The sequence below is a fragment of the Polypterus senegalus genome, chromosome 6, assembly GCF_016835505.1.
Source record: "Polypterus senegalus isolate Bchr_013 chromosome 6, ASM1683550v1, whole genome shotgun sequence".
Lineage (NCBI taxonomy): Eukaryota > Metazoa > Chordata > Cladistia > Polypteriformes > Polypteridae > Polypterus > Polypterus senegalus.
Genome location: NC_053159.1, coordinates 165,184,236 through 165,256,324, shown reverse-complemented (window position 1 = coordinate 165,256,324; position 72,089 = coordinate 165,184,236).

Genomic DNA, 72,089 nt, shown 5'->3' with positions numbered 1-72,089 from the left:
AGAGGACCAGAGAAGCCGCTGCCTCATCCATAGACCGGAAGTGCTGTTAAGTCAGGAGGATGGAAACCCTGAAGTACTTCACAGCTGAAGAAGAAACCTAAGTTTCCCATCAGACCCGGGTCAAAGACTATTTAAAGGACTATTGGGAACCCAGCAAGTGAGCCGGAGTTGGGAGGAGTAGGACAGAGCTTGCTGGGAGGTGTGGAGGAAAGAGAATTGTGTTGCTTTATTGTTTATTTAATTGTTTATAGTGGCTGTGGTGCTTGAAAGGCACTGTGAAGAAGAATTAAAAGAACTTCTTCGTGCTTTTACCCTGTGTCTGTGTATCTGTCTGTTGGGTTTAAAGGGGCAACAGCGACCTCTAGCGTTCTCAACATACAAAAATAAAAATACTAATAACAGAGGTTAGTGATATATATTAATCTAGGGAATACAACCAAATAAGAATCTAGTAACTGCCACACGGCCCATCGGGGCTCAAGTGTTCATTCTTATCTCGGACATGTCGGCCAACCTGTTCAGTTGTTCACTGAGAGTGAGTGCAGTTTGCGTATATGAGGGCACCAAAATCATTGAAGTGCTTTGGGCCTCTAAAGGTCTTTGTTGGGTAGGATACACACTCGACTCAGGACCCCCAACACTCAACAATATGCAAGTCTTGCTTGATTTTTTCCATACAGGCAGCGGACTTTTGTTGATAAAGAGCTTTATGTTTACTTGTGATGTTTACCCCGAGATATTTAAACTGATCTGCGATGATAAAAGGGAAGGTATCCAATCTAATATTGTGTCCTTGAGAATTCACTGGAAAGAGCACACTTTTAGTCAAATTAATTCTGAGACCAGAAATCTTTTGAAATTTCTAAATGCTGTTAGGACTGCAGGCACAGTATTTTGTCGGTCTGATATATACAGTACCATATCATCTGCATATAGAGAAATTTTCTGTTCAAGTCCTTCTCTGATAATCCCCTTTATCTGATAAGCATTTCGACAGAGAACTGCCAGTGGCTCAATGGCGATTACAAATAGCAGTGGTGACAAGCGGCATCCTTGTCTGGTACCACGTTCTAGTTTAAAGTATTCTGAATTAATGTTGTTAATACAGACTGAAGCTTCTGGATTGGTATACAGTAGTTTGATCCATGCACAAATGTTAGGGCCAAACCCAAGTTTCTCCAATGTAGTGAAAAGGTAGTTCCATTCAATCATATCGAATGCTTTTTCTGCATCCAAGGATAATAAAATCTCTGGGATGTTTGACTTTGCGGGTCAGTATATTACATTAAACAGGCGTCGAAGTTTGGATGCTAAATGTCGGCCTTTAATAAATCCAGTTTGATCTTGTGATATTACTGAAGGCAGCACTTTCTCCATCCTTCTAGCTAGGACTTTGGAGAGTATCTTAACATCATTATTCAGAAGTGAAATTGGTCTGTATGATGTACATTTTAATATGTCCTTATTTTGTTTAGGAAAGACGGTGATTAATGCTTGACAAAAAGTTTGAGGTACAATTTTATTGTCTCTAGCTTCTCTGAATGCTGCTAATAGGAGGGGAGCTAGCTGAGGGGAGAACTTCTTATAAAATTCTGCATGGTAGCCATCGGGGCCTGCTGCTTTCCCACTCTGAAGTACCTTTATAGCATCTAATAATTCTAATAGTGCCAACGGTTTATCCAATTCCTCTGCACTAAGAGTATCTATTTGTGGTATCTCTAATGCATCCAGAAATGCATTAGATTGTGTATTGTCTTCTTTAAACTCAGTAGAATATAAGGATTTATAGTAGTCTTTAAATGTGTGCATTATATTTTTATGGTCAATGATTATGTCTCCGTTTGTGTTGGTGATTGCTGGGATTGCATTGTGAACTTCTTGCTTGTGGATTTGTTGAGCTAAAAGCTTATTAGCTTTCTCTCCATGTTCATAGTAATGATGTCTTGATTTAGTTCAGATCAACTTCATGTAGGATGGGCATCTGTCCCACTGCTTACCTGAAGCCTTTTATGCACTTCTCAGTTGATTGTGTGTGAGAGCCCACTCCCAGAAGACTGACAGAGTATGGACTTTTAAATTTCTGATCAGGATTTGTTCCCCCTGAGCCATGCTGGGTAAAAGGTCCCTTGTGTTGGGTAAGCTGCAGTCTCTCACTGTGTCAGCCACATTGCTGGTCAGGGGCATGAAAACAAACGAAAGGCCACAAAGTAGAATTGGAGTTCTCCTATTCCAGAAAAAGTAAGCACTTGGTGAGTCAAGCATTCTTATCAGACCTCAAATAAGGCGAGGGAAAAATTCAATATTTATATGAAGGAAAACTGGAGTTCAAATAGAGAGGCATATGATTTAGAAAGGAAAGAAAATCGGTTGTTCAAAAAGATCAACAAACAAAGTGGGGCTTCAATGAGAACAAAAGAATCATTTGTGTTTAGTTTTGTTATTCTGGTTTTGACATTGCCCTTCTTCTGTCTATGGCTCCTCGGTGTACAAACATTTACTGCCATTGAAGCTGAGCTTGTGTGGCATATGGGGTACTGACCTCTGAAAGTTACAAAATAAAATAAAATAAAATAGAACAGGCCGCCCAGCAAGCAAGAACTGAGTTCAGTTTTGTTGTTCTGGGCAGCCAGAGGTTAGTTAGCACTTCATCTCATGGTGTTTGAATCTCATCCCGGTCCATGAAGTCTTCATGCTCTCCCTTTGTCTGTGTAGATTTTCCTCTGAGTGGTTTGTGTACATGAGATTCAATGTTCAAATTTGCTTGAATTAGTGCCAGGTCTTTCTTTTGAGGAATTTCTAAAGAATATTCAGACCTGTAAGCTGAGTTCAGAACATGCAAGTCATCAGGTCTTCTACACAGTGAAATTTAAAATGTAACATTCACTTACTGAACATGTCACAAATACTGGGAAGGACCCTCCTTTAGCTCTCCAAAGAGCCTCAGTTCTTCATGGCATGGATTCTACAAGATTCTGGAAACATTCCTTTGAGTTTCTGGTCCATGATGAATGATTAAATCGCACAGATTCTTCATGTTTATCAGCTGCACGTCCTGTTCTGCCACATCCCAAAGGCGCTCTGTTGGATTCAAATCCAAAGGCTGAGAAGGCCATTGAAGAACACAGAACTCATTGTTATGATCATGAAACCACCTTGTAACATGGTGCATTATCATGCTGGAAGTAGCCATAAGGAGATGGGTAAATTGTGGCCATGAGGGGATGCACATGTTCAGTAACAATTCTCAAGTAGGCCCTAGCATTGAAGCAATGACTGATTGGCCAAAACTGTGCCATGTAAACATTCTCCATGTCATTACAGCGCCACCAGAAGTCTGGACTGTTGACACAAGGCATGTTGGGTCCATGGATTCATGCTGTTGGTGTTAAATTCTGACCTATAGCACCATCTGTGTGCATCAGTGGAAGTCGAGATTCTTCAGACCAGGTACGTTTCTCCAGATTTCAGCTGTCCAGTATTCCAGTTTTTGTGTTGGATGAGCAATTGCTGATGGAATCCTGAATGAGGCACATTATCTGCTTTGTGAAGGAGCGTCAGTTACGGCACTACAGCCGTGTGGTGCAATTCCCCGAGGGTGATCCAGCTAGCAGGACCTTCATTGTTGAGGACTTGAATGGCTGGACCAGGCCAAGGGGACGCCCATATAACATCTGGCTGTGGCAGGTAGAGGGTCATTTCTGGAGGATGGGACTGGACTGCCTGAGGACAACTGGGATCTTGAGCTGTTTTGTCGTGTAGTGGGTGTGGCAACGTGCTGTACCCATGCATGCTTCCCAACCTGACCTGACCTGACTGGGAAACGTGTGGCATGGTGATAAGAACATGCAAGCAAGAATTGGACTGTAATCAGTACAGGTGATGATAAGGACCCCCTACACCTGTAAAGACACACAGAGACAGAGGGAGAACATCCAAAGTCCACACTGGCAGTGTATGAGCCACGTTCAGTAAGCTAATGTTCATGCCGAATCCACATACATTCTGTAGGTGTTTGTTTAGTTGTGACAGAAATGTTTGACTTTACAAAGTTAACTACACTGCTTATAAAAGCTCTTCACACCCTTGGAAGTTTTCTCAATTTATCAATGTTGAATCACAATGGATTTCATTTGAATTTTTAGACAACTAGTCAACTGGAAAATACCTTTTACTGTCAAAGTGAAAACAGATCTTGATGAAGTGGTCTAAATTAATTACAAATATAAACTACAAAATTATTGGTTGTGTAAGCGTGACACCTCTAAATCTTCACTGGTGCAGCCCACTGGTTTAAGAAGACCCAGGATTAGTTCAATGGAGACCACCAATCTGGCATTTCAGCTAAATTAAACTGAATGTGGAAGGTCCAACTTGGAAGGAGTCAGTCTGGTGACTTAACTCACACAATGAAGACAAAAAGTACACTCCAAAGAACTCCAGGCACGAGTCAGGGGACAGAGACAAGAAAAGTCCAAGTCGCCGAATGTCCCCTGGAGACCCTGTGAAAGTGGTATAATTGGGCAGGTGACACAGAGCCAGTAGTGACATCCCCAGGCAACATGGCTATTACAGATCTGTGACATCACACTGATCTTGCAAAGCATCATGGGGCAATGGAGAAAACTGATCCGATCATCCATTCCAGTCACATGGCAAATTTTCATGGAAAAATCTGGCAAACGACGTCAGCGGCAAACGCTGGTCGACACTAGTGTACCCATTATTATGAGATTCTTACTTGTGTGTTTCCCAACAATGAGAGACAACAGGCCAAGAGCAACAACAGACAATGACGACACCAGACATTAAGTAATGGGGGACAACTGTGAATGAATCATGGGTATCCGTCAACAAAATCTACAAGAAGAGGGCACATCAAATCACCATGGCATTGTGGTCAAGCACAGGCAAACAATTTTAAACAATTAGCCACACCCTATATAGTGCCTTTCTTAGTGAGTAACTTTATAAATATGATAGAAACTCAAATTAATCTCCATAGTGCATGAAAGCCGAAGAAGCTTAACTTAACTACTATGTAGAGACCAAGCCTAATCCACTCAGATGAAAAATTAAGGCCATAATCATTCAACTTTAGCAAAGGTCGCTTGGTTCAAAACAAAAGCGGGCAACAGAAACACAAAAGTGTCAGCCAGCTTCTAAAATTCAGAGACATGCTACTCAATACGCCGCTGACATGGAATCCCATAACTGGCTTCTTCTTAAAGGCGCTCAGCTTTTCCAATTGCACCATTAAAAGCAGGACAGAGTTCATTTGCTGCTTGAAATCATTTGTGGGGACTACAAAGAAAGGAAGGCATTCTTTAGATGTTGAGGACTCACATGTTGTGCTTTTCATCTCCTTGTCTATCAGCCATAATTGCCAGATTCTCAATCTCACCGTTTCTTCTAAGATCACGTAGAATCATGTTAAAAAAAAATAAAAGCTTAAGTTTGTTCTAGCAGCCAGCTTAGTTTAAATCAATTTTGCCCTGAAGCGATACACTGTGTAAAAGTTCAGATTTCACGTCTGATTAGACACCGGGAAAGGAACTTCAAATAAGCTGATTGAGCTGTCTTTAGTTGAATGGACGGATGTATCCAAGTAGATGTGAATTAAAACAAATCAAAGGGGAATTTCATTGATTTCCCTTTTTTATGCATTGTGTTTCTTTGAGTTTTTTTTTCCTGTGTGTTTTAGCTTCTGGGCAATGCAGCATAGATGTTAAGGCATTGGGGTGTAAGACATAACATAACATAACATAACATAATGAAACTTAACTTGATCTAACAATGTAACATAACATCATGAAACATAATGTGATGCAGTATAACATGATATAACATAATTGTAACATATAACATAATATAACATAATACATACAACGTAACATGATGTAACAACATGACATAACATAATGAAACTTAACTTGATCTAACAATGTAACATAACATAACATAACATAACATAAAACATAATGTAATGCAGCATACCATGATATAACATAATTGTAACATATAACATAATATAACATACAGTAACATAACATGATCTAACAACATAACATAACATAAATGTAACATATAACATAATATAACATAACCTAACATAACATAACACATACAATGTAATGTGATGTAATAACATAACATACTGTAATATAACATAATGAAATGTAACGTGATGTAACATAACAAGATATAGCATATAACATAATTCCTGCGGTGGGTTGGTGCCCTGCCCGGGATTGGTTCCTGCCTTGCGCCCTTTGTTGGCTGGGATTGGCTCCAGCAGACCCCCGTGACCCTGGGTTTGGATTCAACGGGTTGGAAAATGGATGGATGGATAACATAATACGTACAACGTAACATAATGTAACAACATAACATAACATAATATAATATAACATAATGAAACATGACAAAACATAACATGAGGTAACATAACATAATACAACTTGATGAAACGTAATGTGATCTAAAAACATAACATAATGAAAAGTAACGGGATGTAACATAACATAACAATTTTGGATATTTTTGTATTTCGTGCTGCTTACTCCTTCTATAGTTCCATGAGGTAATAGTGCTAACCACTTGGATCCCCATGCTGCTCACTTTCAAATCTCTTTTGTTAATTCAGTCTTAGTTTTTGCCTGAAAAGCACCCAGTGCAAACAAGTCCCAAAACGCAATCCAAAACTCCAAACCACAAACAGAAGCAAAAATATCCCGAATCCTGAAAGTCATTACTCACAAAGATCCGCACACCAGACTGTCAGTCAGTGAACTGCTGAATAATAATAACTATTCACAGTGGCTCCAAAATCCGTACTGACGCCTACTCTCTCTTCTGTTTCTGTTTCTCTTCGGCCTGCGCCACCACCACCTACTCAAAGCATCATGATGCACCAACATTGATGGACTGAAAGCCAGAAGTCTACGTGACCATCATCATCGAGTCCTTCCATGAGAACCCTAAATACAAAGAGGACTGTTTCATTTATGTGAGGTAGATTGCCCAGAGGGGACTGGGCGGTCTCATGGTCTGAAATCCCTACAGATTTTTTTTTTTTTTTTCTCTAGCCTTTGGAGTTTTTTTTTTTTTCTGTCCACCCTGGCCATCGGACCTTACTTATTCTATGTTAATTAATGTTGACTTATGTTTATTTTTTATTGTGTCTTCTATTTTTCTATTCTTCATTTTCTAAAGCACTTTGAGCTACATTTTTTTGTATGAAAATGTGCTATATAAATAAATGTTGATTGATTGATTGATTGAAGGATCTGCTGCTCAGACTCCCAATACATATGCTGGGGGTGGTCCTTCAGCAGGTCAGAGTGGCTCCGCCTCCTGGGGGGTTCCACCCACAAAACATAAGGGACACAGGAGGACAAGTAATACTTAGATATCAAACAGAACAATGGTTACAAAACTACGAGGGACATTCAAAAAGTTTCCGCACTTTTTTTTAACTTTCTACATAGTTACCTTCCTTTGCGATGCAATTTTCCCAGCGTCGTACCAACTTTTTAATGCCCAATTACTATTCCTGTCGCCTTTACCGTTTCCAATGAAAATATAAGTGTGAAACTTTTGGAATATTCCTCGTATAACAAACACATGAAAAAGAAGACTTAAAAACACAGTAAAGAAAAATAAACATAAGCTGGGGAAAGCACCCTGGCTGAAACACGCTGCAGATGTCACTGGGAAGGAAGAACCTGTTGTACAGAGCGAGCAGAGTACATAAGGTTGTGTGCTATACTTGTACTAATAAAGTACCAAAAAATAAATTTCAGCACCAATGGAAGTTTTCAAACACCTCACAGTCGTCATTTATTAGCACAACTCCCCCCAGTCAGCCCCTCTCCTTGATGACATATATGTATTACATGTAGCTCAGCTCGATTCACCACGTCACCGCCACTCTTTAAAATATAAACCTGCTGGAGACTTCAAGGGAAACACACACACACACACAACAATTCCCCTGTTCCTTGCATTGACTTGAGGAGTCACAGGAGTGGAGCAGGGAGGCTGCTGGGAGACAAGTCGGGGTGATGAGTTTCCTGTTATTTGCTTCAGTGCTGTTGTAGTACCGCTATGGAGGTCCAAAGCGTTATATTAATACCAAAGTCAAACCTTTAGCACCAGTTCAGCACTGGACCACAGTATAAAGGATCATAAGAAATGAAGCAGTTGATGAACACCAGGGCACAGACCAAATCGTAAAGAATCAAAAGGACAGATTCGACAAAGCCACACTGTTCAGTGATTAAACCAACATGAAGAGCACGAAAAGATCAATCAGGTGACACAGCAAAGGTCGGACGACCAGAGCTCACTGAAAGGAATTCCACAACCCAAATCAATCCTTTAAAGCCACACAGAGGTGAGCTGCCATGATCGGGCTTTTTGTTATTGATTTTTTTTATACTTATCCATAAGAGGAGCATTCTGGCAGCCATTGTGTGCTGTGCATATTGCTCTGTCTGTACAGCCAAATGAACGAGTGCCTCATGCTTGGTGTCACTTGTTATCAAAAATGCATTGGTTCTAATTGTTGTGCCAACATGTGCGGAGTATCGTAGTTATAATTTTGAACAGAAGGTGTGAATGCATGCAGAAACAAAGCATATCTTAATCAATTAATTAGGGTCGCATGAGCCATACAGGAGGGCTGAATTTATAGAGACTTTCAGAGATTAAATTATAATAAAACTGAAAGGGTGATTCTGAAATATTCAGAGGTGTAGTGCTGTATGCACACACGAGACAGGTAACAAAACCCAAGCTATTTATGTATTGATGATCCAATCCGGCAACTGGGACAATTTAATGTACCAGTTAAACATGAAAATATTTTAGGGGGATTTGTTTTGAAGCCCTAATTTATTCTCTAATATCACAGAATTGACATTTCAAGTTCCTGCTGCACATGCCGTGGCGCAGCGTAAAGGGACTTCGTCTCTGACACTGACGTCCGAGGTTCGATCCCCGCAAGAGGAGCAGTGGAGTGTGTATGCCTGATGATCCCAAATAAGGGTGAAACATGTGTCTGTCTCGCAGTAAGGGGACCCAGGTTCGCTTCCCGGGTCCTCCCTCCATAGAGTTTGCATGTTTTCCCCGTGTCTGCATGGGTTTGCTCCCACAGTCCAAAGACATGCAGATTGGGTGCATTGGTGATTCTAAATTGTCCCTAGTGTGTACTTGATGTGTGTGTGTGCCCTGCGGTGGGCTGGCACCCTGCCCAGGGTTTGTTTCCTGCCTTGCGCCCTGTGTTGGCTGGGATTGGCTCCAGCAGACCCCTGTGACACTGTAGTTAGGATATAGTGGGTTGGATAATGGATGGATCGAAGTTGCTGCTGGCTGTTTATGGGGTTTAACAATTATTTGTGAATAGTCCATGTAAAGTTATATATTTGAGGTGAAAAATTCTTAAGCAGTGTAATGTATAAGGATATCAAGTATAAGATTCACAGAACTTGATAATTTCCCTTCTAATGCTGAGGCCGTGGGTCACTGTGGTCTTATTGCGCTTCTTCTCCTCCTCTGTTCAGGCAGATGTCGAGATGATCTGCCAGAAACGCAGGAGATAATTTAGTAAGGGACCAGAAGAATGCGTGGAATCAGAAAGTATTCAGACCTTTCACTTTCTTCACAGTTTACTGTGTGGTACATTTCATTTTAAATGGATCCATTTGTCATTTCTGACCATCAGTCTCCACTCAATAAGGTATAATGACAAAGTGAAGTTAGGATTACAACCTCATTAAAAATCAAAAACTCTCCCATGTTGTCACAGAAGACCAGGCTTGGCTGGCGTCCCTGCCAGAATGGAGGGTTCCCTAGCTGGCTGGAATACCTTGGTAATGGAATGGTGACAGGAGACCACCATCTGGGGCCCTGTGTTTAGCCAGTCCAGCAGGTGGCAGCAGCTTTCTGCTGGGTCTCTCATATACACATCACCGCAGGGCTTCATGGGAATTGGAGTTCCAATGGGCAGCCCCGCTGGGTCTCGTGGGAGACACCAAAGGGAGCTGTGGGGAGAAGGTTTCCTCCTTTTAGTGAGGTTCCATCAGACCCAGAAGTGCTTCCTAGATGCAAGGTGGTGGCACCAGAAGAATGTCTAGGTCTGGTATGAAGGAAGGCACAGCTCCTCACTCAGACTCAGAGTCGGGTGGAGAAGGACGAAGCTCACTGAAGAGGGAGTGGAGGAGAGGGAAGAAACAGAGAAGATGACTTTTGCTTGTAATTGTGCAATTTTTGAAGAAACCTGTGAGAGGTATTTGTCCACAATAAATGACTTCTTTGAACCTGAGATTTGTCTCTGTGAGGTTGTATATGGGATTTGGGGTGCTGTAAAGCCCCCTACTGGTCACAGTGTACATAAGTAGTCAGATCCTTTGATGTGACGCATCAGATTGTGCTCAGACGCATTCCTGTTTGCTTTAATTTTCCCTGAGATATGCCTAGAACTTGACTAGAGACCACCTGTGGCAAACTGAAGTGATTCCACATCAGTAGAAAGTCACACATCTTTCTATTATAAGGTCCCACATTTCACACTGCATGGCAAGCTATGAAGTCCAAGGAACGCTCTGTAGACCACCACAATTAAATTGTAATGAGACATGGATCAGTGCAAAGGGATAGAACTGGTCCTAAAGCTCAGAACAGAGACCACAATAAAGGTGAAAGGGAGGGTATCTGGAACCACAGGGACTTGTCTTGGAGTTGGACAAGAAGACAAGAAGGGCAGGGAAGTGACTAATGGTTACTCTAACAAAGTTTCAGAATTCCTCTGAGATATGGAAACCTGTTAGAAGGACAACCATCAGTCAGGTTTTTATGTTAGAGTGACTAAGGTTCTCTTGAAGTCTATCAAATGGCATTTAAAGGACCCAAAGAGCATGTGGAAAATGTAACGTGGACTGGTAGACTGTTCACAATTGAGGGAAGGATGAAGGCAGCCAAATACAGAGAGATCCTTGAAGAAAACCTGCTCCAGATTACATGGGACCTCAGACTGGAGTGACAATTCACCTTTCAGCACAAGCAAACAGCCCAGCCCACGCTGGAGGGGCTTTGGGACAAATCTCTGCGTGTTCTTCTAATCCAGTCAAATGGGGCTTCAGAGAATCAGCCAGAAAGAAAGGCCTCAACTGCCCAAATTCTTATGTGCAAAGTTTGTAGAGACCTACCCGAGAAGACTCATGGCTGTACTAAAGGGGCTTCTAAGAAGTACTGAATTAAGAGCCTGAATACTTTCAATTTGGTTTAAAGTTTAGGTTAGGGTCCAAAAGTTCACTTGGAATCTTTGCTTCTATCTTAACTTTTATTGATAAGGGATTATCTTTATTTTATTTTCCTTAGTGTTAGACATAAACGTCACTGTAAATACAGAGCTAAAAGCATTTCTCCCAAATGTCACTCAAGCAACAGTATAGACACGTCTCACGTAAGACCAGTGGTTTACTTAGACTATAAAAGTGCCAACAGAGTTATTGTTGAGCATTACTCGGGCACCAGTATAGGGGAGTCTTGTGAAAGCACCAGGCCTGAGCGTTACCTGGGCAACACTGGAGGCGTGTCTTCTCTTAGCCTCATAACGGCATCACGTAAAAGACGCCTCTCATCTGTGATGTCGAAGTGAATCTGCCTGCAAACAGTGAAATTGAAACGGACAGTGTAACTGAAAGGGGTTCTGGGGATCTGAAAGGGATGCTCACGTCACTCGCACATGTGCAGTGTGCTATCCATATTCATATTATTTGTATCATTATTCTAATTTCTACACTTCTGACTTTGTACTTTTAATGTTTTGCATGTTTTACAGTAGCAAGAAGAGATTTAATAAAAATGCTGTTTTTTAAGCAAAACATTTTTTTTGAGAAAAAATGCAACACAACCCACTAATCAATTACTATTTCTGTTTCTGTACTATGATTTGATAGATAGATAGATAGATAGATAGATAGATAGATAGATAGATAGATAGATAGATAGATAGATAGATAGATACTTTATTAATCCCAAGGGGAAATTCACATACAAGTACTTCAGCAGCAGCATACTGATAAAAAACAATATTAAATTAAAGAGTGATAACAATGCAGGTATAACAGACAATAACTTTGTATAATATTAACGTTTACTCCCCCGGGTGGAATTGAAGAGTCGCATAGTGTGGGGGAGGAAGGATCTCCTCAGTCTGTCAGTGGAGCAGGATGGTGACAGCAGTCTGTCACTGAAGCTGCTCCTCTGTCTGGTGATGATCCTGTTCAGTGGATGCAGTGGATTCTCCATGATTGACAGGAGCCTGCTCAGCGCCCGTCGCTCTGCCATGAATGTCTAACTGTCCAGCTCCATGCCTACAATAGAGCCTGCCTTCCTCACCAGTTTGTCCAGGCGTGAGGTGTCCTTCTTCTTTATGCTGCCTTCCCAGCACACCACCGCGTAGAAGTGGGTGCTCGCCACAACTGTCTGATAGAACATCTGCAGCATCTTATTGGTCTGATTTGGTCTAAAACCTGACTGAAACTTTATCTAGTAGAATATTTAATCAAGTAAAAGTGACTTTTTCTAGGATTTTACTTTAAAAAGGCAGGTTAGAAATAGGCCTAAAGTTGTCTATGTACGGAAGAGTTGAGATTATTTTTCTTGAGCAGGGGTTCGAACTACTATAGTCTTTAAACAATATAGAAAGATCCTCCTATCCAATGACGGGTTTACTTTGTCAAGGGCACTGTCAATTAGTACATCAGAGACTGCTTTGAAAAAGCCTGCTGGGACTGAACCATAGTCAGTCAATCACTGGGAAAACTCTGATGTGGTGCATTGATAGGATGATGATATTGTGTTGTTTGCATAAATAGTTTAAAATAAGCAGATGAACAGATCAAGAAGAATTGGGGTCCAGAAGGATGCCCAGAGGGGACTGGGCGGTCTCATGGTCTGGAATCCCTGCAGATTTTATTTTTTTTCTCCAGCCGTCTGGAGTTTTTTATTTGTTTTTTCTATCCACCATGGCCATCGGACCTTACTTATTCTATGTTAATTAATGTTGACTTTTTTTATTTTCTTACTGTGTCTTTTATTTTTCTATTCTTCATTTTGTAAAGCACTTTGAGCTACATTTTTGTGTATGAAAATGTGCTATATAAATAAATGTTGTTGTTGTTGCCCCATTTAACATCCAGGTTATTTGGTCAGTGAAATGGCAAATAAATAAATAAAGTGAAACGCAACTGAAGCCCAATACCAGAGACAACAATCATGGTGAAGGGAACAAGAGAGTTCAAACCAAAAGAACACGGGAGAAAAGAGCACAAAGTTAATGTTTGAATACTTTGGAGATGTGGCATCTGCAGATCCGATAAGGGGGTTGCACTCCTAACCGTCCTTTTATCCCGCTGCGTTGATGATCTCAGAGGCCACACCCCTAGCAACACTGGAAGCTTTTATGTTGGGATTCCCGAAAGTGACGCTATACTTCATTCTGTAAGTGTTGCTCCATTCTAGGAGAGGGAATGGAAGACAAGTCAGCGCTGGTGTCACCACATCAGTCTTACTCCTTTTGTTTCCCCCAACACAAACTTGTGAGGGGCTCCTGCTTGTGTGTATGTGATAGTAGACCAGGATACAGTGGACAGGAGCAACAGGTAAATGTTTAAAGCTAATCAGTACACTTTGATTTCACTGAATTTTATAATTACTGTACATTAGGCTAGTAAATTTATTTCAGAGACCTAAACTTAATTTATATATTTAGAAGGTGCTAAGAGTCCCAAACTGTTCTAAAATTGCCCACTAGAGGTGATTTACTATAAAACCCCAGCTAAATATAAGAGGAAATGCAGGATTTGTATAAAATAAAAAATGTTCTTTTTTCACAAAAATGCCCTTACACAAGAAACTCCATGAAGCACAGATGGCAAAAAGGAATTTCCTGAAAAGGCGAAGGTAAACAAGTCCAAGTCACAAATCCAAAGCAAAGTCATAAACACAGAGCACAGGTTCGAAAATCCAGGAAAATTACAACAGCATAAGAAAAGTAACAAAATAAATACAAAAGGTCACCACTCACTAGCGCAGTGAACCACTAGGAACTATGGGAAACCCCCTGCCTTTTTAGGGCTGAGGGCAGGTGGTCCACTTACAAGACCCAAGGCATGTAACAGAGGCATTGAGAATAAAGCAGATAATTAACAAAAGTAATAATACCATAAATAACTGACGCAAAAATTAATAAAGAGGACATAAAACAAGGAATTGAACTCCATTGAGGAGTGGAACCCCTGGATGAAATTTAACATGGGGCTGCATGGTAAGATTGTTGTCACCGTCACTATAATCTACTATTAAGCCTGAAACAATCCTTTTAAATACTGCTATATTCCGCTGTTCTTCTTCTTTGGGCTGCTCTCATTAGGGTTGCCACAGCGGATCATCTTCTTCCACATCTTCCTGTCCTCTGCATCTTGTTCTGTTACACCCATCACCTGCATGTCCTCTCTCACCCCATCCATAAACCTTCTCTTAGGCCTTTCTCTTTTTCTCTTCCCTGGCAGCTCTGTCTTTAACATCCTTCTCCCAATATACCCAGCTTCTCTCCTCTGCACATGTCCAAACCAACGCAATCTCGCCTCTCTGACTTTGTCTCCCAACCATCCAACTTGAGTTGACCCTCTAATGTCCTCATTTCTAATCCTGTCCATCCTCGTCACACCCAATGCAAATCTTAGCACCTTCTCCAATCACTTTCCAAGATTCCATTAAACAATCTGGTTAAAAACTCCACTGCCATCTCTCCTAAACACCTCCATGCTTCCACAGGTATGTCATCTGGACCAAGACTTTTCCATTCTTCATCCTCTCCATAGCTGTTCTTACTTCCTCCTTGCTAATCCGTTGAACTTCCTGATTCGCTATCTCCACATCATCCAACCTCTTCTCTCTCTCATTCTCTTCATTCATCTACCTCTCAAAGTACTCTCTCCATCTGCTCAACACACTCTCCTCGCTTGTGAGTACGTTTCCATCATTATCCTTCATTACCCTAACCTGCTGCACATCTTTCCCAGTTCGGTCCCTCTGTCTAGCCAATCAGTACAGGTCCTTTTCTCCCTCCTTAGGGTCCAACCTCTCATACAACTCATTATACACTTTTTATTTACCCTTTGCCACCTCTCTTCACCTTGCGCCTTATCTCCTTGTACTCTTGTCTACTTTCTGCATCTCTCTGACTATCCCACTTCTTCTTTGCCATTCTCTTCCTCAGTATACTCTCCTGTATTTCCTCATTCCACCACCAGGTTTCCTTTTCCTAATTCCTCTTTCCGGATGTCACGCCAAGCACCCTTCTTGCTGTCACCCTTACTATTTCTGCTGTAGTTTGCTGTTAATCATTTAAATTATTTTTTTCTTATGTGACAAAGATTTAACCTTTTTTTTGAGAAATGTGAAATGCAAAAATGAAACAAAGCCCAGTTACAATGTGTTTTCTCAAATGCGTGTTTTTATTTTCTATTATTTACATAGTATAGAGAAAGTATAAGAATCGTAAAAACTTCGACTTTGAGATTTTGATGAATCTTGACGTTTTAGACCTTCCTGAGTCTGAAAATACCATTTAGAACATTAGAACACTCTAGACGAGAACAGGCCATTCAGCCCAACAAAGCTTGCCTGTCCTATCCACTTATTTTGTGAAATTATGTCTGTCTGTGTGTAAACACGATAACTCGAACACACTTTACTTGGTCAGTGAGATTTTGCAATACTTCTTTACATCAAAAATAAGGAAGCCTATCAACTTTTGGGCCACTTCCGGAAACTGGAAATGGTACTTTACCTGAACACATTTCAGATTTTTTCAAGTAAATTTTGGCTGTAAATAAAGATATATGATTCAAATACTAGATACTAGAAATGATGAGAAATAAATAGAAATGAAATTTGAGAAAAATCGCGCAACTGGAAGTAATACTTTAACTCAATACTTTCGCGCATTTTCAAGTAAACCAGAGGTTCTTAACTTGAGGTCCAGGGGTCCATGGATGGGCTTCAGGGGTTCCGTGAGGGTCAGATAAAAATGAACATCTATATTCACTATACAGCCTGGTACTGTTGGTTTAGAGTAGATATAATAGTATTAGTAGTAATGGTAGTAGAAAACGTAGTAGTAGATCTGTTTTAATTTGCACAAGAGGATTGTATTTCAGAATTATAATGAGTGGCCATTACTTTTAGCATACAAAAGGAGTGTTTTTTTAAAGTTTAATAATACTTTGTGTATGGCATATATGTATGAAACAATCAAATCTCGATAATAAAGTACATTGCATGCAAAGTTGTTTTTATGTGAATATTTCTGGGGAAGGGGGTCCATAGCTTTCATTAGAGTCTTAAAGGGGTCTGCGACTCAAAAAAGGTTAAGAATCACTGAAGTAAACCATGGCTTTAATTACAGATCGATGATTCAAATTGTGTATCAATATATATAATAATAAAAAGCAAACAGATATAAAATTTGAGAAAAATTACTCAACCGGAAGTATTTTATTTAAACCACCATCCAAATTTTGTTGTATCAGGAAATATAAATGTGTATATGATATTAAAAACAGTACTCAGTATAATGAATATTCTTTCAATAACTATCATTAATTTGATTTTAATTTATACATCATCAGTTTAACAAAAATGTGTAAACATTGAAAATGCCATGTAAATATAAAGATGTAACGAGAATAAATAAGCTGCTACGTCCCTGTTGTGTTCCTGGTAATACATTTAATTGTATGATTTTTTTTTTTTATTTCCACCATCATGATCATAATTAAATGTAGCTAAATGCTACAGCAATTTATTGCAACAAATATTATATAATACTAACATTTTATCCATGTTTTTAGGTGACAATAACTCTCTTTACTTTGCACGTAATCTCGGTAATGCATATGTAATCATGAAAAAATTCCTCGACCATTTTCGACCTCCCTAAGTGCAAAAATCTAATTTACAGAGATAAATGATTGTATATCGATATTATCAATTAGTTATGATGAGACGCAAAGAGAGATGATATTTGACAAGTATTGCACAACTGGAAGTGGTCCCGATGGCCTTTTCCTTCATCTCAGTATATGAGGTGAGCGCACTCCCGATTGTTTCCAATACCGTCTTGCCGAGTGTCCCCTCTCTCATGTCCACAGGTTTTTTAGTAGATTTGTCACTGGTGATTCCACTCAAACATCTCTGAGCTATCAGACGTCCTGCACTTTCAATACTTTGCACTCTGCATGTAGCTGGTGTTTATGTTCTGTCTGCGTTAATTTCCAAGATCTGGTATTGATATCGGTATACAGTCAGTGAAGATTTGAAAAGTCAATAATGAGCAGCACACCAGAACTGAGTCCTTTTACCTGCAGTGTGACTGCAGCTTTAGCAGCAACATACAGACTCAGGCGAGCTGGTAGGGATTTGTCCATTCATTTTTACCAGCACTGCTCTAAGATCGAGGAATCGACTGCACCTAAACCCCCAATGCCTAACCTTGGTATTTTCTATAATGACTCACGATCCCCCCCCAACCTTGCCTGCTGCCCCCTCACAGTGCTGCTGTCCATGGTGATGAATGACCAACACAAGGTACCCTGAAACCCCCCAGAAGTGCGCGGTGGTGTAAAGAGGCCAGCCTGTATGGGCCGCCTAGCCGTCTCTGGCACGGATTTCTTATGAGAATTGTGGCGTGTCTCTCATGAGGGGTTTTTAATTATCCTACATTTAGTTCACCGCAACATATCATAAACAAACAATTAGTCTGAAGCACTTTATAAAAGGAACAGTCTGCCAGCTAAATTGCTGGTAAAATGCTGCTTTTGATCCGACCATATTTTGTAATTATGAACGGCTCCAAGAAGAAGGCAACAACATTAGGAGCCTAATTAAAATGCAAGATGTATTTCTATATATAAAATAGATAAGCAGAAATATGCACTAAATCAACTTGCGCGTCTCTAATGAGACAAATGTCATCTTTTACTGATTTGCCTACGCCTCAGAGAAATCCTAATTTTTACATGTCACAGAAGATGGGTTTGCTGTTCATTCACTTTTTTTACCGTTTCCTTTTTGATTTATATATATGACTGCAGAAATGCATGCATTATAATTCTTGCTTCTGTTAAATCCTTCACATGAAATTTAAAGCCCAGATGCCAACCTGCCATCATAATCAGGCTTTGGAGACGTTGGATGTGTAGCCGCAAGATGACAGTTCCAGTTTCTGTCTTTAGTTTCTTGATGGGATTGCCAGCACGTTCCCATTCCTCGCAGTGTGATTTCCTCATTGGCAGCACAACATGAGCATCCCTGCGGTGCTGAATCCATTTGAGGCCTGCATGGAGCTGCAGCAGCTTTGGGTGCGAGGCAGGAGATGACCAGATTTAGGGTGCCAGTCCGTCGCAGGGCTGTGACGATGTGGGTTCTACTCTATGCTCCCATCTTCGTTTTGGGAACGCCTGAACCCGACACCGTTGGTAATGTCATCGGATGAGCTGGACAGTGAAGACATCACAAAGTAAGGGGATGGTGCAAAAAGGTGCAAAGTGCTTTTATTTTAAACAACAAAACCAGTGTCCAAATAAATAGTGCAGTGCAATCCAAACATTCATAACAAATAAATAATCCATAAAAACAGGTAAAACGTTTTAAAAACAAGGCTAAAACGAGATTAAAACCCTGCTGATTCCCAGTCTCGCCAGCTATTTCAAGATATACTCAACCGGAGAGACTTCAGCCACCGTGATCCTCATACTGCCGACCCCTGGTAGTATGCTTCACATGATAGGATTCTGATGAAGTTGGTCTCGTGGACAGATGTGACACCCACCTTCATTCCATCATCAAAGGGGACTGCATGGTGCCTTGATCAGTTGGTGATGGTGCAGGAGAACCAGAAAAGACAGCAGAGAATAGTGGGGATTAGTACAGATTACAGATCCCTGAAGATCCCTGAAGAATATGATAATTCTATACCGATACAGTCTATTAGGAATACAACTGAAATATAGCTACAAAAAGCCATATTAAAATAATGGGCTTTTACGAGGTTTTATTAATTATATATACAGTCATGTGAAAACATTAGGACACCCTTTGAAAGCATGTGGTTTTTTGTAACATTTTTAATAAATGGTTATTTCATCTCCGTTTCAACAATACAGAGAGATTAAAGTAATCCAACTAAACAAAGAAAACTGAAGAAAAGTCTTTTCAAGATCTTCTGTAAATGTCATTCTACAAAAATGCCTATTCTAACTGAGGAAAAAGATAGGACACCCTTGCCCCTAATAGCGAGTGTTACCTCCTTTGGCTGAAATAACTGCAGTGAGACGGTTCTTGTAGCCATCTACCAGTCTTCGACATCGGTCTGAGGAAATTTTACCCCACTCCTCAATGCAGAACTTTTTCAGCTGTGAGATGTTTGAGGGTTTCTTGCACATACAGCCCTTTTCAAGTCACCCCACAGCATCTCAATGGGATTCAAATCTGGACTTTGACTTGGCCATTCCAGGACTCTCCATTTCTTCTTTTTCAGCCAATCTTTGGTTGATTTACTAGTATGTTTTGGGTCATTGTCATGTTGCATGGTCCAGTTCCGCTTCAGCTTTAATTTTCTAACTGATGGTCTCACATGTTCTTCAAGCACCTTCTGATACACAGTAGAATTCATCGTGGATTCTATGATGGTGAGCTGACCAGGTCCTGCTGCAGCAAAGCAGCCCCAAACCATGACACTTCCACCTCCATGCTTCACAGTTGGTATGAGGTTCTTTTCTTGGAATGCTGTGTTTGGTTTACGCCAAACATGTCCTCTGCTGTTGTGTCCAAATAATTCAATTTTGGACTCATCTGTCCAAAGAACATTATTCCAGAAGTCCTGGTCTTTGTCAACTTTATCTCTGGCAAATGTCAGTCTGGCCTCGATGTTTCTCTTGGAAAGCAAAGGTTTCCTCCTTGCACACCTCCCATGCAAGTTAAACTTGTACAGTCTCTTTCTGATTGTAGAGGCATGTACTTCTACATCAACAGTAGCCAGAGCCTGCTGTAGTTCTCGAGATGACACTTTAGGGTTTTGGAGACCTCTTTTAGCATCTTGCGGTCTGCTCTTGGGGTGAACTTGCTGGGGCGACCAGTCCTGGGCATGTTGGCAGTTGTTTTGAAAGCCCTCCACTTGTAGACTATCTTCCGGACAGTGGAATGGCTGATTTCAAAATCTTTTGAGATCTTTTAAATCCCTTCCCAGACTCATAGGCTGCTACAATCTTTTTTCTGAAGTCCTCTGACAGCTCTTTTGTTCTCACCATGGTGCTCACTCTCACTTCAACAGTCAGGAGCACACCAAACTAAATGTCTGAGGTTTAAATAGGGCAAGCCTCATTCAACATGCAGAGTAACGATCTACTAATTATGTGCACCTGGTGTGATATACCTGTGTGAGATCTGAGCCAATTTAAGAGGGAATACATGTGAGGGTGTCCTATCTTTTCCTCAGTTAGAATAGGCATTTTTGTAGAATGACATTTACAGAAGATCTTGAAAAGACTTTTCTTCAGTTTTCTTTGTTTAGTTGGATTACTTTAATCTCTCTGTATTGTTGAAACGGAGATGAAATAACCATTTATTAAAAATGTTACAAAAACCACATGCTTTCAAAGGGTGTCCTAATGTTTTCACATGACTGTATATATATATATATATATATATATATATATATATATATATATATATATATATATATATATATATATATATATATATATATATATTGTAGGGAACAGCCCGGACACAGACAGGAAGACATGATTTTATATCACCACACACGTTTATTTACAAGCTATATACAGTGTAAAGTGAACACACAACCCAGTGCCGCAGCACCAATCACCCCAAAGTCCAGACCCTTTCACAATGTCTCGTCTCTCTTCTGGTCCGCCTCCACTCCTTTCCTCCAAGCTCTGTCCTCTTCCATCTGACACCAGCCATCGAATGGAGGGAGGCGGCCTCTTTTATCCCTACCCGGATGTGCTCCAGGTGCCTCCCAACAATCTTCCGCCGGCACTCCCCAGTGTGGCGGAAGTGCCGGGTGTGCAACCGGAAGCACTCCAACTGTGTCCAATCTTCTTACCCCCAGCACTTCAGGGTGTGGCGGAAGTGCTGAGGTCCAGGGTTCCAAAGGCATAGGGGTGCCCCCTGGCGGTGACCATGGGCCCCTATGGGGTTGAGCTTCAAAGCTCTGTACCCGTGACCCCAAAAGGCACCAAGGCGGTCCTCCTGGGCGTCCCAGCCGGGTTGCCCCCCCCCAGCCATCTGTAACTATATATATATATATAAATAAATTATATATATAAATGTTCCACAGTATTAGCCTGGTAAATTTCATTTGGTAACGTTTTCCTAATTTTGGGTGCATAACAGCTAAAGGGCCATCTCACCACTTCTTTTAAAACTGGCTTTTGGATATATATAGATTAGTAGTATTTTAAAGTCAGTTCGGAATGACTCAGGTAACCAATGTAACAATGCTAAAACTGATGGGATGTGCTCAAATTTTCATTTTCTAGTTAAGCTTCTTGCTGCTGCATTCTGCATTACTTGAAGTTGATTGACGTCTGTTTTAGGTCGTTGTGTTAGGAGTGCATTACAGTGATCTAGTCGACTGAAAACAAAAATGTTGATTAATTCTTCAGCATCTTGTAAAGTTATAAGAGGTCTACTTTTGCTATTTTCCTTAAGTGAATAAATGCAGTCCTAGTAATCTGGTTAATATGTGATTTAAAGTTTAGTTCAGAGTCAGTGATAACCCTAAATTCTTTACACACACCTTGACTTTTAAAAACAAATGATCGAGATTATTTCTAATATCCTCACTATTTCCGTGTTTGCCAGTCATTAAGATTTCTGCTTTGTCCTTATTAAATTTGTTGAAACTACTCATGCATTTGGAAACACTGTTAAGACATTGGATCAGAACGCCAAGAGTGTCAGGGTCATTAGGCGCTGTCGATAAATAAAGCTGAGTGTCGCCTGTAAAGCTGTGACAGCTCACCTTGTGCTTTGATATAATCTGACCTAGTGGAAGCATGGAGAGTGAAAAGAGCAGTAGACCCAGGATGGATCCTTGTGGTACACCATATACAACATCAAGGATCTCAGATATACAGTCACCACAACTAACACAGAATCTCCTACTGTTAAGTAAGAGTGCAACCAAATTTAAGATGCTGCCAGACAGACATACGGCAATGTTTTAGAAGTTCAAGTTCAAAGTTTACTGTCATGTGCACAGTAAGGAAACACGTTTCCCTGTACAATGAAATTCTTTCTTTGCTGTCCACACCAATTGACAAAAGCAGCATATAAAGATAAACATAAATAATAAGTAGCAGATAGATAATAAGTAACAGAGGAAGCATAAAGTACAAATACAGAATAGAATTACAAAGTGTAATGTGCTGGTAGGTGTGTGATGGACAAGTCGAATACAGTTGTGTGAGGTAAACAGAATGATTTTGGACCATGGTTATAAACTCCAGTCATTTATTTAGGAGTTTAATGGCCTTGGGAAAGAAAGAGTTCTTTAGCCTGGAAATCCTGCATTTCATACTTCTGTAGGGTAGAAGTGTGAACAGTTTAAGTTAGGGGTATCCCTGAGGATCGAGGCAGTTCTCCTGCGGACTCTGCAGTTGTAGATGCTCTGCAGAGATGTCAGTGGGGTCCTGGTGATCTTCTCAGCAGTCTTTACCACTCTCTGCAGGCGTTTGCTGTCCATAGCAGTAGTGTTGCTGTACCACACAGTGATGCAGCTGGTCAAGATACTCTCAACAATGCAGCTGTAAAAGTTGCCAAGGATCTTAGTCGACATACCAGACTTCCTCAGCCTCCTCAGAAAGTACAGCCGCTGTTGAGCCCTCTTGACCAGCTGTGTGGTGTTAAGTGTCCAAGTGAGGTCCTCACTGATGTAGACGCCCACGTATTTAATGCTGCTCACCCTCTCCACTTCAGGCCCTCGGATGAACAGTGGCTGGTAAGATCTCCTCTCCTTCCTCATGTCCACTATCAACTCCCTTGCCTTGTCTGTATTGAGGGCGAAGTTGTCCTCACAACATGACGACAGATCGTCCACCTCCCTCCTGTAGGCCACCTCATCCCCACCAGTGATGCGTCCAATCACTGCGGTGTCATCTGCAAACTTTAGGATGATGTTATCTTTGTGGGAGGCGACACAGTCCTGGGTGAACAGGGTGTAGAGGATGGGGCTGAGGACTCATCCCTGTGGGGTGCCTGTGTTTGTGATAATGGTGGCTGAAATCCTATAACCAATCCTGACAGACTGAGGCCTACCAGTCAGAAATTCTAGGAGCCAGTCACAGAGGGTGGGGTGCAGGCCAAGTGCAGACAGTTTATGAGTGAATATGATGCCAGAATATAGCAACAGCATTTTAGCACCTAGTATACCTGTAAGCCACAATGCTTATCTAAAATCTGTTTGCTGACATTGTGACATAAAGTGATGCAATTTTCAAATATCGTAGCAGACAGAAGCACTTCACGGACGCGAAAAGCCAAGTATCCGCTGTGGTCCATGCATGTCTGTGTCTTTGTGTTCATTCCAATGTACAAATTACTCGTTCTGTTGTCTCGCGCCACTGAGCTCATGAGTTGATGATAACAACCTGCTTTTCTGTTTTCATTCAGCGTCAAGCCTACTGTTCTTTCCATAGTTATACAGTAATCCCTCCTCGATCGCGGGGGTTGCGTTCCAGACCCCCCCGCGATAGGTGAAAATCCGCGAAGTAGAAACCATATGTTTGTATGGTTATTTTTATATATTTTAAGCCCTTATAAACTCTCCCACCCTGTTAACATTATTAGAGCCCTCTAGACATGAAATAACACCCTTTAGTCAAAAGTCTAAACTGTGCTCCATGACAAGACAGAGATGACAGTTCTTTCTCACAATTAAAAGAATGCAAACATATCTTCTCTTCAAAAGAGCGCCGTCATGAGCAGAGAATGTCAGAGAGAGCGCTAAGAAAAGCAAAAAATCAAAAAATCAAAACGTGCTTTTAAGTATACAGAAGCACCGCAATAAAGCGGCATTTTGTAGAGGAGCGTCCGTGTCCTCTGTGCAAACAGCCCCTCTGCTCACACCCCCTCCGTCAGGCAGAGAGAGCGAGAAAGATAGAGAGAAGCAAACAAGCACCACGCGGGAAGCATATCGTATATCATTGAGGAGTTTTAGTTAATATGTAATACATGCTCTGATTGGGTAGCTTCTAAGCCATCCGCCAATAGCGTCCCTTGTATGAAATCAACTGGGCAATCAAACTGAGGAAGCATGTAACCTAAATTAAAAGACCCATTTTCCGCAGAAAGTGGCGAACCAGCGAAAAATCCATGATATATATTTAGATGTGCTTACATTTAAAATCCGCGATAGAGTGAAGCCGCGAAAGTCGAAGCGCGATATAGAGAGGGATTACTGTATTATGAATTTTTCTAAGACATCAGTAGAAACGGGACACTGCAACCCCGGCCATTTAAAATACATGGACTGGAGGAAATTGGGGGCGGGCAAAGAATCTGTGGGTGGAGCCTTGCCAGAGGTTATGCACTTTCTACCGAGTAATCCCCGGACTTGTGCTATCACTCGAGGCTAAAACAGAAATAAAAATCAGGAGTGGTCTCCACTAGACTTTCTCTTATACTCTGATATGGGGATGAATATTTGAGGAGTAAACCGCAAGACAATAATTATATTTTTATATCATGTACATTAAAGAACCATCAACAACAAATCAAATCAAATTAACAATCAATTGAACAATTATTATAAAAGTAAAGCTGAATAAATGGGACTCTGCAGCTGCATGAATAAAAAAGTACCACTTTCAGTTAACAGAAATATCCCAAAGGCTGACAGAAATCTACGTTTTGTACCTAATACAGTGGAACCTCAGGTCACGAATGTCTCTGAACACGTACAAATCGGGTTACGACCAAAAAGTTTGCCAAACTTTTGTATCTGTTCACGACCACACACTCGGGTGACGAACAAGCCAGTTTCCCTTCCGGTTCATACGCACCAATGATTTCCGCACATGTTCAGTCTCTCCCTGTGCATTCACTGTGAACTCTTTGTGCTCATTTGCCTTCCGGTTTGTACGCACCGGTGATTTACACACGTGCTCAGTCTCTCCCTGTACAGTACATTGTTCTCAGTCAGACGTGCATCGCGCAGATGGACTTTACCTCAAAACTGTAATCTCCCCTCCACCCAGTTCCTCCTCACTTCCTTCATGCCAGAACTCGACTCATGCAAGGTTAGTTTTCTTGGTTGTTTAAGGTTAGTTTTTGTATAAATTACAGATTTTTCAAATGTTCATTTTTTTCCCTGTGCTTAATACTCATTAAAAAAGTGTTTACAGTGAGCGGTTTGTAAGGCTGTAGCGTGAACTCTTGCAATGTTAGTTTTCTCTGTTCAAGGTTTTCTCAGTGTTATTCAATGTTTTTACATTTAGTTTACTATTGCATTCTGTGGTATAATTAACTATTTTTGTGCTTAAAAATCTTTAAAAACAATATATTTACATGCAGCTAGTACATTAATTGTATTTACATACAATCCTATGGGAGAAATTACTTCGGGTCACAACCAAATCGAGTTGCGACCAGAGTTTTGGAACGAATTATGGTCATGACCCAAGGTTCCACTGTAGTTGTATGGCAAACTTTGGTTGACCTAAGTGAAAGCGCCTTTAAGTTATTGTGTTTGCACACACACAATTCCAAAAATGGTATTTTCGGACTCAGGGAGGTGTAAAAGGTCAAGATTCATCAAATTATTGACATTGAAATTTTTAACGATTACAATACTTTCCCTGTACCTCGCATATGAGAAAGTAAAAAGCAACAAGCAAAGGAGCCAGAAAAGCTACAGTAATCTGCCATGGTCTGCAAAACATTTGAAAACCTCAAAAATGAAAAATCTGCAAAATTAAAAAATATCTGACAAGGCAGAATTAAACCCCCCAGCAAGTGATGGAGCTGAATAGCAGGTTTCGCTATCATTGAGGGTTTGGCTCTAATAAAGAAGTTAGTTGAAGTAAATATCCATAGGGACAACTGAGCTAGTGAATGAATAATGGCAGCCAAGGACGTGTGTGTCCATCTGATTTGGTCGACACCTAAAGCTGCAGACACCATGGCCTTCCAAATCTCTAAAGCGGGTGGTGGTATTGTGGATCTTCTTCCAGATCAGCCACATAACAGCCATGAAGGGAACAGGCAGACATTATGATCTCCCCTCTTATCCAAATCCTCCCGTCTTTCCTCTGACATAGTCCTGGTGGTCTCGAATGGCTAGTGACAGCCCTGACAGCTTGTGCATTCATGTGAATGTGAATGAACTTAAGGCCATTAAATTAAGTTCACAGAAAACAGTGATGTGCTGAATCTGTCCTTTTTTGGTAACTCCACACCTCCATCTCAACATTCTCATTTCTGCTATATTGAGCTTGCTCTCCTGTGCTTTCTTTACTGGCCATGTCTCAGCTCCATACATCACTGCTGGTCTTAAACCTGACCTTTAAACTTCACAGTCACACAATACTCCTAATACCGTCTTCCAACTGTTCCATCCACACTGCAGTCTAGGGGTTAATCTTGGCATCTAACTGTCCATCTTGGCCCACCTCTGATGCCAGACATTTAAACATATCCGCTCTTTTCAGTGCCAGGCTAACCTCTGATTCCTGATCACCATGAAGCCTCATCTATTCTGTCTTCTTCCTCCTCTTATTGACAGGCCACTTTTGTACATCATTTTGAGTCCTCTACGCTGAAGTTTGCCCTTTCATGGTGCAGGCTCACATGCTACTTAGATGTAGTTGTAACACAGAACCACAACGTCAAAGAAGCTTAGACACAATTAGTACAAAACCAAAGATCAAACAGTGGGAAACTGCAAAGGTTCAAGGATAGTCAAAGCCAAGCATGGCGAGCTGCACCCTCAAATAAGCCGTTCATGTTAAGACTCAAGTCAGAGTGGCGTCCCCTTCTCCTTCCTTTTACAGAAAATATAGGCCTCAGACTTGTTGCCTAGCAACCATATCAACAATGCTGCTAATGGCTGACAGGCTGTGAACGATTATGTCAATAATTCATAAATGTTTGTCTATTTAGAATAATTTATCCATATAGAGCAGACAAAAATTAAATGTGCATTTGTGCCTTCCTCAATGAAGTAGCTTGACGATTCTTCTTCGGTGTAAAGCTCTATGAGTGTACTGTGTATTAATCCCTCCATCCTTCCATTTACTATACCCACTTTGGGGTCACAGGGTTCACAGCGAATACCCTGGAACCAGTCTGGGAGAGGATGCCACTCCATTGCAGGGCACACATACAGTATATGAAAGAAAATGCTTGTTCATTGTAAGACTCCTTCCATTTTATTAACCTTCTTGCCCAGTTTACAGACACAAGTGGAAGCAATGGGCACAAGGTGGGCTCTGAGCCTAAATGGGTTGCAAGACCACTGTAGTTCACGGTCACTTACACACCCAAGTCACTCACACAACGGCAGTTTAGAGTTGTTAGTACAGCTTTCCTGGAGAGGAGAACACTGAAGAACACCTGATGCCTGCCTTTGACAGCATGCCAGTCTGTTTCTGGGCACATACTGTATATAAGTGTTTTATGTTTGTTAATTATCAGGGTCTTTTGGTAAGGGTGCCTGTCCATCCATCCATCAACTTTCTGCTCTCCTCTCTCATTCCAGGCTCATTGGGAGGACAAGTGTCTGTCATGGAAGCAATGAGTATGAGAAGGGGTCCAACCCTGAATGAGATGCCAGTCCATCACAGGCCCACACTCAGTCATGCAGGGCCAGTTCAGAGTCCACCAGACTCGTATGTCTTTGAGATGTAAGAGGAAAAGCAGAGACCATGGAGTAAAATGCACAAACACAGGGAGAACACACAAAGTCCACACAGAGGGTGGCCAGGCCAGGACTCCAACCCAGTAATCTGTGGCCTCGGGTGCCTCTGTGCCACCCTTGTAATAATTTAATGTGTGTTTTCTAAATAGTGTGTATGTGGTGAGGTAACAGGTGATAATACACTCTGGAGCGCTGGCATATTTGATTCCTCCCATTAAAACAGGCTCTCCTGATGTCTCACGCCTAAAAACCTTGTGTAGATTTCATACTAAATTTTGCTTACGCTAAAAAGACAAAAATATCCGTACGCCAGGTCCCATGCCAAGTTCCTCTGTAAATCAGTTTAAAACTAGGCACTCGGGCACAAGTGTTTAGCCTCTTCCTGCCACATCCCGCCAGTAACCGTCATCATGGACACCAAGCAAGGGCTCATGTTGTACTGCCACCCCGGGAGAACAGCTAAGCCCAGGGCTGCCTCACCATCAGAACACTGCTAGAGTGATAGCAGTACTTTAGAGAAATATCTCTGCGTTACGTGATCAACGCTCGTCCTATTTGACCCAGTCACCACACTCCTCAGATCAACACATGATAAAAAGTATTAAATCAATGAAAGGAAAACAAAAAATATATTTGCATATTAACAAACAAAACAGTTTAAACAAACCTTCCCAAACAACGAGGACATAACAAGAATTAAAGACAAACATTCACAAATTAGGGTGCGAGATGCTCTCGCTGAATATAAGCCAATTCCCCCCAGATCATCACACATTGGTTTATTGTCCTTACAGTTCAAGAGGACGGTGAAATGGTGGGAGCCCAACAGAGTTTGCAGGCTGCCGATGCTGATAACATAAATGTTCTGTCCTACCGGTCCAAAGGTCGATAACTCCATTGAAACTACAAAAAAAAAAATTGTCTTCAGAGGCGACCCTGAGTTAAAGTAAGACATCAGTAGAAATGGGACATTGCGACCCCGGCCATTTAAAATTCATGGACTGTAGGAAATTGGAGGCGGGCTCTTAAGGACAAAGGAACAGTAGGCGGAGCCTTGCCAAAGGTGCAATGCACTGCACACTTTCTAGCGAGTTGTCCCCAGACGTGTGCTCTCGTTTGAGGCAACAACAGGAACAAAAATCGGGAGTGTTCTCCCCTAGACTTTCTCATATACTCCAATATGGAGATGGATATTTGAGGAGTAAACTGCAAGGTAATGATTATATTTTTATATTATGTGCAAGAAAGAATCAGCAACAACAAATTAAATTAATAAATACATTGAACAATTATTATAAGAGTAAAGTTGAATAAATCAGACTCCGCAGCTGCATGAATAAAAGGTAAAGTACAGAAATAGCCCAAAAGTTGATAGAAATCTACGTTTAGTACCTAATACTTGTATGCAAAATTTGGATGACCGAAGTGAAATCGTAGTCAAGTTATCGTGTTTACACACACAGACACCCACACCCACCCACACGCACAGACATAATTCCAAAAATAGTATTTCTGACTCGGGGAGGTCTAAAACATCGAGATTCATCACAATCTCGACATTGAATCTTTGGACGATTACAATACTTACCCTTTACTTTATATACGAGAAAGTAAAAAGCCTTCTTCCAGCAGGTGGCTCACAAGTGGATTCTCGGTACTAACGTTCTGTTGCTCCTCGCTTCACCGCTCAATGTCTCTCCTTCTCTTCCTTCCTTTCCATTTTAAATCGTCTTCATCCCTACCTGTCTGCACTGTATCATCCCCTTAAAGGTTTAGTCCCCCATTTTCGGTGAACCCTCAGCAACAGATTTCCTGATTAGGTTTTCCTAACACAGGAACATTAGCACATGTGGCACCTGCTACAACGTTCTGTCCAGAATAGTTTAAAGTTCCTTACCTTCCAGGAGGTCAGTATCATGGAAGGATGAAGGAGGCCACCTGCATGGCCTATTTGCTCCTCAGAAACAATAGGTGGCAGTCTCCCTGTGCTATGGTGCTGGCACGGATACCTGCAGGGCAGACTGGGAATTCCAATCCCACCTGCTGGGTTCCATGGATGCCACCAGGGGGAGCTGCAGGGACAGAACGCTCCTACTTTAAGGTTCTTCCGCTTGGCCCCGGCCCAGCAGTGCTACCAACATGCAGTGCTGTCACACCAGAAGTACTCCTGGGTCTGGCATGAAAGGGTTCTGACGCCTCACCTCAGGGAGTCAGAGTTGGGTGGCAGAGGGTGAAGCTCACCTGGAGGAGTGGAAGGAGAAGAAGAAAGCGAGGGAGAGAAGAGAATTGTGTTTGGGTGCTTGTGTAGACGATACAAAGACGTCTTGTTACTAAAATAAATATTATTTGAATCCTGTCAGCGTTGGTGTGTTTGAAGCCTTAGGGGCTCAGTGACGCCCCCAACAGGACACACCATGTATGGTTTAAAAGCCACAGACTTTCTGAATATTCTCCTCATCACCATATAAATTTGGCTGCGTTCCTCAGTGACGTCTTTACTTTCACAGCATGTGAGAACACAGAAAATTAAACTCACTGAAGCTGAACTCAAAGCAGTGCTGACATTTGTTAGAGTTAAAGGTGTGGTTGGGGAGGCAATTCCTCCTGTACCGATGCATTATGTTACCAAAATAATTTTTCTTCAATTTTTAAGGCCACAGTTCATCTAAATTGGTTAATCAATGAATTAGTCGCACAATGACGCAGTGGTAGTGAGGAGTATGGGGATGACACCCGGGGGCTCCCTGCGTGACATTTGCTTGAGGGTTCATATGGGTTTGTTCCAATTTCCTCCCACAATCCAAATACTTGTGGGTTTAGGTGAACTGGCAACAACAACAACAGCAACATTTATTTCTATAGGACTTTTCATACAAATGCTGTGGCTCAAAGTGCTTTATAGGATGAACAAAGAAAAAAGAAAAATATAAAAGTAGGATTAGGCAATGCTAAGTAACGATGAATAAAGTAAGGTCTGATGGCCAGGAGGTCAGAAAAAAAAACTCTAGGGTGCTGGAAAAAAAAAAAAAAATCTGCAGGGGATCCGAGGCCACGAGACCACCCAGCCCGCACTGGGCATTCTACCTAACATCAATGATCTCAATCAGTCCTCATGGTTTACAGGCTTCACGTGGAAGAACTAGACGATGAAGGTCATGTGGACGTCTGGCCTTCAATCCATCAATGTAGGGACAACACGATGTCCTGATTGGGTAGAAAACCGGAAAAAAAACAGCAGAGAAAGCAGGGGTTAGTATGGATTGTGGAGCCATGAAGAAAATGATAATTCAATGCATATACAGAGTATCAGGGTTACACTAAAATGAAGCCATGTTAAAGTAATGAGTTTTAGCAGTTTTTTTAATGCTCCACCGTATTATCCTTATGAATTTCTATCAGTAAGCTATTCCAGATTTTAGGTGCATAACAGCAGCAGGCAGCCTTCACCAATTATTTTAAGTTTAGTTCTTGGAATTAAAAGCAGACAATCATTTGAAGATCTAAAGTTACGATTTGGAGTGTAAGGTAAAAGGAATTCTGAAATGTAGGATGGAGCAGATTATTTAGGGCTTTGTAAACCATAAGCAGTATTTTAAAGTCAATTCTAAATGACACAGGTAACCAGTGTAACGACGCTAAGCCTGGTGTGATGTGCTCGGATTTTTCTTTTCCTAGTTAAGATTCTAGCAGCTGCATTTTGCACAAGTTGCAATTAATTGATGTCTTTTTTTGGGTCGTCCTGAGAGGAGTGCGTTACAGTAATCTAGCCGACTGAAAACAAAAGCGTGAACTAATTTCTCAGCATCTTGCAAAGTTATAAGAGATCTAACTTTTGCTATATTTCTTAAGAGAAAAATGCTGTCCTGGTAGTCTGATTAACATGTGATTTAAAATTTAGATCAGAGTCAATAATTACCCCTAAGTTCTTTACCTCTGTCTTGACTTTTAAGCCTAATGGATCAAGTTTATTTCTAATACCCTCATTATATCCATTTTTGCCAATCACTAAGACTGCCAAATCATTCCTATTGTGTGTGTGTTCGTGTTCACCCTTCTGCTATCAAAATACTATTAAATAAATAGGAAACTATTCTTGAACCTTTGCAATTTCCTATTCTTTGCTCTTTGAGGCTCACTGCTTACTGTGAGGAGCCCCAGCTGCCCACTTCTCTAAACAAGCAGGATTAGTCGATGGACGGATCAATGAACAGTGTAATTTTCATCTGTATCTATAATCACTTGCACGTCACCAACCCCTAATCTTTAACTACTGGACAATTTCAATTTACCGGTTAGTTTGCTATTTTAGATTTAGCTCGAGAGAAGTTGTTTCAACGTATTTAACAAGTGTTTTACAGACACTGCTGTCAGCAAACAGATCATCGGTACTTAGAGGGGTTAGAAAGACGCACTGATACAGCGCATTGCCGCACCCACCACACGACAAACCTACTCAGGATCCCAGATTAGGACCCGAGTGCAGCCGGGCAACAGGTGACACCTCAGCACTACACTCGGTCAGATGGAATGGAGAGAATGGTTTTTACGGTGGTTGGAGTGCCAGTTCTGCCACCAACCCCCAGGGTTTTCCCTGCAGGTTGGAGGGCCTTCATGTAGGGCTGGATGCAGATTAACGTCATACCCAGGACGGAGCAATTGCAGGGCAAGGGTTGTTGCTCAAGGGCCCAACAAAGTAGAGTCACTTTTGGCGTTTACGGGATTCGAACCAGCAACCTTCCACTTGCCAGTGCAGATCCCTAGCCTCAGAGCCACCAAGTACTTAGCATGAGCCATTAAATGGACACGTGTGCGGGTGCGACATATGCCTGCCTTTACAAACAGCGGCCTGGCGACCTGAGCGAACCTCTAACACGACTCACATTGTGACAAAATATTTTCAGAAATGTCATATCTGAGTCTTTGATGAAGCACGAAAATAACAGAAAAAGCTCCAAGTTTCAAATAAGTTAGCTAAGCTGCACCCGAATGTTGCGCTATGTGTACATTTTCAAGCTTCTCAGAATAAGAAAGTGCTTATTTTGCCACAATTAAAATATGTAGAGAAAACATAAGTAGACAGCCTGGACTTGTCCCCTTGAAGTCGTGTGCTGAATTGGAGCCAAGGTTACGGAGACCATCATGCAGAAATCGCGCGTTCCTGGTTCAGCTACAGGTTTAGAATATGGATGAATGGATAGATGGATATCAGAAAATGACCAACAAATCATTAAAATGTGCAGTGAAAGGAGATTTTTGTGTTCCCCACATTGTATCGCTAACATGGCAACACCAAACAAAGTCATCATAGGACTGACAGTGGTCGAAACATTCTGTAACTTTAAACCAAGTTTGAGTTTTGGGAATCCCATCGTTTAAAGAAATGGCCTACACGTGTTCCTGAGCATAAGCAAGTTGTATACACGAGCCCCCCGGTCACAGAGTGCACCATTTTGTAAACTTCACTAGTGGTCTAGTGAAAACTAGGAGTTGTAACCACAAGGGGGCACCACTGAGCACCAAACTGGTGATGCAATGTCACCCAGCAAAATTTCGGGTTCAAATACCAACAAATGATCAAATACCAGCCAAAATCAACTCAAGAATATGACACTCAAGCAGCTCTCCTTCTCTCGTCTGCTGCCTCCCAACTCTGACTATCCAAGGTGAGGCTGCAGGCTTCTTTTAAACTGGACCTGGGACTGCTTCCAGTGTCACAGCATAGGTCATATGTTGTGTGGAAACCAGGGCAGTCCTCCCCTGACAGCGCCACCCCCGGAGGGCACCCAAAGACCCCTAGAGGGCTGTGCTTCTGGACTCCAGCTCCCATGACTCCTGTGGGTGTCCTAAATGGGTTCAGCCCAGAGGGACACTGCCACCTGCTGTGTGGAGGAGTGAACAGCTCCCAGCATTCAAGTTCGCCCAACCCATCCATTAATCTTCTGAGCCGGCCATGATGAAGATTGTAAAGTATTACAGACTGGTGAAGTCTCCACTCCTGCTCTCCTTCAGTTATGGCCTCCTGAATGGGCAAGAAATTATCCTCCACCCCAGCCAGGATGCCTGTCCTTCCTTCATGGCACTTAAAGCGTTTAATTTCTTTTGTGATTCTTTGCATACACACACACTCACACAAACACACACACACACAGAGGCAGTTCTAATTGATGGAAATAAACGGACACCTCCAAGAAAAGAACACACAGACAAAAGGAGAACCCGTCAACTTCACACTGAAGGCACCTCAACAGTGCTAATTAGAAAGCAGAACAGGGGCAACCTGGTGGCACAGCGGCTGGCATCTCCATAGCTCCAGGTTCAAGTCTCAGCCTGGTGGCTGTCTGAATTGAATTTGTGGTTTTCTCTAAATGTTCCTTCTCTCCTCAAAACCCAAAAGTTGATTTGGGACTCTAAACAGGGCAAGAATGGATGAATGATCCCTGTAAGAGGCTGCTACCCAGTCCACTGTTGAATCTCCCCCTATGCCTGATGTCCTCTACTTTTTGACTGAAGTGATGCAAATTTGACCAAAACGACATAGAGAGGAATAACAATTGTTTGTGCATCGGGCCATTGAGTTGGGCTACACAGTGAAGACTTCTGGTAAGCCAACTGACTTGCTGAAATCCTTTTTGTCCTGAGTGCACAGGTGAGGAAAAAATAATATCTGTGACAAAGTGGGCCTTTTCGGTTTGTACTGCACAGTAAATGTGGAAGGAGAGAAACAAACAAAAGCAAAAACGTCATCCTGGACATGCCTCATATGGTCAACAGTTAGTAATAAGCAGGCCTCTGGATAATGGCAGAGATAAAGGGAGGGCAAGCAGCTTATTCTCTCCACAGCAACAAAATGGTCAGAAACTCAAATAAATGTCTGATCATTAAGTAGTGACCTGCACCCGACCCTGGGATCAAAGCCTCCTCCACCTGACGGACTTGCTCTTCATCCAAGGCAACACTGAAAGTTGAATCCAAGGCTCAGTGGCACTCAAAGACCAGAGCAGTGAGGGTTTTCTGGAGGTACAGAAGGCTTCAGGGGTCAGCGACTGGGCCTTGACATTCAGATTGCTGTCCACTTAGCGTATTAAAGAAATCGCAGGTGGGAATACAAATCTTTGACAAAACTAATTTGCATCATTCAAATGTGAGGCTGAGCAGAAAGAAGCCTGCAGTGCCCTCTGCTGGCTAATCACAGGCCACTGTACATTTGTGGAATACGGCTGAGCTTTGCTTATTTGAAATCATCTGAAAACAATCAGGCACAAGTATATTGGGAATACTGGGATGGAGCAGGGTCTTATGGGATGTTTCTACGGTGATTCAAAAGGCAGGCCTCTTTGGTAAAGAATGAATGAATTAACTAAATAAAAAAATATTCTGTTCTGTCATGATAATAGATTAACTCCGGCCTTATTATGTACGTTTTAGAGAGTTTTATATTATATTATATTATATTATATTATATTATATTATATTATAACTGAACAAGTGGGAACAGGGTTAAGAGGCACGTCATGTAAGGTTTGTGTTCTCTTTAAAAAATGAACTGACATACAGTATCTTAATATATTCTAGATTATAATGGCACCAGTAAGTGGCCACATGTTGCATGTTGGTCATATGTATGTGAGCATTTCACTGTCCTCGACACTCCTGACAATGCCACGGCTCACTGGACTACTACACTGCTGTGACAGATGGGCACCACTTTGTGCCACCAGCATTGGCACATAATGCAGAGTTAGATTAAGTGACTTTGAAAATGGGTATAGGTATATTATATGAATATGTACATGTATGTACAATACATAGGTATGTGCACTGCATATGTACTCACTTCTCCTCCAGTAAATCCACCCTATCATTCTCTTTTTCTTTTCTTCCTCCACCACTCTTTTCCAGGCAAGCTTCATCCTTCTCCACTCCCAAGTCTAACTCCTTCAGACTGGGAAAGATTGACATACTGTCCTTCCATAAGTGCCTCCTGTCTGGAAAGGTAAGTGGGGCACCATCAATACCACAGTCCCGGTCAAGCTGCCAGTTCATCAATGATGTCCATCACTATATACTGTACACACTACATAAATATATACAAATACATACCTACATATATGTGTATACACTATAAACAGCCACTGCATTAAAGCCACTGGTCTAATATGGTGTAGGTCTAAAACAGCTCTGACCTATTGAGGTATGGACTCCTGAAGACCTTTGAAAGTGTCCTGTGGTATCTGACATGGGCAGCAGACCCTTTAAGTCTGGTATGTTGTGAGGAGTGTGCTGCATGGATAAGGGCTTGTTTTTCCAGCACATCCCACAGATACTCAATCAGATTAAGAACCGGGGAATTTGAACGTCAGGTCAACACCTTAAACTCTTTGTCATGTTCCTCAAACCATATATATATTGTGATAGACAACTGGGGACCTTGCTGCACCAGGACGCCTGAAGAAGCAAAGGACCGGGAGAGGGACAATTCCTTCACTGAGATGAAAGATTGCAGCCCCCCTGGATTGCATGGAAGCCCTGGTGCTTGGAAGCTCAACCCAGTGGGGACCCGTGGCCATCGCCATAGGGCGCCTGGATGGTTCTGGAGGACTACAGTACTTCTGCCACACCAGGAAGTGCTGCAGGAAGATCATCAGGGTGCATTATAAAAGCGTCCATCTCATTCCATTTGAGGGCCAGAGTCGGGAGGTAGAAGATAGAGCTTGCGGGATAAGAGTGGAGGTGGCTGAAGAAGAGAAGAAGGAAAAAGGAAAGAAAGGACTGTAAGCCATTTGTGCTGGTTGGTACATTGTGTGGTGGTGTGTGCAGAAGAACGCAATAAACGTGTGTTTTTGGGACGTTTGTGTCGTGGTCTGTTAGTGGCCTGGATGAATCTTCCTCAATATATATATATATATTAGTGAAAAGACAAAAGAGACCAGAAGCAGGTAGGATTGGAGGTTTGGGGTTCCACCTGGTATGTTTACAGTCCTAGGAAGGAAAGCACAAAGCAGTGAATTAATAAATCTTAAAAGTAGCCGAGTAGTCTAAGATGGGACTGACGAATATGGGAGAGTGGCTGTCTTTAAAGCTGGTGAAGAGGAGGGGGTGTGTCCAAAGGGTTGGAACAGGAAGTGAGGTCAGTGGTAGGGTGGAGTTAGGTGGGCATCTGTTCAGAGAATCTGGATGGCAGAGAGAAAATGTGTTAGTGCACCCTGTTAAGCCCTGGTCTGGCATACCATGTTCAGCCAAGCTCATCGACTGCCTCTCATGTGCTCATTTGTGACAATATATATATATATATAGTAGGGGGCTTACCCCTTGCTTGCTTCGCTCGCCAACCCCCTTGCCTGCGCTATGCGTCTCTGCTGCTCGCATTGTGAAGAGGGGGCTGAATGCACCCCAAGGAGACGCGGTCGCTCCTCCGAAACCCCCTCTTAAGCGGTAATACAATGGGACATAAATACAGTTTTTTTTTTACCTCCTCTTTGCTCAATCAGCTGCTGCTGCTGTGCCATGTGATCTGCATTGATTGTGGCGCTTCGAACATTTAAAAGCCTGTACAGCAGCTGTCCTACTCTTTGTCTTTTATTTCTGGCCCCGGGTGTGGTTAAATCTCTTGGCATAAACTCTTGTCTTGCGGGACATGAGTTTTTAATATTTTTTAGTTTATAGTTTAAAAACAGAATAAGAATCTGAAAATCGAACAACATCACATTAAAGTTCAATAAATACTGAAAAGAATGATACCAAACATATACTGTATGTGTAGGTTTTAAAATAAGCCTGATTTAAAGCGTGACAAAAAAGTCACATAAAATCGTTGCACTTTTAGGCTTAGGATTTTATATATATATAAAGTAGATATACTGTGAATTGTGAATTTCCCCTTGGGATTAATAAAGTATCTATCTATCTATCTATCTATCTATCTATCTATCTATCTATCTAATGCCTTGGTGATATCAGGGTAAGTCTGGTTCTCTGCCTTTAGTTATGTAGCTTTGTGAATGTTATGTTATATTTAAATATTTTAAAACTATTACAAAAATGAATCACGCTAATATGTTTAAGAAACAAATTAGTAAACTACAAAGACGAACAGAACAAATGTGTGGACCTTCATCCATTTTTATATTGTAGGAGATATTCAGATAATCAAATAAAAGTTGTAAGAAAAAATTCAGGTGTTACCAGGGCAGGACACTTCCCTCGTGTCTCATGGGTGTTCTGGATCAGTGGTTCCCAAAGTAGGGGTCGCGACCCTCTGGGGGGTCGTGAGACATTGGGGGTTTGAGATGATTTCCAAGAAATCAAATACTTTTTAAAAACTTTTTAGAAATTAATTAATTAAATTTTTAGAAATAACATTTTGTATGTTGGATGTACTGATGCCGTTTTGCACTTCCTACTTGTGCGAAAAGACTTTTTCGGCACTCACGTACATTAAAAATAAATACAGGTCACGACTGAACTTGGAGGATGATCTCCGAGTCGCGGTCTCCAAAATTAACCCAAGAATGGACTTGCTGTGCTCCAAGCATTGTGCCCACCCATCTCATTAGGTGAGGTGTTACTATTAAAAAAAAATTATATGGTTGTTAGACCTTTGTGAGGTGGTACGGTGGCGCAGTGGTAGTGCTGCTGCCTTGCAGTTAGGAGACCCGGGTTCGCTTCCCGGGTCCTCCCTGCGTGGAGTTTGCATGTTCTCCCCGTGTCTGCGTGGGTTTCCTCCTGGTACTCTGGTTTCCTCCCACAGTCCAAAGACATGCAGGTTAGGTGTATTGGCGATTCTAAATTGTCCCCAATGTGTGCTTGGTGTTTGTGTGCCCTGCGGTGGGTTGGCACCCTGCCCAGGATTGGTTCCTGCCTTGTGCCCTGTGTTGGCTGGGATTGGCTCCAGCAGACCCCCGTGACCCTGTGTTCAGATTCAGCGGGTTAGAAGATGGATGGATAGATATACCATTGTGTTCTTTCGTGTTGTCATGCTTATGTTTGGATAGGCCTATTGGCGCATGTGCACCGTTGCGCGCAACATTTGTATATTTTAACCCCTTCCGAGGATAGTGGGGGTCACGAGTCACTGGCACGGTTATTTTGGGGGTCATGAGCTGAAAAGTTTGGGAACCCCTGTTCTGGATAAGCAGAGCTATTGGTTAAGCGTGGAGGAGTCGATTCTTTGGCTTGTGCAGGTGACCCCACTGTGGAGTGCTGAAGACCCCTGCCTTGCGTACAGACAGTATCGAGATAACGGAGAAGACAACATCTTCCAGCAGACTAAAAAGCAGGATAGGCCGTATTGACCCTCAGACTGAGTGGGACGTCTGGGGGGTTTGCCTCCACCCAACAACACCTGTTACCCCGTCCACTTCTCCCCATCAGTCATATCTTCAGTTCAGAAAGGCAATCCTGAGGTGATTTATGTTTTGAACATGCGTGTGGAATATTCAACACTTGTCACATGCATTGCTGTTTTTTCTCATTTCCATGGACGTTTTTCATATCCCGCACAGCATTAGTCACCACTGGCTTGTATTATCACATCATAAACTTTGTTCTCTCTTTTCTGCATGCAATATGATATTAAAAACTTTTCTTGACTATCACTACACACTACATGGAGTAAGTAACATGAGAGTTTTAGGTGAAGTATTCTTTTAAGAAGCCTCAGAGGTGCAGGAACATCAGGGGCCACTAGGGGGAGCTAGTGGGCTGTTTTCTAGTCCTGGGAGGATGAAGAAAGTTCAGTCAGGCCTGCAACCAAAAGCAAGCTTTTCAGTTAAATGAAGCTGTCTGGTTCCAAATACTACAAGTTATGCAGGGCAGAAGAAATGTTGGAGTGCAAGGCTGGAATTTGAGAGCAAATGAACAAATGACAGGAAGGAGGTGGAGAAGTCAGACAGCAAATTCATAACAATGCTAATAATGATAATAAGTTGTATGTTCATAGCGCCTTTCCCATGCTCATGAAAAGTAAACTTGCACTGACCACACTCTCACTTGACCTGTGCTTATGTCTAGCTGGTGTCCTTTGGTAGAACGAGCATCTTCTCCTGTGAAGTGCATTTACATCCAGCTGGTGTCCTTTGGCAGAAGGACGTCGCTGTTTTGTGAGCTGACGTGCACCAGGAGTGTCTGAGAGCCATTTGTATGGACGAGCACACTAAGCTGTTCCATGTGTTGTTCCCTAGAAGCTGCAGTTGGCCCGGAGTGGAGCGATGAAGCACCAGGGTTTCATTTTACTCTTTGGTGTGGTTTTTCCGTTTGTATTTTCCTAGTCGCTTTGTTCTTCTCTCTCCTGTACATGTAGTATACCACAAAAATGTCACTTTGAGCCCCTTGTCTGAATCCTGTTCACATCTCTGATTACCTCTCCTCCTCTTTTACAGTATACATTGTGGCCTCAGTGGTGCCTAAAAGTCTCAGCGCGCCGACTTCTTCCTAATGCTGCACTCTCAGTTTATTTCTGAAATTACAGAAAGTAAGGAAGACTTTGGGAGTTGGTTTGGCCTGTGTAAGTGCCACACGGGATGGCAGGGAAAGAGGATGGTTCCTTACCCGGACAGGAGGCTCGAAGAGGACAGACATGCATCTTGGCCAAGGGAGAGAAAGGTGCCAGACGCAAAGGAGATTTCTTGGCTGGATGGACGGACATCCAGACCATTAAAGAAGATCCCTTACCTTGTAGGTTGCCCTTGGCAGATGGACAGGTGTCCCAAATGGACATATTTATAGTATCTTACCTGGCCGGGATGAAAGAGAAAGACAAAGAAGAGCTGGCAATAAGGGCTGTTCATTCCCCCATGACACTAGATGGCAGCAGCCCTGGACATCAGTGCCTGTTTTGGACAACAGCATTGAATGCTGGGATTTGTAGTCTGGTAGCACATCTCTGAAGGGATAGAGGGGTGCAACAGGGAGCTTCACTGTCTGCTACTGGGAACTTCCATATGACCTGGAAGTGCTTCAAATGGGCAAAAAGCCCTGGGGCCGGAAGTACCCCCAGGTCCTCAATAAAGGGGACCGCACTGTCTTATCCATGCGAATCCGAGGTGGGAGGGAGGAAGGCAACACTCGACTGGAGGAGGGCAGTGTGGTGGTGAGAGGGGGAGAGGAGAGGAGGAGTGACGACTTGTGCTGTTGTGCTTGTGTATTCAATTATTTGTGTAATAAACACCCTTTGATTGGAACCTGGGACTGTGGTCATGTGTTTGTACTCGCGGTTTGAGACCCTGTGGCGGCCCCCAGCCTTCACACTTGTTTTGGGCCCCCAACCCTGTCCCCATCAGCACCGTCACATTACAAATATGAAGGATACCTAATGTCCTATGGGGTCTTTAGCTCCAGGAGTGAAAAAACAGCTGCATTGCAGCACCCAGAAGAGCCGCTTCACTCCAGCAGGTGAGACGGCCATTCAGTGGAGTTCAGTCTCGTCATCCTCACAGTTCGGTTCAGAGTGATGTTAGCTCTCCTAAGGTATGAAAGACAAAGGAAAGTCAAAAAAAGACACGCTGTGCTCTGAGGTTAGATGAAACGTTGTTTAAAGGTTTCATTTTTTGCCTGATATTAAGACGTTCATATTGCAGATTTCTGTCAGTTTCCTGGTACTTTCTGCTTTGCCCTGCCTTTTCCTTTTCTGTATTTTCCAGCAGATTCTTTGCTTGGTGAGAGATGTTACAAATGGTGGCATGACCAGGTTTTGAGGTTCCATCACAGAAACAATCAGAGCAGGAATTACTGCAGATAAGTGACCCTTCTATTAGAGTAGACAAGCAGCCAAAGACCTCAGGGGAAACATCTGCAGGCACCTTGGCCACCACAAGGGACTGGCAGGTTCTGGTGGACCCTGAGCGACAGCTGACATTTCCCAGCCACATTACTGTCACTACCTTGTGACCAGACATTGTCATTCTTGTCTGAGGCCACTAAACAAATGGTGATGTTGGAGGTGGCGCAAAACGTTTGGAAGAGCCCTCTGAGAGGAAGCTCACTAAATACGCAGAAATGCTCAGAATGGAGAGCCTGGTTCCTGTGCCCTGTTGAGGCTGGCTTCAAGGGGCTTCCTCAATCAAGGCCTTCAGTTTACTGGGCATAGTAGGAGGTGGGAGGAGAAGAACCAGCTGCAAGCCCACCGAAGCAGTGGAGAAGGCCTCTCAATGGCTGTGGCTCAAGAGAGCAGAGAGTTGGGGTGGTAGTTAGCTCACCAACTGGACACAAGCTGGGGTCTAATCAGCCTCAGCTGTGTCACCTGGATGAGGGGGTATGATGTTAAAAGACCCAAATCACCCAAAGATTCCAGGAACGTCATTCATGATGTGAATAGCAACGTCAGTTAATGTGTTTGTATACCATTGTCTCTGAGAAATCAGAGCAATACCAGGAATGGCTGCTGGACAACCACACAGATGTCATTAACAGCTTGGAGAGATGGCAGCTGGGCTGGCAACTCAATGGGCATCTTCAGTAATGGATACCCAAAAGATCTTGATGAACCTAATAAAGACGTACTTTCAAGGGTGACTGAAGTGGGGGGGTCGAGGATCCCAGAAGGACAGACATAACGGCAATAGAAGAATGCAAGAAGCAACCAGTGTGCATGTGATAATATCTGTAAAAAGTGAGCAGAGCTTAAAGATTCACCAAGCAAGAATGAAGTTCTTGAGAGGAACAGAAACAACACAAGGTTCAGGTTCCCAGCCTGGTCTCCTGGGGTCACCCCACAGCCCCCTGAACTATGTTCAATGTGAAGGTTTGATCAGCCCCAGTTGGGTCACCTGGACGAGGGTTGTAGTGGTAAAGAATGAAGATGCAGGATAAAGCCAAACGTTTGTGGTGTCAACTGGGCAAGAACACCGTTTAACTGGAAGAAAAACAAGAAAGGTGATGTAAAAAACTGCACCCCATTGCGCCTCATTTAGAGAATTCAGTTCTTCACTCTGGAATGATAAGTCCTGACTTAGGTCCGCACAGAAGCAAGGTCAGCATCAAAATGAGTCTCCGCCTTTTGGGAATGTTTATAGTGGATGGACAGGAAGAGGCGGAGCTTCCTTTGCCTCAGTGCCCTCAAGGGGTGGTTTCTTGAGGCTGTGAGGGAAAAAGGAAACAAGACTGTTAGCAACACTGCCCCCTCACGTTCGGGGGTGGTACTACTTACTTTAGGCGAAACTGGAAGGAGACCCTCTGGTGTGCAGGAGTGACAGGGTGTAGGATGTTGAAAGACTTGTAACTCCAGAGGATTGCAGGAGTGTCACTGTTGATATGTCCAGTAGCATCAGTAGATGTATCTGAATACTGCCTCCACCCGATACTGCAGCTCTGACAGCAGAGTCACAAAATATAGAAATTCTTCATTGTTTTTTTTCTGTGAAAGTATAAAAGTGAGCCATTTATGCCTCATTACATATTGTAAGGGTTGGTGTTTCATGGCCCACTCCTTTACTAAGGTATTCTGAGCCGGCAGTAACCCAGATGGAATTTTGACAGCCTTAATAAAAAGGACTGATGATTGATGGATGTTGATTGGTTCCTTGAATGGTTAGTCCAGGGGTCCCCAACTCCGGTCCCGGAGGGCTGCAGTGGCTGCAGGTTTTCACTCTAACCCTTTTCTTAACTAGTGACCTGTTTTATTTGACTGCTCTTGAAGACACAGACCCCTTAATTGTTTCTTTTTTCTTAATTAGCTGCCAGACAATAATGAGATACAAAATGAGCCAAAACATGACCAGCAAACTGTGACCATCACACAATATCTGAAAATAAAGAAAGATGAAAGAAATGCTGATCTGCTCAGGTTCACAAAACATTTTAATAGTGCTCTTAATTTTGGAAATGTCTGCCATTGCACAATGAGAGCAGCAACAGGCCATGGAATTAAAGAACGGGTTTAATTAACAGCAAGACTCAGTGCCTAATTAAGCAACTGGTTGGAATGAAATTGGTTGGAGCTTAAGGCCCTCACTTAATTGGTCTTCTGTTGGCTCACTCAATTCATATTTCATTTCTGTTTGAGTTCCATTTAACGAAAGAAATGAAGCAATTCAGAGGAATGATAAAGAAATTCAGGGGAACAAATCTTAAAAAACAAGTCAATTAAAATTAATTCAAAAGAAGTAAATTAGCAACAAAAACAGGTCACGAGTTAAGAAAAGGGTTAGAAAGAAAACCTCCAGGACCAGAATTGGGGACCCCTGGGTTAGTCGGAAGGTTTATTGTTGTTTTGATCAATTAATTAATCGATTAGCTTACTGATCAGATGATTCATTGGTTGCCTAATTTGTTTGCTGATTGATTGATTGATTGATGGATGTAATGTTTCTGTCTCACTTCCTTGAGGTCTTTCACAAGGCTCTGAAGTTATTTTTAATATTTTTTGTTCAATTAATTTTGTTTTTTCCTATTTTCAATTTCAGTAAGGATATTTAATAAGGATATTTTCGTTAAATAGCAGGTAACAGTCGCTACCATTTTATAACATTGTCTCGGCCATTTTGATTATGAAGCTCCAGGATTTGCATCATGTAACACAATAATAATTATTAATGTTTAGTATTCATTAGTGATTTATTTAACACTTTATTATTTTTTTGTGCATTCTATGTTTTTTTCTTGAGGATTATTGATCATTATGTTGTTTGTTTCATGCAGCGCCATTTTGTTTTTCCAGGGGGTGCTGCCACTTTGTTGCTGCAGTGCAGCGAGTTGATGCTATGTTGTGATTTACTCACCCAAATTAACTTAAAGAGGTGCTAGGCCTTCAAAAATATACAGGAAAGCAGGCCTGTATCCCACCAACCTGCCCAGAATTAAAGGTGAACTAAAGGCAGCCTAGCCTCTACTAGAGTGCCTGGCTCAGGCCTAAAGCAGGCTACCTTATTCTTAAACTTCAAGAATATGCTTTGGAAAGTCCTAAAATATAGGCAAAATGCCCCAAGAATTTAAGAATTTATTCAAGAATTCAAGAATTTATTGACAAAAGGTTCAGAAAGAAAAAAAAAAATCTCAAATGAGCAAATGGAGGCACAAAAGAGTTGCCTAAAATAAGGTGACCAGACATTCTGTTTTTTACGTCATTTAACAAATTTCATTTCTAAATGGCTGGTCACTTAATAAATACTCCAATCTTGATTGATAAGTTTGGGGACTTATCTGGAAAATCTGGTCAGCCTAATAAAAGCAAACAAAAGTCCCAGTGCAGTTCCAAAAACCGAGCAGTGAAAAATCAAAAAGGCAGTAAATCAAAAGAATAACATACATAAACAAACATAAAAGGGAGAACTCACCAACTGACGAGTGCACACAATGTACCACAGAGCGACTGCCATTCCCATGAGCCTTTATAGGGCTGGGTGTGGTCACAGGTGGCCACGCCTCTTGGGAAACCACCCACAAAACACAAAGGACAAGACAGAACCGACTCTCATACAGAGAGAGCAATCACAACTGACAAAAAATGCAGAATTATACATATAAACATAAAAAATATAAAAAATAATAAACAAAGCATGACATTTAAAACAAATTTAAACATAAACCTGGGGGGAACCCTGGCTTAAAAATGACATGTTAAGGGTGTGGCCTGATGGTCACTCATTGTGATGTCATTAATGGGACATTAATTTAGCGCTAGCTGGGGAGCAGTGTCTAAGTATATGGATATTTCTTTGAAGAACTGAACCATCCTTTACAAGCTAATTCTGATGTTTCAGGTTAACAACTTTGCGCTTTGCTGCGTCAACTTCGATTCTCGTTTCTTTTTGTCTTTACAGTTTTAAGCCCTGTTTGTTGACTGATTTTGTTTCAACTCCTTATCCTCTCTCCTTGCCTTTTGGCCTGCCATCTACCATCTAATGACAGAACATTATGGCCCTGACACCATGTAAGATGGTGGCACCCATCACAAGTGTTTAGAGTGAAGTTAAAGCAAACATGAATACAGTAATCCCTCCTCGAAGGTGAAAATCCTTGAAGTAAAAACCATATGTTCATTTGGTTATTTTTATATATTTTAAGCCCTTATAAACTCTCCCACACTGTTTATAAATATTCAGCATTATACAGTATAAACCCTTTGTATTCTCTTAGATATTAGGTAAGATTAATTGAAATCATGTATGTAAACACACTGTTTATATACAGTAAAACCTAAATATTATTTTAAAGATATTGAGTGTCTCTGATATCACATATGATACAGCCATTACGATAGACAGGCCACCAGTAATAAATACGTACAATGCAAGAAAAATTGTATACAGTAAAATGTGTGTACAGTGACACTAAACGTACGTACATGTACTAAGTACTGTAAGTAGAAAATTAATTATGGTTACTCGCCAACAATGACACGATGACTTGTCCGATAACGATGAGTTTAATTTTACTGCACAACAAAGGAGAGCGTTACACCTCTTCAAAAGGAGGTTCTTCTTCTGACAGTCTTCAATACAAATCCCTGAAGCAGATTTCATCCAGACCACTGCCTTATTACGTCCACTTCCAACTCACTATGCACCCTAGTTTAAAGGACACTGCGGCCATAGATCTTATATAATTTTCCTCCATTTTAAATAAAAAGAATCATGGACTTATTGATGTCATAATGGTGTCCTACAGCGGTGTAGCTTTTCCTTCCTTCAACATATCCAAAACTTTTACCTTTTCGGCAATCGTTAACATCTTCCGTTGGTGCTTGGGCACGGCCCCTGAAGCAGTAGCAGATCGTTTTGAAGCCATAGTGAAGGGCTTGACTACGCACAAAGATAAACACAAAAGAGCACAAAAGTTAACTCTTTACACAGCGAAACACATTGATGTTGAATGAGCGAGACGAGACTTCCTGGTTAACGCTGAAAAATCGAATTCGGCGCTCCGTCGTTGAGTCAATCAGCACACAGGAACTTAACTGCGTGCTCTGATTGGGTAGCTTCTCAGCCATCTGCCAATAGCATCCTTTGTATGAAATCAACTGGGCAAACCAACTGAGGAAGCATGTACAGGAAGTAAAAAGACCAACTGTCCGCAGAACCCGCGAAGCAGCGAAAAATCTGCGTTATATATTTAGAAATGCTTACATATAAAATCCGTGATAGAGTGAAGCCGCGAAAGTCAAAGCATGATATAGCGAGGCATTACTGTATTAGTTTGCTTAGGGTTTGTCACATCTTCTGACGAGGACCTTCCTCTTTACGTCTTATTTTGCTTTTGTTTATTCACAAAAGTTTGACAAACCCCGGCCTGTTTATTGATTGATCTTTTGTTCTGCCCTTTAAACCTTCCCATTCCAGTCCATCTTTCTCTTTCTCTTAGTAAACGTGTCCTTATGAAAAGTCATTTTTTTTCCACCTTGGCTACAATACTCATGGTCCTCAGACCTAGACTTGACTTCAGGATAAGACGAGGGACATTGGAGCTCACTTTGATTGATTAAATATATTAAAGTTAACACATTTGTCGTGATTTACAGCGACTTTTATAGTTCTTGTGGAGCATTTGATTTTCTTTGCCAGTTTCTGACAGGGCCATCTCCAATACTGACAGGGCAGGATTTTGCTAATCGTCCCTTCTGAAACTTGTGACGAGTGACAGGGTTAGTCTTCAGAATTTAAAATGAAGAATTTGTGTGGCCTCCGCCTGTTTAGTGCTTCATATTCCTGGCTTGCTCATTCCAAATCTCTCCCGACACCAAGAATCATTGAAGCTTTTTAAAACGTGTTTGCGATTCTAAACATTAAATCCAATAATACGAGCACTCAGGTCATATAGCAATAAAGATAATGAAAAGAGTAGCAAGCAAGTCATGTAGCATTCATGTTAATGGAAAAAACAGCGAGGTCAAGTGGGATTGAAGATGGTGTGGGATAAGGAAAGCATCCTGGCCAAATTGTGTGAATGTCAAAGCAGTGCTACGTAATTATGAAACTCTGCTTATATGGAAAAAAAAGAAATAAAAAACTAAGGTCTTTAAACATTAAAGTAAAGGAGGAAATGAATGCCATTAAAGAAAAAGAGACCTGAAGTCATGTGCTGTCATTTGTGGTGGACAGCCAGGGCCCCAACCCGGCCGAGACGCCGATAAACTAGAAGGAACGGGGGAGAGAATATACACAGGACAGTACCTCCCTCGGGCTGCTGGGTGGCAGTGCCCTTGGGTTGTGGCAGCACCATGGTTTCCCACAGGGCTTCAAGGGAATTGGAGTTCTGTGACTCAGCCCTATTTGGTGCCACCAGGGGGAGCTGCAGGGACTGGGGAGCTCCAGCCTTACCCAGACGTGCTGGTGGGCCAAGCGTTCAGGACACCGGTCATACTTCAGGGGATCTCTTTAGAGGAGCCACCTGCCTTCATGCCGGGAGCCAGAGTCAGGAGAGAGAGAGAGAGAGAGACGAAGTTTGCCAGAGGAGGAGTGGAGGCAGAAGGAGAAGGAGAAAAGGACAGAAGAAAAGGAAGGAAAGTGCTGTTTTATTATGCTGTGTGTATTGCAACTGTGCTGAGGTGGTGGAAACGAAAGGAAAGCATTTCCCACATCTAAATAAAATGACTCTGTGCGGGACTTGTGTCTTGTGTCTGTTGTGTCAGGTGTTTGGGGAGCTCCCTGGTGGCCACACGATCTAATGCCCAGATCCAGCAGATCCAGAAGCATTAAAGTCGAAGACTTGTAGGATTAGATGATCAGAAGTAATACACTCCACCAGCCTCTGCTGCGAGTCCTAGTAAGTTCTCATACGTACGCCCACCATGGGAATAATAAACACTACCATTGAATGACAACATAAGATTAACGGAGGAGTGCTGCATTGCCAAACCCTGTCCACTTTGGCAGCCATTTAGGTGTGATGTGGTTGGCCACTGATAAACCTCAACCATAGAATTCCAAAATTTGTGGAAGAAGGAAAAGAAAAAAGTTTTGGGGAATTTATGTTATGTCTTGAAAAACACTACAGTATAAAATGGCCCTCTTTGCAGACCGTGTTTGGTGGGCTCAAAGGATTATCTAAATAGCCTGAAGCCCCCCATCACATTGCTGGACTTTCCCAGTGCTTTTCAGTCATGCAGTTTGACATCTCCAGCGACTCAGCCATAGTGCTCTGCAACTCTCCAGCAGCTTTGTCACAAGTAATGGTGTGGCCTCCTGTGTGTGTAAGCACTCGACTCAGTAGTCCACTACGGCCACAAACAGGCAAGAGCCCATACAAAACTACATGAAGAAAAGAGAAGATGGCTTCAAGAAGTAAAGGACAGCGTCAACAGAGCAAAGGTTCATGGGATTTTGGAGACATATCCATTTGACATTTTAACTCTTGTGTGCTCCACACTTGGCTGTCAAAATGAGTCAACCTTGCAATCCTCTTGAGGTGCGGCAGGAAATTTGCCCCTGTGCTGAGAAGTTGTGAGGGGGTCGTGTAATCCATCATCTCCTGCCATCACTTCCATGTAACAGATAGTGTGGTCACCCGAGGTAATGACAGTCATACAAGTGAATAATTTTTGGGGTGCCAACCAGGCTGACCCTGTTTATTGTTAGTCTCAACAAAACCAAAACACACAATGGCGTTAAAAAGGAAATAAAAATAGTCACCATGTCAAGTGAGTGGTCACCTTTAATTAGGCTCTTTTGTTTGGTTCAGCAATATTCATGGAACTCCACAGGCCAGGTGAACTCTTGCAGAAGTGAAGCCTCCTTCTGGGTGGTCTTCCTTTTTACAGGACAGGGACTGGAAGGGGAGGAGTCAGTTGCCCTCACTGGGTGGTTTCTCTGCACTGTGGAAGAAAAAAATGACAAGACAGTTAGCAGCAGTGCCACCTGTCTGCCCGGGGTGGTATCACCTACTTGGAGTCCTGAGGCACACGTGTGACAATAGAGAAAACTTTATTTGTCTACAGGGGGCTCCTAAGTAAGCACATACATAAATAAATATACAGATATGTATAAATACACACCCAATATGGTCCGAACACACACTGAGATGGCTAAACAGGAAGGAAATTAAAAAAAAAAAGAAAACGACAGACTTGGCAGACCCAGTCCCAGTTGAGGCATCATGACGGCATATTGCTGTTGGTATAAAGGAGCCCCCAAATGTCGTCTTTCTTGACACATTTCTGCTGAATGATTTGAAAGTCTTCAGTGTTTGTGTGTCAGAGAGAGGATGTGTAGCATTGTTCATAACGGCACTGAGTTTTGTTTTAATTGTCACCCCTCTGGGGTGTCCAGAGTGTGTCCTGTAATTGAGCCTGCCTTTTTAGCCTGTTGATCTGGTGGGCCCTTTCTTGAAGTGATGTTACCAGCCCAGCACACCACAATCACACTGGCTATCACAGAGTTATAGAAGATGTAAAGATGTAAAGTCTTCTAAAGAAAAAGAGCCGGCTCTGCCTTTTCTTCTAGAGTTTTCTTGTGTGTTATAAGATCAGTCCAGACTGTCATTAATGTGGACCCCCAAGTACTTGTAGGAGTGGACCACCTCTACATCCACTCCCTAAATAGTGACCAGACATAAAGGCTCTGACCTCATTAAAGCAACTACAGTCATTAAGGTGACACGTGCTCTGACGTGGAGTCGGGTAAGTGTGACATCTGCCAAAGGCGCTGTAAATCCTCATTCCTCACAGCGCTTCCCTTCTTGGGAGCAGAACTTCAGTGCTCCTCTCCTTGGATGCTGTTGCTGCTCTTCATTGGGAGCAACAATCTGATGAGCACCCCCTGGAGGAGTACCTAGAGACCCTCAAATGCTCTCGCTCACGTTTAAACCCCATCCTCCAGTCTGACTCACACAGCAAGACCCAATTCTCCATGATTGTGGTGCTTCCTCTTAGCACTCTAGCCGCTCCAGACATGGCCACATGATTAGTCATCGAAGAACAAAGGAGGTTATCGTGAGATGATAGAAGAAGGTGGCTGACGCGTCACTTTTCTTCTCTTCTGGATGTTTTAAGGTAGGTGTTCTTGCGTGGATTTTAAGCAGATGGTGCTGCTCAGCTTTTACCTCCCAACTTGAATAAGAGCAAAATAAAAAGGTTTCTGCCTCAGCTGCTGTTTACCTTGTGTACTTTAGTGGAAAGGCTAATGCACGAGACGAGCACGACACCATCTGCTGTTGTACAAGTTGTTATACAAGTGCTTACATCTTTTTATTTTTAAAACGAAGGAAAATGTCAAGTCCCACATCAGGAATGAGTAGGGACTGAGGGGCTGGAAACAGCAAACTTCGTGATCACTTATGAGAGCAGATACACTGAAGTCACTTCGGGAAGGGCATCTCCTTCAAGTGAGACCCCTAATGCAGAAGAACCTGACCTTTAGGGAATGTCAGCCCTTCATGGCTTTGCCAGCATGTATTAGCTGGAGTGACTTTGGGCAGGGCAGCACGGTGGCACAGTGGGTAGAGTTGCTGCCTCGCAGTTAGGAGACCCAGGTTTGCTTCCCAGGTCCTGCCTGCGTGGAGTTTGCATGTTCTCCCTGTGTCTGTGTGGGTTTCCCCCACAATCCAAAGACATGCAAGTTAAGTGCATTGGCGATCCTAAATTGTCCTTGGTGTGTGTGTGCGCGCCCTGCAATGGGGCTGGCGCCCTGCCCAGGGTTGTTTCCTGCCTTGCGCCCTGTTTTGGCTGGGATTGGCTCCAGCAGACCCTCGTGACCCTGTGGTTGGGATATAGCGGGTTGGATAATGGATGAATGGATGGACTTTGGGCAAGGTATACTGTATATAGGGGCCTGCTGTCAAGAAGATACACCGCTGCAGTCAGAAGCTTCATTAGTCACTTGAGTCAGTAACGTTCTTCTTTCACTTGACAGGCTAAGAGAGTTGAAGTCCATGCAGGTTGTGGACCCAGGTTCATGCTCAGGGTGGTCAGTGGGAACTTGATGTGTAGGGAGCACTGCCCAAGCAAGAAGAACTCAGTGACACTGATATAAATGGGGCAGGATTCTGTGAGGGGAGAGTACAACATGGCACAAGTGGACCCAACCCACTGTGGGGAGCACCCATAAATAACATCAATGAGTGTGAAGAGGGTGTGAGTGTACCACCTGGGTCTGGTACTATGGAAAAGTATATTCTTAAAGTTGATGACATTCAAAGAGAAACATAAGCATATACAAAAATAAGCATTATATACAGTATCTTAGTGCACGTTAGTACTGCTGTGCCCGTTGTCACACACGTGTGCATGGGAGGCAGCTAAAGGGTCTAAATGAGAGTAATTCCACGCCAGACCAGGGGGTGGCAGAGTGTGGACTCTCGATAAGAACTTTAAATTAAAAAAAAGATGGCCCCACTGCTGGGCGCTCATTTCATCTGAATTAAGGCCATGTGTATATCACGCCATAAAGCCTGATTCCACCAGCACATCCTGAGGTCTCCAGGTCCCTTTTTTGATCAGCGTGTTTCTGCCCACCTTGTGCCCTTGTGCTTCTACAATAGGCATTGACTCCTTCTAACTGGATAATTGGATGGAAAAATGGATGGGTGGATAACTGGACTGTGGCAGGCTAATAAGGGCTCGCATCTGTTGAGCAGGAGGACAGGGTAGAGTCGTCTCCACGCAGAAGATTATGGGATGAGCAGAACTGACCTTGAAGCTTTGGAATAAAAGGGAACAAGAAGACAGCTGTAGCCACCTGCCAACATCATCATGAAAGTTTGGTTTAGGAAATGTCAGTGTGTGTTAAAACATCGTCCAGCGTCTTCCTTCAGTGATCTTTACGTTGTATCTTAGGAATCTCCTACTGAGATCTGATCACAAATGACGAGGTGTGGCCCGCCATTGGATGGCAGGCATCATCGTGCAACATCAATGGTGAATACTTCCTGTGCAGCGAATACCACGTAGTAATAATAATAATAAGAAGAAGAATTCTCTCACTACTCAAAGTGCTCTCCATGCCGGGAGGACCCGGGATGTGAACCCATCATCTCCTTACTGCCAGGCAGCTGCGGTGGCTCCCACCAAAAGGTAAGCGTTGTCAGGGTCGGCCATTTCAAGACTTTGCAGGCAACGTTCCGAGAAGATCTTACATCAGCAAACCTCAAACAGATCAAAGTTGAAAATGCCACTATTTCTCGTGCCGTTTTTCTTTTCCCAAAGTGCTCAGGTCTGATCAGGTCTCATCTCTACATTTTAGAGGCTCCTTCCAAACCTCTGCACCTCACCTGTTCTGCTTCCGCTGGCTGCCCCTCACTTTCTAGACCGGGGGTGGGCAATATCGGTCCTGGAGGGCCGCAGTGGCCGCTGGTTTTTCCTCATTTTCTGAATGAGGAGTCAGTTGTTGCTGATGAAGCCCTTATTGCTCAAGTGACATTTTGATGTTTCATTTTAGTGGTCTCCTTTGTTAAGGTGCTCCGCGCCCATAATTGCTTATTTCATTCTTTACTCTTTTAGGGCTCATTATTTAACTTTTCCTTTTCTCCCAGTGCTGAATATTTTTTCCAAAAAACTGTTTTCTAAAAAGCACACAAAGCAATGGTTTGACACATCAATCAACATCCATCCATCCATCCATTATCCAACCCGCTGTATCCTAACTACAGGGTCACGGGGGTCTGCTAGAGCCAATCTCAGCCAACACAGGGCGCAAGGCAGGAAACAAACCCCGGGCAGGGTGCCAGCCCAATCAATCAACATGACATACTCATTTGTAACAAATGTCACTCTACTCCACTACAGTATGTAAATTCACGTGCTTATTACGTACCTGTTTGTCTCATCCCTCATACGTTGAAGGGCACTTTCTGGAAAAAACAGCTTGACGTAGTCGAGTGGCTGGTACTCCGTAGTGTCCACTAGCACGCTGTGTCGCTTGATGAAGTCCAGTAGCCAGCTTGTCTGCCACAGATCGACGTCTGTGTGGGCCTCCCAGGGCAAATGTTGCTGTAGGTGTGTCAGCAACACGAATGTATTCAGCACTACCATCACCTGACTTTCATTTTCAATTTCCAGTTCACTTGCATCAAAATGGGAGATTGGTAAGTCAGAGTCAGCAATAATATGCAAAAATAAATAATTACAGAAATAATACGCACGGAGTGTTTCGCTTTGCGCATTCGCTTCGCTCTCTTGCCTGATGTCGATGCCAATCTAGACGGTGTTCATGCTACTCACACCCATGCAGGGATTCGACGTCAAGTCAACGAGTCTAACAGTCCTCCAAGCAAAGAGGGTCTACCTATAATGTAACCGTGAGTTTTGTCGATATTTACAGACTTTTATCGTCGTCTGCCCCTGGATGTCCACATCCGCCCTCAACCCCTTGGGTTGACAAAAGTCGACATCCGCCCTAAAAGAGTTAAACAGCTGTGTTCATGGATTTTAATATATCCTTATTAATAATAAGATGTAAATGATAAAGGAGCCAGCAGTTCTCCAGCTAACTTGTTTCTCTTTACACCTTTGTGGATTCATCATGCACAATTTGGATTAATAAAACCAAATCAAATTATTTGGATGATATCCCTGGTAAGGAAAGATTTCTTTGATATAATAGCCTAACACTGCATATTAGCAATCCATAATATTAAATAAGGTCTGATATTAGCGAGGATTGGGTTCTAATTAAGTAGTTGGGTTGGAACAAAAACCTTCAGCCACTGCAGCCCTCCAGGACCAACATTGCCCACCCTTGTTCTAGACCCTTGTGGTCCTACAGGAGATTTGCCTCTATTTTTTGAGGTAATGGTGCCACTCCGGAGTGGCAGAATGACTACTGCCTACCACTTGTCAGCTTATGAACAGCCCCTTATGAGTCCCAAAGCACAAGAGTCCCACACACTTCCAGGAATTCCCACTGTTGGTATACCATCAAACCCCAGCAATAAGTTTATTTTTCACTAAAAATATTCTGCTGCTGCGGTGGGCTGGCCCCCTGCCCTGGATTTGTTTCCTGCCTTGCACCCTGTGTTGGCTGGGATTGGCTCCGGCAGACCCCTGTGACCCTGTAGTTAGGATATAGCAGGTTGTATAATGGATGGATATTCTGCTACATTATGGAGCTCCTTCTTTATCTGCCCACCCGAGATATCAGAGCCACTCCAAAGCCATGCTGGGTGTCCTGTACTGCCACCTACCATCTGTGGGAGACACTCTGGCCTTCTGCCCAACCACCACGACCTTTCTCTGCCTGTTGACTGTCTACTTCCCGGCCACTGGGTGTGAGCCACTCCTGTCTTGGTTATTACTTCAACTACGAGTCCTTGTAATAAGTTAAGGACCACCTATGGGCTGTTGCCTCCTGTTTTTGCCTCTTCGTGCCTTAGTATCTCTCTGCCATACTGCCACTTATGTAACAAAACCCTAAGGTCCTGTAAATGTGCAGTCTCAATTGCATGTGAAAGGATGCTTTTCCTAAACTTTCAGATTTTCAAGTGATGGTCATTATTATATGGTCAGTTGGTACCTTCTCCCAAAGGAAGGATTAACAACTTCAGTGTCCATTACCATTAATGCACAGGACAATAAGTGACCCACTCAGGGTCACACATCAGTCAGAGCTGAGAATTTGTGGCTTAAAGTCCATTACTCCACAATGCCCCTCTATAAATCAAACATGGGCTTTCCCTGGCTGGTGTGAGAATAACACGAATAACAAGTCAGAAAGGGTTAAGGCACATACAGTACGTGATCCTCAAATTTTGTAAGATGCAATGTGTGTGTGTGCCCTGTGGTGAACTGGCAGGATTTACTCCTGCCTTGCACCATGTGTTGGTTGGGATTGGCTCCAGCAGTCCCCCGTGACCCTGTAGTTAAGATGTAGCGGGTTGGAAAATGACTGACTGACTGGCAATAAAAAAAAAATCCACACGAATGAGCAATATGTTTTTAGGTCATGACAGCCTGGAGTCCAAGATGAGACTGAGGTGAGGTAGAGTAGGAGGCGGCTATATGGGACACAGGCAGGAAGAGGCGGGCCCAGGAGGCCGCATGACAGAAGTGATGTCAGAGATGGAACAGGTGCAGAGGAAAGAGAAACATTAAGCAACAGCGCCAACCGCTGGTCCAGAGGCGAATTACCACAATCAGAGCCCTTCAGCTGTCTCCGAAACGCACACTTGTGGGAATCAAAGCAGTTAAAGAATCAAAATTAGTACTCTAGAGTGACTAGACTGCTGAGGATGGGGCCGGTGAAGTTAAAAAGAAATATTTTTCAGCCACATTGAGAATGCACTGCAACGGCCCGAAAACCAATCATCACCCATGGGGGTGCACACCTCCACGCAGAGGCTAGTCGTCCAACACCATACACCGCAACTGAGCTGTCAACATCAAGGACTGTGGTGGGGTGGGAGGATGGCATGCGAGATAAAAGGAAAATTTGTGAAACAGTGTGATTCCTGAAAATAATTTAAGTTAGTATAAAAACAGCAAAAGCTGTAACCCGAAAGAGGAGAACTGGAGCACATTTAGAATGAAAGGACGCAGAGCTTCCAGCCCTGACTGAAGGTGAGGTGTTTCCTGCATCATGAAGTACAGCAGCCTTTTCATTCTGAGTGTCTGAAGTGAAGCTCTAGATGGCAGCAATAAACAACATAAACGGCAATCCTTACATGAGCAGCGCAAAACTCTGACATCAAACGTAAAGGAGGATTTGTTTGAATGCCCAGTTCTTTTAGCTGAACACGCGTGCATGAAGAGCACCGCACATTACAAGGCCTTTCTGTTTAATGTCACAGCCACTGCACTTGAATGGCTGCAGGTGAACCCCCCATTTCATATGGCCGTTTTCTTCATTAAATAATCACAGATTGGGAACTAAAAGGCCTGAGTGGTGTAATGTGAAGCATGACGCTGCTGGATAAGACCCTAACCAGTGACTTAGGGTGCAAACCTGAGCAACTCAAGGCCTCTGCCTGAATACGGCTCTAGCGGCCCACCCTTTACAACTCCAGCAGAGCCCACACCCGGGCCATCTTGAGTGAACATAACCAGTCAAGGTGAGAGACGCAGACAAAGGGTGGAAATAATGATGACACAACCAAACCAAATGTGAAAAATTAATTTCTATTGACAAGTGTGCAACTGCACCCCAGAAAGCTTAGCAGTAAGGAAAAATAAAAATCCAAAATGAGTGGCTTCCTGTTTTCAAGGATAAATTAGTACAAAAAGCAGAAAGTATTCCAGAAAAGAACAAAAATGACCCATGAACGATTAAAATATTTACCACCATTCCCACCAGTCCAACTCCAGTCAGGTCAGGACTGGCCAAGGAGCATGCACTGGTACAGTGTGTTGCCACGCCCACCACACAACAAAACACTGGTTGGCAAACCCCCAAATTATTTGCCAACCATTATTAGAGGGAGTTTCCATATACTGTGAAGTTATGTCCGATTCAGAACAGGCCTGTGGTTTGGGTTCAGGTTATTCTGGATGAAAGGTGGTCCACGAGATTCCCCAGCAGGAAATACCCCAACACTATGCCAGTGTAATGGCGTTACCATCTTGAGGAGATGCTGTTCTGTGGTGAGTCAAATAATGGGGAGACTGTTATTTAATAAAACACAAGTCCTACCAGCCCAGCAGAGAGACTTATTATGTAATACATGGCACCCTTACTTAGACTTAGATCTTCCCGTGCCATTTTGCACATTGGCAGGAAGCTTTTGCCAACTAGTCGTGAAGATTGCCTCATCATCTTCTCATTTGATATTGCTGACAGTAGGGAGCTCACCAGATCTGAAATAGCCATCCTCACCTCCTCTTTCTAGTCTTGGGTTTCCAGTTCATCACAGCCTTGGGGACCCGATGGTGGGGTAATCTGGGCACACGTCTCATTAAGCTTGTGACCGTGTCGTTCAACTTCTGCAGGCCACTCCGTCATTGGTGATGCACTCATGGTACGTGATGATGATTCACACAGAACTCCTTTGATGGCATCGGGCTGTACTCTTCATTGCCCTCTGTGTCTCACTGACGTACGAGACAGCAGTTGGCACCACAATGCTGTTGTAAACTCACCCTTTCTCTTTGCCACCAAGTGTATTTGGTATATTCGTTGGAATACAGCCACGGCTTGACCAATTCTTTGGCACACATCTTCATCTGCACGTAGCAGTGTGGGGTGCTGGCTAAGGCACTGCCCTTGAAACTTCGAGTAAAGGTGCCAACTAAATGCATTATTATTATTATGTGTGCCACTGTCTGCCTTTTTAGGTACGGATTGGAGTTTAGTTCTGTGGGACATCTGGGGCTTCCAGGAAGAGTTCCAAAAGGCACTTTCCAAAAATAAACATTATAATCATAATCAGGAGCTGCAAAATCTCTTAAAACGGCTGTTTGATTTCAGAAACCAGTGTGCAAAAGCGTATAAAAAAATAAAAACAAGTCTGCACCCTAATAGTCATAATCTTCAGAACAACGGAAAAACTGAGTAAGCTACAGAGAAACTTCTTATTATGTGTCCCTTGAATAATGCAGCTGTGAGGCAGAAGTGGCAACCATGGCACACACTTCTTTCTATGTGTTTAAATGACAGTTTGCTGTTTCACAGACCCTGATAATCACCAGTTCATCATCACAGGCCTGGTGGTCTGCCCTTCTGTCCAGTCATTGGCTCAGTGCAGTTTGCATGTTCTTCCAGTGTCTGTGTGAAAGATCCCACTTGGCAGGTGTGGAGATGCAGGTTTGGGGTCCGTGGTCCAGGGTGGCGCACTGTAGCATGGCCAGATGGCATGGAGAAACTGTTTGATTGCACAGATAGGTGCAGATGTGGTCACTGCTCAAGGAGTGGATGTAGAGGTAGTCCATTCCTACAAGTGCTTGGGGGTCCACATTAAGGACAGGTTGGGTTGGTCACAGAACACAGAGGAACTATACTGTATAAGAAAGGGCAGAGCAGGTTGTTTTTCCTTAGAAGACTGCATTCCTTTAATGTGGAAAATTATATCCTTCACATCTTCTGCAACCCTGTGATGGCCACTGTGGAGTGCTAGGGTGGTCACATCTTAAGAGAGGCCCTCTTAATCACCAGACTAATAAAAGGGCAAGCTCAGTTGGGTGAACACTCTCGGACCCCTTGGAGTTCGTACCAAAGGATAGAATGAAAACAAAACTGAGTGCCATTATGAACAATGCTGCACATCCTCTCTTTAAGACACTAACACTGAGGACTTTCAGTCAACTAATTATTCAGCAGAAGTGCGTCAAGAAACACAATGGTGGGGGGGGAGGTTGATTTGTTTTCAATCTTATTTTTGTAAAAATTGATTTATTTGTGTAGCATGTTGTGTGATTTTAATAAAATCAATAAAAATAAAATCTATCTGTTATATAGCATCATCTATCTATCTATCTATCTATCTATCTATCTATCTATCTATCTATCTATCTATCTATCTATCTATCTATCTATCTATCTATCTATCTATCTATCTGTTATATAGTACCTTCTATCTATCTATCTATCTGTTATATAGTACCTATCTATCTATCTATCTATCTATCTATCTATCTATCTATCTATCTATCTATCTATCTATCTATCTATCTATCTATCTATCTATCTATCTATCTATCTGTTATATAGTACCATCTATCTATCTATCTATCTATCTATCTATCTATCTATCTATCTATCTATCTATCTATCTATCTATCTATCTGTTATATAGTACTATCTATCTATCTATCTATCTACCTTCTATCTATCTATCTATCTATCTATCTATCTATCTATCTATCTATCTATCTATCTATCTATCTATCTGTTATATAGTACCTTCTATCTATCTATCTATCTCCATCTTCTTACAGAAAGCGACTCTGGTTCCTGGAGCTGTGGTAGCTGGTGCCCTTTATGTGATACCCAGGAGTACTTCCGGTGTCCCGTAGGACTGGTCAGGAAGCACGTCCGGGTAAGGTGGGAGCCTGATGAAGCAGAGCTCTGTATCACCCACTCATAGCACCCCCGGAAACCCAACCTGCTGAGCCATCAAACTGGGGGATCTAGCAATCTGGGGGAATGCCACCTAAAGATTGGGGGGAGATAATGCCCTGCACACCCAGTTCAGTCAAAGCTGAAATTGCTGTCAGAGGGGCTTCTACAAGGTACTGAATGAAGGATCTGAATACTGAGAGTTTTAATAATTTTGCAAACCTTTCTGAAGACATATTTTCATTTTGTCATTATGGGTTACTCAGTGTGGACAAATGTATCTATTACAAATTCAATGTACGACGCAATGTAGTGTGCAGAAAGTGAAGGGGTCTGAATGCTTTCTGAATGAACTGTACACAGAGGAATGATTATAGTTTCTTCATCATTTAACGATTTGTGATGTATAAAAGAATCTGCATGGATTTGTCACAGGCTTCCTCCAACAACCTAAAGCCACACAGGTTAGGTGAGCCCTCAATGGCCAAATTATAAAACAACCCCAGATGCATCGCACTCCCTGCCCATTACGGATGTCCCCCCTATTCTGGTTATTTTCGCAAAGTAACAGAGGAAACACTTGTATAAAAACAAGTCAAACCCACAGAGCCAGCTTGGCAGGCAGAGGAGAGGGTGGTCACAGTGGCCGAGTGTGACTGACGTGACTCAAACCACACTTCCTCCCTTGATAGCTTTAATTTGACCAAAATTAGCCTGAAGTGAATATTCATATTTGAGGTTGTGAGTAATGCGCAGCTTACCTCAGTGTCTGTTCTTCATTTATTCTGCATGTCACACGCCCTCAGACGCTTGTGTTAGGGGCTCTGCAGCCTAGTGACTGACGAGTGACACTGAGCACCACGGTGTGGACCTTCTCTGCGACTGCACGTGAAATCACCCTTGAAGGTACATCATAACAGTAGCTTTCTTATGTTATGCTTTGATGTTTTTGTAAATGGTGATCTCTGTGAAAGTTGGCAAATAAAGCAAATCCTGATCCATCCATCCATCCATTCACCTGTCCATTATTCAGCCAACTTAATCCAGTTTCACACTCACGGGTAGAACCTACCCGCGGAGCAATGGATGCAAGACGTGAACCAAACCTGGAGGGGATGCCTGACAGTCGCAGAGCACACTAACACATGTAGGATTGATTGATTGAAAGGTTTATTTCACGTGTATAAATATGCAAGTGGAGTTTGACTCTCAAACATGATTTTTTTGCACCAAGACATTGATTCTTCAAGTGTTTATGGAGCATCTGAGTTTCTTGAGATGGTGTTGGTTGCTCAGAATATGAAGCCAAAGGTGTTGACCTTTCCATGCCCATCCTTCATAGCTCTCAGCCTCATGAGATCTTCCTAATGGAGTTCCTTCACCCTGTTCATCGTTACTGGCTGTCAGATTCACAACTTAAAGGAGACATTCACAATTCATATCATCTCATCCTCAGCTTTTTGTAGGGGCTGTCTTCCGTGAAGATACAGGGCTCTGTAGATGTGTTACTGTTGTCTTTTCCGTGAATAGCCCACAGATCTTGCTGGGCCTTCTAATATGTGCCTCATGTATTGTGGGACACTAGCATGGATGTGGGTTAAGATCCCCTGGGAAGAGTGCCATCTTCTACATGATGCATCTATTGGGGGTCTTCCCCTACTTAGGTGTTCCCTGGCCTTCACTTGAATGGTAACAATTATTCTCTTTTCCTTTTTTGTTTGTGATTGATGAGCCAGTAATTGCTCATGGTGTCATTCCTGAAGGTCTCAGCTCCTGTGCTTGTTTATCTGACTGACACCATTGCCCATTTTCTTGCTCCCTCCAGTCCTTTGTATAGGACACCCTACTGGGAGAGCCTCCAAATTCGATAATTTCAAAGGAAACGGTGGAAACCTCTACATTATCCACATGACACGTTTTTCACTGGCAGTCAAGATTGTCGCTGAGGATCGTGCCATAGCGTGTAGCTTTTGCTTCTGTTTGCTTCACACAATGGCTTATTTACGCTACTGCATATTCCCTTCTCAGCAGATGTAGTTACTCCGTCACTGCTCTTCTAATGGTGGCTTAACCCTGAAGTTGCTATGGGTATATAATCTCTGGGATGACTTTAGATCTTCCCAATTAGGTGATCCACCCCTGCATCAATATCAGTCTCATGGAAGTCCAGTCTTGAATTTAAGTGGATCCTGAGGAATTTGATGGAGGCCTCAAGCAGGACCCTGTTGGCAGGCTGTCCATTAATAGTCCAAGGCAGTCTTCCATCATATAGGAGCTACATCAGTATGTGCTCAAGCCGACTGCTATGACACTTTCCAGGGCTGACAGATAAGCCTGTGGTCTCACAGAAGCTCTCCGCCATTGACAAATAAAAAAAAATTCCTTCTCAAGAGTTGTTCACCACTGTGATATCATCTGCAAAAGCCAGTGAGGTGCATGATACGTCTTTGATGTTGACCCCGTAACCAACTGATCCCACTTTCCTTTGGTGAGGGTCATCTGTTAGTTTGAAGACTAAGGGAGATGGAGTGTCTTGAACATCCATCCTTGCTTTCTGTAATAATTGAAGAGTCATTATGGAGGCCAGTAATGAGATTCAGGACATGGGTGACAGAACCCAATACCCCAAGGGTACGAAGGACCACCAACATGTATTCATGGGTCACTGTATTGAAGGCCTTCTCAATACCTATAAGCACAATTCCTAATGACTTGTAGAGCCATTCAGTCCACTCAATCATAACATGAAGGACAGCGATGTTCTCTGTGCACCCTGGTACCCTTATGAGTTCTGTTTGCCTTGGACTAAGTCGGACAGCTTCCTCAAACCACCCATTATGGGTGAAAATCTGTGGTACCAAAGATGTGATTGCAATGGGCCCCCAGCTTCCAATGTCTTCGGCAGTAGGATTGTCCTTCCCATCTTCATTTTACCATTCACCAGTCTGATATTATAGATCACGGTAGAAAACATTTGTGGTGGTGGGCAGAATTGTTAATAATGACACATACAGTCGGCTGAATATAAAATCGAGATGTGACTATGACCCCAGGTAATCAAGTACATTAGTTAATGACAAACATTAACTTTAAAAATACTTGCTCCAAGAATTTGGTTTAATTATAAGACTTTTTATTAAAAGATATAAACAGCAATGCTCAAACACCGATAAGAACACAATTGTTAAGCAAATTGATTTTATTTATACACCGAACATGAAACTGCTTACTTCTGCTTAAACTGTTAATATTAACTGAGTAGCTGATTGTCACAACAATAAATTCATTGCACAGAAATGCATGTTAACCTCCTTGGAGTTAATCCTGACTGTGACTCGGGCTATGTAAGTCAGAATTGGGGTGACGTGCATTGATCCTCTGTCAATAACTCCTGAGGCGGTACTCTGCTGCCATCTAGTGGATGAAATGGCATCATGCTGTAAAAAAAACATGAACATTTCTGTGTGTTCTGTCACTTGATGGTAACTCATCAATGTTTAAGCGTAGGGTAAAGCCTTCAACCAAAAGCACAATGGCAAATGAAAAGCCGTAAAGCCAGTTTTAGAACAAATTAAAACAGAACCATTGCTTGAATCGAGTGATACTCAGGATGATCTGAATTGGTCATTAGACGTTGACACGGATGGTGAAACTCGTGCATAAGGCCCTGTACAACCAAACCACCATGATATGCTTGGTGACTTCGGTCACGTGAAAGTTCATCATGGTGTGACAATACTAAAGCTGCATGGAAAAAAGGCAAACTGATTGTGATTAAGCGCAAGGACAAGCAAGACATCAGTCCCCTAAGCAGGGCACTGTTTACAACTGTCAATGTGAATGACAGGGGACATGTAGAAGTAACTAAGCCTTTGTGATGTTGTAGCCTAAAATAACATAAGGGAGGAGCCAGTAGCTATTACATCATGGTAGCCCCACCTCCTGGGGCTCCACCCACAAATCTCAGGGAAGGGAGACACATTTAAAGAGACAATGCACAATTATGAACATAACAGACAAAACATAACATATAATACTCCTAAAGATAGACTCATATATTATAACACTAGCAAATTACCCGCGCTTCACAGCGGAGAAGTAGTGTGCTAAAGAAGTTATGAAAAAGAAAAGGAAACATTTTAAAAATAACGTAACATGATTGTCAATGTAATTGTTTTGTGACTGTTATGAGTGTTCCTGTCATCAAGGATTTGATTATCATTATTTCTTTCAATCAGGTTCGTATTTGGAGGATGTGTTGTGTTCAAGTTACATTCCGTGTTTGTCAACCGTTGTAAAGATAACAGGTTTCATTCATCGAAGTGATCACTACCCAAATTGGTACTCATGAATCTAAGATGTTTAACAGGCATTCCCGGTATTAAGTTGTGGATTTGCCTGCGAATATTTAGCGGCAGCGTGTCTATGAACTTAATTTAAACTTAAGCTTTACACCGTGCTTTCCTATTGATATGTCCTCAAAGGCTTGTTCAGCTTCATAGGGTTGTTCCTCTCTTACTGCATCAATAAACAGCTCATCTTCCTCTTTATCTGAGACATCACACACTGCATGCACGGGTTTAACTTTCCCAGTCCTGCAAACTATAGCGAGGTGGTTCAATTTACCACATTTTTTACACTGTCTTCCCTTAGCTGGACATTGATATTTTCCACCATGTGCTTTGTTTCCGTAGTAGCTGCACTTATGAATATGCTTGTATGCGTCACTCGCTTCATATTCTTTTGCTGCCTTCTTAATTGTGTAATGCGTCTTTTGTTCAGCGCTCTTTGGAGCTCTTGCTTGTTCTCTGCGTACTGCGTTCACAATCAGTTCACGTGAGCCGCTCGGAGTACAGGCATTGAAGGTTCTCAGCTGTGCTTGTGCTAACTTGTGCGATCTTGTGATGTCCACAGCTTTATTTAATGTTAGCGAAGACCCAGCACTTAAAAGTTTCTCTCGAACTTTCGCTGAGTTTGTGCCAAACACTATTCTATCCCTGACCATCTCATCTTCGTTTGCAGAAGCACAGTCCTTCACCAGCAATTTTAACTCTGTTACAAAATGATCATACCCTGCATCTTCTCATTAAACTTGCATCTCACGAATATCTTATTCATCCTAGGCATGACAAACGCCTCAAAACGGTCATAATAAGTTTTCAGTACCTTGGCTTCCTCCTGGGTGAGAGTCCATGTGTAAAAAATGTCTCTTCCTTTTTTCCCAGTCCACAGGAGCAGATAGCTGCATTTCTCACTCTCATCTTTGCCTTTTAGTGGGCCAGAAAACATCAGCTCCACGTGCTGTTGGAACTTTTTCCATTCTCCCGGCAGGTTAAGAGCATCCCAGTCAATTCGTGGTGAAGGAACTCCAATAAAATCCATTACTGTCCTCCGTGTCTATTGGATTGCTGCTGACAGATGGCCTTATATGGGCAGGCACTCAATTACGTGGGAGGCGTGGGGGATGCAATATTGGCAGGCAGCCAACTACCTGGGAGGTGTGACGATGAGGGACGCAACTCCGCCTCACACGGCGACCGAGCTGCAGGCTATGGCTGTATATATGTACGTAAGTAGGATTCAGTTATGACCGTTACGTGTAGAATTTCGAAATGAAACCTGCTTAACTTTTGTAAGTAAGCTGTAAGGAATGAGCCTGCCAAATTTCAGCCTTCTACCTACACGGGAAGTTAAAGAATTAGTGATGAGTGAGTGAGTGAGGGCTTTGCCTTTTATTAGTATAGATAGCCCTACCTCTAAGGGATGGCTTCATATGTTGAATGCAACACATACAAACAGAAAGGGTCCATAACCAAAAAGTTTACTGATTGGTCAGGACAACCGAGTATGAAGACTTTGGTCCAGTGGGGCTGACACGTTGAGAAGACTTTGACCTGTTTGGGACAACCTGGCCACAGGCAAGACATCCCTCCTGTGAGGGCAACAAGGCTATATAAGATGAGGTGAGTGGTTCTTGCTTATACTCACCTCGTTCACCACAGAACTCTTGGCTAGTAGGGTTAATATTAATAGTAACAATACATTTTATTTGTATAGCGCTTTTGGACCAAGACGTTCTGGCAGCAAGATGGTGTCAGCAGCAACCTCATAGCAGATCTCTGGCAGCAGTGGGTGGCAGTGATGACTTCTCGGTGGCAATCTGGCATTGGCCTGGCACACACTGATGAAGAAGAAGGCAGCAAATGGGAACAGTAGGCCAAGGAAGGGCAACAAAGACACCATCCTCAGAGATAGGCAGGTTGATAAAAACTAAAACTGTGGCCTCAGGCTGCAAGGCCAAAATGGGCCTGAGTAGGACGGTCAGTACAGCAAATGAAGAAACTGAAGATGAAGGTTCAACACAACACAAGAAATCTGGGTGGGAGTGAGTGGGACAAAAACACTGAGGCACAAATAGATGCTGGTGGATGGATGACATAAACAACATGAGGCTCAGCATGAGGAAGCTGAGATGAAACAACAATTGATACTGGAAGAGGCAGCACAGACAGGAGATGGCGGATGAAAAGAGAGAGCAGAGACGTCACAACACTTGGAGGCAAAGCCAGCAGACTAATATTTGGTTGGTTTGGCAGAAACTGCAGGCTTTCTGTAGTAAAACTCAACAGTCGGTTTATATCGAGCCAAGAAGAAACTAGAATGAATAAACATAGTCCTCGCTGTCATAAAAAAATCTCATCTTCTTCCAGGTCTGAGGAGCTCTTCACAAAGGGTAATGCTTCAGAAAGTTTACAGAAATACGTTTTAACATAATCTACAGTAATATGGGGCAAAAGATTACCTCACAGAGCTGAGGAACGTTTAAAAAAAGAACAACAAATCTGCTTTATCTCAAGAATTCCATAAAAGTCTGTTCTTCTTGACAAGGACCGAGTCAAGTGTTATGTTGTGATGGGGAGTTGCAGACATGGCAAAAAAGTGTGAGGCCTCCAAATGCTCCACAAAAAGCTTTATGAGCCAGGCCTGCTTTGCCCACCTTTAGCAGGCCTCACGCCAATGGGGCTTAGTCGTAACTCCAGTGGCCTGTCTCAGGCTTCACAGGCCCAAAATGGATTTTAGCCTCAAAACAAACTTAAATGTCCCAGAATCTGTCCAAAAAGCTGCACAACAAGAAAGATGACCGTAAACCTTCCACTTCTACATCACAAAGGGAAACACAGAAACACACGTTTTCTAAATAAAGAATTTATTAGAAAGAATAGATCCTGGAAGGATTTTCTCAGAGAGACACTTTCACGTCCCGTGAGATGAGTCCGCACCTGGGGCTGGAAATAAAGGACAAGTAGATGACAAAGTAGAAAGTCTTAAAGAATTAAAAAACGTTGGTGTGGTATACATGCAGAGCAGGTTAGAGATAATGGAAGTATGAAAATTTGAAAGTCTCAAAAAAAGGATAGGAAAGATCACATCAGCGCAAACAAACAGAAATTATGGAACACCAAAAATTGTTCAGACACATACAGGCAGACACGTTCATGTCACCCACAACACATTTATTTAAGTGCTCCATATTTACAAGTGAGGAAAACAACACGTCACAAACCCCACAAGTCCTCAAAGTCCTGGCCACAACACCAGTGCCTTGCTTCTTCAGGCCACCTCCTTTGTCCACCAAGACCTCGTCTTTCTCCTCCCGACTCCAGCCATCGTACGAAGGGAGGCGACCCCTTTTATAGCCACCCGGATGTGCTCCAGGTGCTTCCCGGCAATCTCCCACCGACACGCACCAGTGTGGCGGAAGTGCCGGCTGCGTACCCGGAAGCACTCCGAGTGTCCCCAGTCTTCTTCCCCCCTGCACTTCCAGGTGTGGCAGAAGTGCTGAGGTCCAGGGCTCTAAAGGCATAGGGGCGCCCCCTGGCGGTGACCACGGGCCCCTACAGAGTGGAGCTTCAAAGCTCTGTACCTGTGGCCCCCAAAGGTACCAGGGCAGTCGGCCCCCACATGGTCTGGGGAAGGCGCAAGCCCTCCTCGGGTCCTCCTGGGCGTCCAGGCTGGGTCGCCACCCCAGCCATCTCTGACAGGATTTAAACTTTAAGTCGGAGACTTGTAGATCGTTTAATTCGTGTTGCCAGCAAGAATTAAAAGATTCCAATGAAGTATGAAGTCCCATGAGAAGGAGACTTTTAACATGAGATTCTTTCAAGTCACACCATACTTACAACCTTTGAAAGGAAGTCCCGCAAGATGGCGACGTTTGCCATTAGATTATTTCAAGTCACGTCCTACTTACAATTATTTTCAAACAAGACCACAGTCATCTAACCACAGTCGTGTGAATGTTTTTGTCAGACACACTTCCTGCACTCTCAGCTCTTATATTTTATCAGGACAATCATTTTATATGTTCTAGGTGACATGTCAACGACAAAGCACAGAAGAAAGATCATGGACAAACATTCGAGAAAGTTGTTTTATTTATTAGAGAGAAAGAAACGATATTCACTCACAGGCAGTTATAGGTTGCGTTGTCACGATGTAAGTCCAAACACAGAATCAAAATTCAATGCAATCTTGAAAAAAAGTTAATTCCAAATATTATTTTTACAAAAGTTTTAAAGTAAAAGTGAAAATAATGCTTATGTAACAATTTCCATGAAAATAATCTCCTAAAATTGTCACACACGCATCTGGCCGACCAAAAGAACACATGATTCATCAGACCAGGCCGCCGTCTTTCTTTGCTCCATGATGCAGTTCTGATGGGCATGTTCCCATTGTAGGTACTTTCGGTTCCGTTCAGCATGGACAGTCTGACTGGTCTGCAGCTACGCGGCCCCAAACATATCAAGCTGTGATGCAGTGTGTTGTTCTGGCACGTTTCTCTCATGGCCAGCATTACGTTTGTCACCAATCTGTGCTACAGTAGCTCTTCTGTGAGACTGGACCAGATGGGCTAGCCTTGGACACTCGTGACCCTGTTGCTGCTTCACTGGCCATCCTTCCTTGGACCAACTTTGGTAGGTTCTAACCACTGCATACCATGAACACCCCACAAGACCTGCCGTTTTGGAGATGTTCTGATCCAGTCGTCTAGCCATCACACCTTGGCCCTTGTCAAAGTCGCTCAGATCGCTATGCTTATCCCAACACATCACCTTCAAGACCTAACAGTTCACTTGCTGCCTAATATATCAGCTGCCATTGTGACAAGATAACCAATGCTCTCCACTTCACCTGTCAGTGCTAGTAATGTCGTGGCTGATTGCTTACACTAATTATACTCTTTGTTCACGGTTTCTGTTTAACAATTTGTATTTCTGTATTTTTATTCCTGTTTGTTTTTCTTATTCTAATTAAGAACGCTGTGTTTCATGTGTTAATTATTCTATTGCTTGGTGTGTGTGTGTGTGTGTGTGTGTGTGTGTGTGTGTTAGTGTCTACTCCCTCTCAGTTATTTGAATTTTTCCTGTGCTTTTTGTACCCTTGTGAATATTTGTGAAGTGTCCGAGGCTGGAGAAGGGGCTACATAAAGAAAGTGCACCATTATTAATAATATGATTACCTGAAGACTCGGCTTCAGAATCACCAATCACAGTCAAGCTGCCTGAACAAGCCGAGCCGTTTGTCGTGAGTGAAAGTTACAAGGCACACAAGATGGACGCCGACGAGGCTCAGATAAGATCCTCGAGGGAACGCCGGGGCCAAACGCCACTTTGATCTGCCAGCTCAGCATACTTCAATAAGCGAAATGCTTGGTGAAACAGAATTTCAGGCCTCACGGCGCGTTTAGCTTCAAAGCGCCATGCTGTTCAATAAAAAGGGGCTTTTAGCGAAGGAAACCGAATCACAAAAAAAATATTATTTGAAACCTTTAATGCAGGGCCGCCCTTCCTAGAATGTTATTTCTGCAGACAGCAGGGTGGGCTTGTGGGCATGCAAGATCTAATGGCTCCCAATAAGTGTCATATTATAGATCCGGTGAAGGAAAGATTATCCCTGCTTTGATGGCAGATAAAGCTCTGGGACAATTCACAAGCCAAAGGAGCCGCACACGCCTGCTTTTCTGCTGTTTCGAGTTGCAGACTTTTCACCGTGGGGACGGATTTGCCTCCGTGAGGGGGATACGTGTGGTTTTGGATTTGCTGGCTCGTCGGAGGTCAACACCTGCGAGACAGAGCAAGACGTTTTTTTTCTCTTGGAGTCGCCCCCCCCTGCAGTCACCTTCTCCGCTCAGGAGGGTTCATTTCCTTGGACATTTTGTTATCTCACTACAAAGTAGCTTACAACCTTCGGAACAGCAGTTTGGGGACCTGGAATTAACGAGAAGTTAAGCAAAATGACCCCTTTTATTGGCTAACTAAAAAGATTACAATATGCAAGATTTTGAGGCAAGTTGCCTTGAATGTTCACATATTGTAATCTGCTCAGTTAGCCAGTAAAAGGTGTCATTTTGCTTGACTTTTCACTGCATCCATAATGGCTAACATGGTACCACACCCTGCTACTAGGGAGCTGGAATTGAGAACAGCGGTAGCTAGTGCTAGTGGCTCAGTGGTTACCATGGCTGTGGTGTGATCCGGACTCCTGGGTTCAATATTCATTGATCATGTGTAGTCTGCATGCTCTCCTCGTGTCCGTGTGGCGTTTCCATTGCGTATTCTGGTCTTCCATCCACATCCCCAAAGTCATGCATAGCTGTGTGTGTTCTGCTGCCACTTATAGTCCCATGCATGGTTGCTTCTTTCCTTGCACTCTATACTGCCAGGATAGCTTCTCATGCCCCATAACTCGGACTTGGGTAAAGCAAGCGTGCAAATGTATTTGTAAATGTGTGTAGCTAGCTAGTGTCACGATGAACACTCTGTGTGGTTTTCCTCGTGGTCTTCATTTGGTGCTTTACCAGGGCCTCCTCTGGGGTCCGAATGTTCTCTTCACATTCATTTCAATTTTCTTTTAGGGCCAATAAACACATTGACTGGCACATCTAGCACCAGGTCTTCTTCTAGTCACCATGACTGCCTGAATGGCGGCCTGACCTACTAGTAATGTTAGGTTTGGTGAAGTGAGGCCATGGACACCCTGTCCAGTATTGATCCTGCCTTGCATCCATTTCTGTTGATGATGATGATGGTTAGGGTGGCCGTTGCTTCAATTAGCTTCTCTTATCTTTCACACTTAGGATACACAGCTGAAGGGTCTGCCAGGTCAGTAGAGGGAGCTATACAGCAAGGTAGGCAAAGAGAGCATAAAGCCCCAGAACAAGGAACCTGCCTGTCCAGCAGAGATGAGCACTGCGGTCACATTGGTGTCTGTCTGCTTCTTCTGCAGTTAGCCGTGTATGTTGCCATACTTTGTGCCAGTGCAGGGATGCACCTGGTCTAAGTTTGCCAGGCAGGAGGTAGCTGCCTAACACAATTCTTTACATCTATATAGCACTCACCAATTGCAGGCTAAGGGCCTTGCTCAAGGGCCCAACAGAGCAGAGCCCCCTTTGGCATTTGCGGGATTAGAACCAGCAACCTTCCGATTGCCAGAGCAGATCCCTAGCCTCAGAGCCACCACTCTGCCTTACACTCACTCTCATCAATATGGGGCCAGTTTACTTAAAATATTGGAAGAAAAAACTCACAGGGACATGAACACAACATGTAAACTCCACACAGTTGTCATGTTTCAGCCAGTATGCTCCCAGTTGTGTTTCGTGTCTGTTTTGTTTAATTTTGTATCATTTATTTGTATTAATGTTTCTTTTGTACATTTTACTGAGTGTGTGTTAGGAAACGGGCATAACCCTTTGCGTTTTGTGAGTGGCTCCCCAAGGGGCGGGGCCACCTGCCAATCACTGCCAGGAACAGCCCTTCATCCTATTTAAGGGTGGACCTCCCATAGTTCCTTGCAGCTCATTAAACGTAGTAGGAGTGGAAGGTTACTGAGAATTTATTGTGCTTGGCTATTGATTTGTGATTTTCTGGATTTTTTGAACCCTTGCTTTGTTTTTGACCTCGCCTCTGGATTTCGGATTGGTTTATTTTTATTTTTGAACCTCTGCTCTGCTCTCAATCTTGATGTTTGGATTCTGTTTTAGGACTTTGTTTACTGTGTATTGCCTTGCCTTTTCAGGCATCTCTTTTGTGCTCCTCGGAGCTTTGGGACTTGCACAGCCTTTGGGTAAAAAAAAAAAATCTTTTGTTTTATCAAGATTTGTCTCGTTGTTTCGAGTTAGGGTATTGTGTCTGTGTTTCCCCCCTCTAGTGGGCAATCTTGGA